A 72,089-nucleotide genomic window follows, 5' to 3' on the forward strand; every position below is an offset into this window, starting at 1 on the left:
CATCAGTTGCCAGTTTTTATTTTGACTAGTTAAAAGTAAATGTACTGAGACTGACATCTATCTGCTAGAAATGCTGGAGAATGAGGAAGGAAATGGAGAAAGAAGAATATATTGGAAATTGTTTAGGATTCCCTAAGCATCAGTGAGGATGCTTAGGTAATTGTCATTCTAGAAGTGTTGTGTGCCAGAGGAATAGTAAAAAATGATTCTGCAACGTCGATGGACTGAGAGATTGTCATTCTAAATGAAATAAGTCAGAAAGAGCAAAACATATATGATATCACTTACGTGTGGGATTTAAAATATACCATAGATGAACTTATCCAAGAAGCAAAAACAGACTCACAGACATAGAGAACAGACTTCTGGTTCAAGGGGATGGATACAGGAGGAAGTTTGGGATCCACAGAAGCAGACTCATATATAGGATGAATAAGCAACAAGGTCTAACTGCACAGCACACGGAACTATATTTATTAAAGTTGAACCATAAACCATAATGGAAAATAATGTGAAAAATAATGTATATGTGTGTATAACTGAATCACTTTAGTGTACAGTAGAAATTAACACAATATTGTATATCAACTGTGCACTTGTATGCTAAGTCACTTCAGTCATGGCCGACTCTTCGCGACTCCATATACTGTAGCCCACCAGGCTCCTCTGACCATGGGAATTCTCCAGACAAGAATAATGGAGTGGGTTGCCATGCCCTTCTTCAGGGGACCTTCCAGACCAGGGATCAAACCCCTGTCTATTATGTCTCCTACATTGGCAGGTGTATTCTTTACCACTAGTGCCATCTGGGAAGCCCATTTGAACTATACTTGAATTTTTTTTTTTTTTTTTTTTAAAGAAGTTCTTCTGTTTGGAGAACTAGAAATGATCCTCTCCCTGCTGACAAATTTTGCCAAGAAAGGAGCCATCAAATGTGAGAGTAAAACCTCGAAAACAAAGTCAGAAGTTTCAAGCCTGACCCCCTGAGTTCAGTAAAATGAGAGCAAGGCCTGAAACTCTAGTGTCTTGGGGAGGACTCCCTGCAAGAGGAGCCCCGGATGTCCTCTCAAAGGCATTTGGGACAAACCCATCAGCTGCGGAGGTCAGTGCCCGCCTGGACTCACACCGGCGGGTGGCCAGTCAATCATTCTGTCCAATATAAAGCCTCATTTTCTTTAAAAGAACGTGTGTGTACTTTGTTCCAGGCAAGGGACGCAAGTGACCCCAGACTAACGGCAAGCTGTGCCCTGACCCAAATCAAAGGAGCACTCCAGCACCTGCCATTTGTCAGGTTCCTTTCAGCAAAGTCGTCATGAAAGAGAAATAATTTTCCTCACTTTTAAAGTGTAGTTCTTGGGGGAAGCAGATGTTGAACAGCAGCCCAGCAACCTGGTACAACAGTTTAGACCAGGAAGTAGAGAAAAAAATAGATGCAACAGAAGCTGCAGAGGGAATTGAAAAAGGCAGAGCATAATTACCTGCATCAGAATGGAGCCTGAGGACCGGCGCTAACATCATTACTCTTACATTAAGGGGAAGAGGATTTTCCTCTAAACACAATCAGTGCTTTGCCCTTAGATACCAACAATTCTATAGAGGGCAGGGAAGGCGGGGAAACTTTCAAGAAGGTGAGAAGGCAGAAAGAGGAAATTAGACAGACAGACAGAAGGGCACCTTTCTTTTTCAATACTCTTGGCCTCACTGTTGGCCTCTCCAATCCACTTACTTTTTTGGCAGGCACCCGTGTTGCATTAAAAATTAATCTTGCGATTCTAATAGATTATTGCTGTGCTTGCATTGAATGGCAGGATGGTGCAGAGAGACACGATGGAGTTCATGTGTTTCCCAGAGTCGCAGTGAAGTTTCAGTCATCACTGCATTATATAATTGCAACATTTCAGTCCTTACAGTACTGATGATTCTTTTTTTTTAATTGATTGAGGTATAGTTAATTTACAATGTAGTGTTAGTTTCAAGTGTACAGGAAAGTGATTCAGATTCTTTTCCGTTATAGGTTATTATTACAAGATACTGAGTATAGTTTCTGTGCTACACAGTAGGTCCTTATTGTTTATCTATTTTGTACATAGCAGTGTGAATCTGTTAATCCCCAAGCTCCTAATGTATCCCTCCTCCCACTTTCCCCCTTTTCTGTGTCTGTGAGTCTACTTCTATATTGTAACTAAATTCACTTGTATCATTTTCTTTAGATTCCACAAATGAGTGATATCATTTTCATATTATGAAAGTAACTCAGACAGAGAAAGGCAACTGTCAGCTGATTGCTTCTTATTAAGACATAGAGGGATTGGGTCCTGATCATGGTCAGGCACCTGGATTCAGACTCTCATTTTTCCAGTTCCTAACTGGCTATCCTGGGCAAGTTGCTTAAGCACACTGTTACTCCATCTTTTAAATGGACAACTGATACTACATACTCGTGTGTGTGTGTGTACTCATTAAGCAACTACAACAATTTCAAACTGACAGCCAATAACTACTACCTGGTATTATTATTAATTAAACTCCAAAGTAACAAATTAAGATCAATCTAAAGTAAGCCTATTTCAGCTTCCAGTGTTCTCTTAAGGTCAACAGGCATGGGATAAAGTCTCTCTAAAACCATGAGCCCAATAAGACCATAAGCTTTCCTAAACCAAGACAAGATACGTCATCCATATCAACTGATGGCTGGGTCCAGTTTTTAGAATTGCTATGTCATGCATGCAGGGCTGGTTAAAATGTTTTTTAAACAGGAGCCCGATGAAACCATGGAGGAGAACAAGACAGAGGGCTGAAAAAACCCTCACAGGCAAGTGACAGAATTCAAGATCCAAGCAGGCGGTGATGCCCTGAGCTCAAAGTCTTTACAAGCTAAGCGGTCGATGTGGCTGCCTAAGATCGGCCCCCAGTATGGCCCTGAGAGAACTAATAAAGGACCTGGCAGTGAGCAGAAGCGAGAGGAATGCACTTGGCTGAAAGATTGACTGATCTTGCTACAGATCAGATGGATGGCTCTAAATGACCTGGAAAGACATTCCCAGAGCCCTGGGCCGCAGCAGGAAGAGCCCAGACACCACTCACACTTCTGAAGCAGTTATTAGTGACTGAAATCGCCGTTGACAACTGCAACTTCAGTTTCGAGTAATGGTTTAACAGCATCAACTTGAGGAAAGGTTACATCTCAGCGTGTCTGGTATACTGCTGACACTTAAAGGAAATAATTGGTAGATTTAGAGCAGAGAGAGAAGCCAGTGGGTAGAACAGGAGGGGCGGTCAAAACTTAGGGCAGAGTTTCTGTGTGATTGTGGGAAACAGAGCCAGGAATCCTGGCTGGGTTGCAGCACTGAAATCCTCTGCACACACAAGCACACACCCACACACGTACACACAGACACCACCCACAATCTCCAATGCTCCATGAAAACCAAAGAGCCCTGTGTGTTTCCCTCTGTCGACTAGTCACAGGATTCTTCACGTGCCTATGTTTGCCAGTTGGAATGTGTTGCAGTTTTACAAATACCACATTGAACAGAGAAAGAAATGTGCTTAACCAGCACCTTTGGGGTGTGGGAGGATCTGTGAGCAGGGCAATTAGACCTTTTTATTAGGCTTGCTCCTCTGTAGATTGACATAAACCATCAATAAGACACGTGGCTCCCACACCTACCTGACTGTCATCACGTTTCAATCAGCAGGGTTTGATTTTGGGGAGGTGCTGAAGGATTGTGTTGGCAGGAGGGAGGCTGGAGACATGCTGTAGGCAAAAAAGGAAAAGCCTCTGTGTGTGTGTGTCTCCTGTCTGATTAATTCCTCAGCAGTTCCCACATACAGAGCTATCTTTGCCTTCACCAAAGTAATACACATAAGTGGTAAGTTTGTTGTCAAATTTATCCAGATTTTGATCCCCAACATCTTTTAATTTAACGATCTTGATACCATGAGGCTTTCCTTTAGAAGACAATATTCCTAGAGGTTTTATTAAGAAGTGACAACTCTAGAAAATTTTTTAATATTTTCCAATCTCAGAAACAGCACTTTTGCAATTTGTATATTGCATGTAAATTGCACTGTATTTGTATTTAGACATTTGTATAAAATTTGTATTTTTTTATTGCCTTCCGGCCTTCCCTGTTTCTCCTTCCTTCCTTTTCCCTTTTTTTTCTTTGAATTATGTTTCCTCTGCTTATCTTGCTCCTCTGTCAATCGGTGGGAAGATACAGAAGAATAATACACATTTAAATGACACCCATCATGACATAGGATCATAAAGCACATTAATAGGTTGGCCTGAATAGCATGAAAGGCCTAGAGGACTGCCCTAACTTCACACAAAATGGATCAACCTTCAGTTTGAATGAGAGAACCTGTGTTAGAAGTAAAAGCAACATGGTAGATTTGAAGAATGTTCTCCTAAATCACTCCTAGTTGCTGCTGATTGAAAATATTTAGATGGGGACCTGACATGCTGAGTTAAGTGTCTACCCTGACTCCTGTGAAGGATGTCTGGGGAATCACTGGAATTGAATTCACCATTGAAACAGGCTCATGCACTTATTTTCTCTGTGAAACCACTAAGCTAAGGTTAAAAGCATAAAATAGAAAAAAAGAGAGAGAGAAAGAAAGAATAAAATGAGTGCCCAAAAAAATCAGCCAAAGTTTGGCCTCCCCTGCAATCTGGCTCCTCTCCAGTGAAAGATAACCCATCTTCGTCAAGGGCATTCCCAGAGCCCAGCTAGTCTCATCCGGTGCACCTTGCAGGCCGTTGTTATGTAGAACAGGCTCCCACTGTATTGAGCCAAAGAGCTGCCTGCTCAGGCTCCTGGCAGAGTATTCACCTGGGAGGTGGTAAGTCTTCAGTCTATTCCCAGAGTGACTCATGTTCCCCATAATTAATTCTTCCAGTGGACATCTATATAACTCCACACTCTCATGGTCATTATGAACCGGTGTGATGGCTCCTGAAGACAGCTCTAGGACTGCGTTGTGGTGCTGTGGGGGTCCCATGGAGACCAGCTCGTTATGGCTGGAAGGCGAACAGTGAGGTGAGCTCCACAGGTGCACGTGTACACACACACACGGGAGACTCGCTCAGGAGAACTGCTGAGATGACTTTTATTCTAGCGCAGGAGGTGCTTGTGAGGCCCATGCGCTGATAGCATCCATGGAGCTGGGAATGAAAATGTACTGCATTACAACAAGCTCAGATTTCACAAGCGAAAGCTGCACACTGACATTTATATTAGCGTAGTTTGACATGACCTAACCGCTCAGATGGGATGAAGAAAAAACTCTCTTCCACATTCGCCCACCCCATCCCATAAAGGGCACTGCTCCCAGGTCTGCAGGGGTAATAGATCATGCAAAATGTTGCAAAAATCCTGCTGGCTGTTGCCCCAGAATGCAGAAACCCCCAGGTAGTCAAAATACCATGTTTTCTACAGAAGTTTTAAATCTGAGAGGAAACAATCCATGCATCGAAAATGTGGAGAAGCATTCTAGCTAAAGCAGTGGTCCTCAAACCCCACTAAGCCAGAGCTTAGTGCTTTAAAATGCAGATTCTGAAACTTACGTCCTAAGCAAAATCATTTTGGCTTGAATAAGGCCCAGGAATCTGCACATCTAACAAGCTGATTCTCTCTGTGCTATAGCTATGATTGTAGGTATTAATCCAGCACTACAGGCATCAATAGGGTAGAATAATACATTATTTTAATTTATGATATTTTAAATATTATTAGGTTACTAATTACATGCATGTGTGCATGCTCAATCGCTTCAGTCATGTCCAGGCTCCTCTGTCCATGGGATTCTCCAAGCAAGAATACTGGAGTGGGTTGCCATTCTCTCTAGGGGATCTTCCTGACCTAAGGATTGAATGTGCTTATCCTGTGTCTCCTGCATTGTAGGAGGATTCTTTACCACCCAATCACTGGGGAAGACCTGTTAATTACATATACACACATATAGTTAATCATTTATATTATTACCACAGACTGAATTTGTACTAGTAATCAGGCTATCAAGAATTCCAGACATTAGAAACGTGTAGTACAGCAGAGTAGACTGGCCTTAGCGTGTGTCAAGCCACTTTGCAATCAGTTCACAGATCTGGGAATTTTCACCAGCAAGGTGAACATCCCCCTGTAGTAGAGGAGACCCAGGGAAATGAAGTCTTAAGAACCAGTTTAGGGCAAAGGTGCCATTAGAACTTTGATCTTTTCACTGTCATTTTCAGTGAGGAGTTTCAGGCTATAATAATATCATTGTTCTACTCATCACAATCACATTAAAATTTTTTTATTTATTAATTTATATTTGGCTGTGCTGGGTCTTTTCTCTGGTTGCAGCGAGTGGAGACTCCTCTCTAGCTGCGGTTCATCGGCTTATCTAGAGAAGCATGGCAGTGTTCTCTTGTTGCAGAGCATGGGCCCCAGGGCACATGGACTTCAGTAGCTGTGGCTCGTGGACTCAGGAGCTGCAGTTTCCGGGCTCTCGAGTATAGACTCAGTAGTTGTGACCCACAGGATTAGTTGCTCTGTAGCATGTGGGATCTTCCTGGATCAGGGATTGAAACTGTGTCTCCTGCATTGACAGGTAGATTCTTTACCACTGAGCCACCAGGGAAGCCCTAATCACAGATTTTTAATGAGGATTATCTGACATATTCCTTATGCTCAGTTGGTGAAGTGGGTAGCATATTTTGAAAAGAAATTTGCCAATGAAGAACATGCAGTTTAGGAAATGTAAGTAACTTGGCACATGGCCACCCTCCTAGTAAGTGGGGGAGCAGGATTCAAACTTGAGGTCTTCAACAGCAGAACCCACACTCTTAATCATCATGTGATATATCCATCTACTCATCATTTTGCAAGGATACATACAATGTTCACAATCTGTCAGACCTTGATTCAAGTGATGGGGACACAGTGATGCTCACACCACAGTCTTTAGAGCTTGCAGGCAAGTGTGATGGAAGCCCCCTGCACGCCCTCCTCCGACCTGGGCAATAGGACATCATAAAACTTATGCCATGATGGACATAGACTTGCCTCTTGTGGTGCACTTAGGTAAGACTTCCAGCAACAGGAAACTTGGACAGAGGGATAACTGGGATTGGGACAGGGAAAAGTGAACCAAGCAGAGGGAACAGCATCTGCAAAGGCCCAGAAATGAGAGCACATTTGGAGGAACAGCCAGGCAAGTACACTCGGAGGCTGTGCACTTACACATGCCACTGTCCAGCTAAGTCGATTGAAAACAGGAATTCAATCAGCAAGAGCTGCTTAACCACACAATCACCACTAGCTCAGTGGACCTAGAGGATTCACTCAGCTTCATGGTACAGTAAGGACAATGATGTCACCAAGAGAGGGGGTGGGATATGGCGAGAAGAATGTGGGTTTTCAAGTCACAGAATCTGCACTCAGCCCTCTCCAACTTCCACTTATTAGCTGAATAATATTGAGAAGTCTTTAACCCTTTCTGATCTGTAGTTTTCCCAATCATACATGAGAATGAATAAAGCCAGGATTCTTGAGGATTAGTAATAATCTATTTAAATGCCTGACACACACACAAACAACTAAAGCAAAGTCAGTTTACACACTTGGAAAAGTATTTGAGACCTATTTAAAAGCAATGATTTCATTATTATAGAAAATATTCCTTCAAATCAGTTACAAAGACCATTAAGCCTATAGCAGGATGGACAAAGAATATGATCAGAGGGTTCACAGGAAAAGAAACACAGAAGAGTCTTAAATGCATAACATTTTAAAAGAAAATGTGCTTGCCCTTACTCATATGAAAATAAGTACAAATTGAAACCACAATCAGATTTAATTTTCTACCTTTCAGATAATCACAGTCCAAAAAAGATTTACCATCACTCCATGTTGGAGACAGAGGCACGAGGTTCATTTTAGCAATATCTGTTAAACGTTGCAACCTACAGGCTCTGTTACCCAGTGATTCCACTTTTAGAAATCCATCATGCAGATTACCGACACAGGTGTACAGAGAAGTATGAAGGAAAATGTTCATTGCAGCATACTTGAAACAAATTATTTGAAACAAGGTAAATGACTGGAAAAAGGCCTAGTTCAATAAGTCATGGTACAGAGAAACAGTGTAACACAAAGCAACTACTACAGTAAAGGAGTCAGCTCATTCAAGAAATGTTGCAGAATGATCTCCAAGTAGGCAGCTATTGGTATTAAAAGATATATTTAATCCTGCATGCTTGCATGTGCATACTGTATCCCTGGGATAATATAGCACAACTTGATGGCATTGATTCCCCCCTGGAACAGGGAACTCAGTGGCTTGAGCACAAAATTGGGGGGACAGTTTGCACATTTTAAATGTTTTATATACTAATAACATGAAAAGACTTTGCAAAGGAGCAGAAAACTTAAAATATAGCCAATAAAATATGAAGACCTAATATATGGTGGTCTCTGACACGTAACAGCCTAATCTTGAATGTAGTAAGGAGGAATGCCATATTCTCACTCTGTGTCCCTTATGAAAAATACCCCCTTCTGCCCTCTGGGTTGACCTATCATTGATGAAGAAGCGTCATAAGCAATACTGGAGCAGAACTAAATGGGCATGCTAGCTATCACACGTGCTGTGTGATCCTCTATTCTAAACGTAGAACTTTGCTCATCCATGCACTGGAGCAGTGGAGTGGAACAAAAGATAAGATTTTGTTCTAACTGCAAATTCCTCTTGCAAGGCATGGTCCAGAACATTCATAAGACATTTGGTCTGCCAATAGGTTTTTTAGATCTTGTCCTGTCCAAAATCATTTAGAATGAGCCACGTATGTTCATGGACATTTTTGATAGGACCAAATTCAAGGACCTTTGGGCATGAACCAAATGTATTATGGATCTTTAGAACAGGATGAAATGTCTGCTAACGACAAATTCCAGCTCCATCCATCATCTTATAAGCTGTGTGACCTTTTGCAATTAAGCGAACCTCTCTGAGACTTACTGCATTCATAAATCAAAGGAAAATAATTTTTTCAGCAATGATGAGAGCATTAAATGAGATAATGTTTCAGAACAGCAACGGAAATACAATAGCTGTTTAGTTTTGCTGCTACATTCAAGAAGAAAATGTCCTTTATTTTTTTGCTAACCTGCGGTCATATATGGATGTGAGAGTTGGACTGTGAAGAAGGCTAAGTGCTGAAGAATTGATGCTTTTGAACTGTGGTGTTGGAGAAGACTCTTGAGAGTCCCTTGGACTGCAAGGAGATCCAACCAGTCCATTCTGAAGGAGATCAGCCCTGGGATTTCTTTGGAAGGAATGATGCTAAAGCTGAAACTCCAGTACTTTGGCCACCTCATGTGAAGAGTTGACTCATTGGAAAATCCTCCGATGCTGGGAGGGATTGGGGGCAAGAGGAGAAGGGGACGACAGAGGATGAGATGGCTGGATGGCATCACTGACTCAATGGATGTGAATCTGAGTGAACTCCGCGAGTTGGTGATGGACAGAGAGGCCTGGCGTGCTGCGATTCATGGGGTCGCAAAAGAGTCGGACACGACTGAGCGACTACACTGAACTGAACTGAACTTACTGCAGATGATGTTCAGATATTGACGGCTTTGGAGTTTTAGATTATTATTTTTCAGAAGACCTAATAAGAGCATAGATCCTTGTTCTTGGGTTCTGGTTCAGACTCAGGCACTAATTTTTAGCACAGTCTTGGAAAAGTCATTCATTTTGTCTGTTTTAGCTTTTTTAAAAACTGCAAATAGTATTGTAAATCATATTCATCATAATTGCATCACTTCACAGAGTTGTAATTTGTGAGTACAGGTGAAAAGTGTACTCACACATAACAATTTAAAGTTAAAAACCTTTTTATAAATAAACCAAAGTAAGTGCCTTATATTGTATAAAATGTTCCTCCCCAGATGAGTAACAGGCTGAGGGGATTGTGCAGGGACATCCCAGCCACATATACCCCCTCAATTCCATCCCTACAATAAGCCCTCTGGTAGTATATAAAGTTTTTAGACACTGATACAAACTCATATTTTAATAGGTAGCTGACAAGTAGTTTTGAGAAAGAAACTCTCTCATGGAAATATGAACAATGGTTGAAAGAGGTAATGATTGGCCTGGAAGCTACTTGGGGGCGGTGGAAAGGGAGAGAAAAGAAGAAAATCACAGTTATGGTGTAGGACTTTCAGGTATCCACAAAGAACACTGCAGGTTGGGAATCCAAGACCCATCTACTTCAAATTGGTCAGGCTAGGTCAGAATGACCATCATCAAAAGATCTACAAACAGTAAACACCAGAGAGGGTCTGGTGAAAACTCTTGCACTGTTGCTAGGAATGTAAACTGATACAGCTACTATGGAGAACAGTATGGAGATTCTTTAGGAAAAAAAAAAAAAAAAAAACAGGAATAAAACTACCATATGATCCAATAATCCCACTATTGGGCATATACCCTGAGGAAACCATAATGGCATAATTTAAAAAGACACATGTAACCCAATGTTCATTGCAGCACCATTTCTAAAACCAGGACATGGAAGCAACCTAGATGTCCAGTGACAGATGAGTGGATAAAGAAGCTGTGGTATATATATACAATGGAATATTATTCACCCATAAAAAGGAAAGCATTTGAGTCAATTCTAAGAAGGTAGATGAACCTACAGCCTATTATACAGAGTGAAGTAAGTCAGAAAGAGAGAAAAAATGTCATATATTAACACACATATATATGGAGCCTAGAAAGATGGTACTGATGAAACTAATTGCAGGGCAGCAGTGGAGACACAGAGAGAACAGACCTGTGGACACAGTTGGGGAAGGAGAGGGTGGAACTAATGGAGAGAGGAGCATTGAAACATATGCATCACCATACACAAAATAGACAGCCAATGCGAATTTGCTGTGTGATGCAGGGAGCTCAAACTTGGCGTTCTCTGACAGCCTAGAGGGGTGGGATGGGGTGGGAGATGGAAGGGGATTCAGCAAGGGGGTACACATGTATGCCTATGGCTGATTCATGCAGATATAGGGCAGAAACTAACAGAAAATTGTAGACCAATTATCTTCTCATTAAAAATATATTTTTTTAAAAAAAAGCAAAGAACTAAAAAAGAACAACAGCAAAACTTGTCAGGCTAGATTAGGGGAACTTGAACAAGAGATATGGACCCAACAGGGCAGGAAAAACCCACCTCCTTGACAGCTATGCAATAGCACCAAAAGCAGGAGTCCAGTTGGTTTCGGATGACTGACCAGAGTCTCATGGGACTAAGGAAAACTCTGTGTTGGACTTAATTTCTCAGCTGACCATACTGGCCCCTGCACTTAGTCTGTAGGCATATAATCTTTTCTGCCTAACACAATTAATTATCTGCTAAATTCCCACATGTAGTTACTCTGTACTCAAAACACTGAGCTAAACATTTCCTTATTAAGAGTTTCCCACTAAGAGTAACCATACAACATGAATTTTTTCAAAATAATCTTTATCCTTCTTTCTATTTAAAAATAGTATCACTTTTTTTTTTTTTTTTGCCACTGTGTAGCATGCAAGATCTTAATTGTTTCCTGATCATGGATGGAACTCGTATACCCTGCAATGCAAGCTTGGAATCCTAACACTGGACCATGAGGGAGTTACCTCCGAATAATCTTAATTTCAAATATAGTGTTATTTTGGCCTCAGGAACCATCAAGATAACTTGGGAATTCCCATATTTGTGCAATTTTTATTACGTTAATCACTCTAGAAAGAATTGTATTAAAAAGTACATGTATGTTAGGAAGGTTTTCATAAAAGAATGAGTGCTTGAAAAATATCTAGTTAATCAAAAGACAACAGTTGTTGAGCCTCAAGTGTCAAAGGACATGTCTGTGTCCTCTGGTCCTATTCACTTTGCAGTGAAAATATTTGGATTATCTGCCAATAGGAAAATCCTCAGGATTTATAGGGCTATAAGGCAAAGCTGATGGCATCAAGAGAAAGTAAAGTTTTTCCAACTGCTTCTGTAAACAGTCATTGTGTCTGCCAATCAAATCACTTTAAGTGTTCCAGTCCATTTAATTATTACATTTTATTTTAACATCAAAATGAGTACAAAGAGCAGGGAAAGAAATACATGTTATGATCAGAATACTCTTCAAGAAAATTACATATTAGGGATAAAAAGCTCATAGACCTATATTCTTAGCATAGAAAACATGATTCCCCATTGAAAGTGCCTCAAATTCATAAGTTATAGCAGCAGATGTGGCAGCCAGAGCAGCAGGCTGGGAATGTCAATGCGGCTTGGGGGAACTGTGAAACCGAGGATAAGCAGCAGGCCTTCTTGGATGACAGGTCAATGTGAAACGAGAAACCAGCCTCCATCCGATTCCCACTGCATGGATGTCAACATCAGAAAATGCTCCATCACACAGCTAGTAGAAGCACAGCCTGATGGACACAGAGCCTGACCTTGCTTCCCCAGGAGACAATCCCTGAAGGTCATGGGTGAGGAATACTGGCAAGGGTCACTGAGGGGGGCGTGCGAGTACAGCTGCTTGCTCAAAATCCATGCTCTAATCAACAGGACTCAGCCTCAAGGGGTTGTCATGCCAGCCCTCTCTGCGGCACTCACTGAACCAATGAAAAGCAAAGCCCTGGAAAGGGCTCTCGCTTTTCAAGATCCAAAGCTGCATGGAAAGGAAAGCATGAAGAAAAGGATTAAAGCAAGGTCCAGCATGCATGGGAGGGCCAAACTAGATGGACATGTTGAGCAGCACTTGAGTCCTTTGTTGCAGAACCGAAAGAGAGCTCTGCTTAAAAGTGATGAAAAGAAAGGGGAAGAGAAATGGTGGATGGATGGGTGGATGGCTGGGTGGGTGGGTGAATGGATAAAGAAACAACAGGTAATATGTTTGGCTTCCCTAGTGGCTCAGATGGTTAAGAATCTGTTTGCCAATGCAGGAGACCAGGGTTTGATCCCTGGGTCAGAAAGATCCCTTGGAGAAGGGAATGACCACCTACTGTAGTATTCTTGCCTAGAGAATCCCATGGACAGAGGAGCCTGTCTATGGTCCATGGGGTCACAAAGTGTCAGACACGACTGAGCCACTGTGAGAGGATAGGTGGACAGAAGGATGGATGGATGGATAAATAAATGATAGCTAATGTGTTTAGATTTATAGTTACACCGTTCTATCAATAATTCTATCTGTACTTAAAACCACCTCTCTTCATACATATGTAGCCATGCTTGAGGTACGCTGACTCAGGCAGTGAGCACACAGCCCTCGCTTTTACATAATCAGAGATGTCTAACTTCCCCAGTTGATGCTTCAAAATGAAATCCTGCCTTGTGGCTTCCTGTGATGTGTAGAATCTTGCACAACCCCAGAGGCACCTATCAGACTTCCTGTTTTATTGGGTAGCTGGAGGCTGCTAAGATTCAGGGCAAGGGGAGTCATACATCCTGCCTCTAGTAAAGGGGTCATCAGCTGGACGGCACTGTGCCTTTAGCAGGGGCCTCAGTGTCCAAAGCATTAAGGCTGTTTATTTTCTGCACTTCCTCCCGTCGTCCACCCTGGCCTGCTTCCTCTGCACCCACTTGTGTCCTTTCATTAGGTTTATCGTCAGTGACTACTAGCTGGCCTGGAAGTGGAGATGTTAAGCTGAGCCTGCAAAGCTAGAAGCTCATGAGGCCTTCCAGCTGGAAAGAAGGAGGACATAGTGATGGTCCTTTCAGGTGGAAAAAAGAGATCTGGTTCTTGTACATTTGTTCAAACTAATAATACACATGGAGGTAAACTCCACCTGACACAGACTCCATTTGTCCTGATTCTTAGCCCATCTCGGGGAAAAACAAAAGACAGAAAAAATTAATAAGACATATAATAGCCTACATGCTTGCAAAGAATCTGAAATTAAAGATGGAATTAATGACTTCACTTATTGACTCAACAGATACTTGCTGCAGCTGCTGCTACTGCTAAGTCACTTCAGTCGTGTCCGACTCTGTGCAACCCCATAGATGGCAGCCCACCAGGCTCCCCCGTCCTTGGGATTCTCCAGGCAAGAACACTGGAGTGGGTTGCCATTTCCTTCTCCAATGCATGAAAGTGAAACGTGAAAGTGAAGTCGCTCAGTCGTGTCCAACTCTTAGCGACCCCATGGACTGCAGCCCACTAGGCTTCTCAGTCCATGGGATTTTCCAGGCAAGAGTACTGGAGTGGGTTGCCATTGCCTTCTCCTCTCAACAGATACTTAGGTTACAGCAAAAGATATTGTAACTGTACATCTGTGTTCTCTAACAATAACAGCATAAATGTTTCAGTTTAGCCTGAGGAGGCTACCCATGCTTCTACATGTTTGGATTTCATAAACTTCTAGTAGGAAAAATAGGTATAGGTGAAACTTACCAGTCAAAATGGTAGTGCTAGTAGTGAATACTGTCAAAGGTTGCGACCCTAATTGCTTTATGTGGATTATCTTTAAACCCAGAGATAACCTTATGAGCTAAGAATTATGACAACAACCTCGTTTTGTAGAAAAGAAGACTGAGACACAGGAAGGCCAATGTCTTGTGCAAAATCTCGCAGGGGCAGAAGGTCGACCCAGGCAATAAGACTCTAGAATATGTTCCCCTTAACACCACACTAGGTTGCATCTCATCATTTTTGCTGATAACTGACCTGTGTAAAATATTCCCTTGAAGCCTCCATTGGTTTTGCAGAATATTTCAAGTAAATAGAAATGAAAGCACACATTTTTGTTCACTTACCCATATTAGAGGTTACAGGCATTAGTACCGCTTTACAAACGAGAAAACTGCAGTGAGAAACCAGTAAGAGGCTATCCCATAATCAAGACAGGGACGTGCTGGATTAGAGGCTTAGAATTTACAGTTCTGATTTCATGTCAAAGGATTAATTCCATCTTCTTGCACTAAACCAGGAAAGAAGGAAAAGGTCAGTTCCTTGCTTTCAAAGTAATAATTACGTAGGAGGAGAATCAAAATGGAAGCGAAAAGGAGATGAACTTGATGTAATGTCAATGCCACTTAAATATTCTCTAAATGATGTCGACTTTAGCAAACTCCATTCCCCTGGGCTAAATCTGAAAACAGACTTAAGAAAGAAGGTTACTGTGAGAACTTTAATGAGTAGAAACCTCTTTGATCCTATAAAAGCGAAAGAATCTATCACGTTCTAATCGAGTTTCAGTCATTGGACCATAAAGACATCTCTGGGTGTAAATGTGAGCATGAAACAGAAATACTCCAGAATAACTCTAAGTAGAAAAATACACCCATTTTGACTCAGACATGATCCTCTCTCTGCCCCACATTTTCACATTGTGAAATTGCCTACCTTTCATAGTGAAACAATAAAACAAAGAGTTAAATGACTACAACTTGCTGGTAATGACAAAATTAGTTAAAAGAAATAATAAAAGAACAGTGTCACTTCATTGCTGTGTACAAAACATAACCTAAATCAATGTAAACCCTTCCCTAGACCAAAGTGAGGAAATCATATTTTGTGGGATACTACTCCATCAAAATACTCCAGAAAAATATGTGCATCTTATGTCGGAACACATTTAGGAAAAACCACACACCGTTCTTGGATGTCCTTGAAGTCCTTTGTAAGCTTTGGAGTCCATTGTAAACTTTTGGAAATTCAAAGAGGCTGTTTCATGGGCATAACTGTTATTCAACCAGTATTAAACAACTAGTAAAGGCACTGGGAAGTTCTGCATAAAGAAACTTCCTAACTTTCTTTAAAACAGTGTTTCCCAAAATGATTGTTTCTTTCAGATTATGCCCACAGAATTTTATGGCAAAGTCTTCATTTAGGTAGGGGCAGCATCTGTGGTATAGAGGTTCCTCTTTGTTCCTTCCTCTTCCATAACTGTTTTACCTAGAAGAATCCTCTCAAGCTCATAAAAGATTGCTGTCTTTATGGAAGGACCTATTGGGAAGCACAGTTATTGCTGCTCCCCTGTATCTTTGGATCAGCCTTGACCATTTGTTCAATATACAGTCTACCACATTCCCAACCCTCATATTTGGGCATCTCAGGGCTATTAATATAGAAAGTCCTGGACCCCTCTTCTTTGCTCTGTTTTTCTTCTGGACCTGGATTCGTGCTTACCCTCAAATTTGTCCATACCAGGCCACATCTGCTAATCTGCCTGATAAAACCTCAGGTCCACGGTCAGCATTACTCACAACCTAGTACCCCCAGTAACTGCTCCTCTTGAAAGAGAATCAGAATTACTGCACCAATCTGGAAACAAATGATTGCATCAGTTGCCGAGAGATCTGAGATACGATCTGGAGGCACAGATTGACAGCATTATCTATGATGCTAAGCACACACAGCTTCCTTAGTCCTCAGTTTAGAGGTCCATAAAATGATGACTTCCTTACCTACCTTTCTTATAACATGGAGAGGACAAAAAATTTCTACACGAAAGTATAGCCTTTTACCTTTTTAAGTGTCACTTCCCTTTTCATCCATATCAACTGGGTTGACATATTATTATGGCTCTCAATAGTTTACAAAATGATGCTACACATTTATTTTCATTTAATTTTAATGCTTCAAGAAGGTGAGGTTGGGGTTATGATGGCAGTTTCCAATGAGACCACTGAAGACATGGACATTTAAGTGAATTGCTCCTAATTGCACGGCTAGTAAAGAAGGTGCTGGTCTAAGACCCCACTGTGTAAGGCCAGGGGTGGAGGGCTGCTGCTGGAGTCTCCTAGCTGGCGAGCGTCTTCTCCTTTGGCTCTAGGCCATTGACACCCTGGTGACCCAGCGACCTTCTGAGAATCAGGCTCAATTACAAACTTCCTACACATTTCCTTCTCTCTAAATAAAGGAACATTGACCATGCAGTTTACTGCTGCTTCCTTCTCATCAAAAGGGAAGTTCAAGCAAACACCTCCTCCTGACTTGCACACCCAAGATACAATTCCTTAAGACACCCACATGCTTGAGGAGTGGTGGGACAGCTACGTCATGTTTAGTGAATGCTTTGTTTCGTGAGGAAGGTGTAGAAAACCAACACATCCCTTCATTTATTCACTCACTCATGGATTCATTCATCAGTTCCTTCTGGACATACTGAAAACTACTCTGTGCTAGACATTCTACCAGAAACTAGTGGTTTAGACATGATCAAAACAGAAGGGCTTCTGGGCTTCCCTGGTGGCTCAACTGGTAAAGAATCTGCCTGCAGTGTGGGAGACCTGGGTTCAGTCCCTGGGTTGGGAAGATCTCCTGAAGAAGGGAAAGGCTACCCACTGCAGTATTCTGGCCTGGACAATTCCAGGGACTATATAGTTCATGGGGTCACAAAGAGTCAGACATGACTGAGCAACTTTCACTTTCAAAACAGAAAGTTTCCTCTACTCAGAGCACTGACCTTGTAGTGGGTGACCAGACAACAAATTAATAAATATACACAAAAATAAGGTGATCCTTGAGACTAAGAAGTCTAAGAAGAAAATAGCACAGAGTAACAGTGAAAGTGACGTGGAAGCAAGGAGGACACCAGACATCATTGTTTAGGAATGGTAACAGCCATAGTTTCTGGTGAGAACAGAATAAACACCTAAGACCTTTGAAACAAGAGAATGGGCTAGTAGCAAGGATACGTTGGACTGCACCTATTATTAGCTTGTGTGGTTTCAAGTTCATCAAACTGGACTCCTACAATTGTGGATCAGAAAGTGATTCTTTGGGTGTTTTTTTTTTTTTTAACTTAATGGAAGCTATCTGGCTTCCCAGGTGGTGCTAGTGGTAAAGAACCTGCCTGCCAGGGCAGGAGACATAACAGATACAGGTTTAATCCCTGAGTCTGAAAGATGCCCTGCAGAAGGGCATGGCAACCCACTCCAATATTCTTGCCTGGAGAATCCCATGGACAGGGAGCCTGGCGGGCTACAGTCCATGGGGTCACAAAGAGTCGGACATGACTGAAGTGACTTAAAACGCATGCAATGGAAGCTGTCAGAAATCAAGATTTATAGACTGACAAGGAACTGAGGAACAGGGAGTTTGGAGTGGAAAAAAATTAAGGCCAGTCTGTGTTCTTCCACTGAAAGTCTTCAACTTTCATTGTTAAAGGGGGAGCAAAAGGAAATGAATAATTATCTTCATGAGAAGGGGTCAGGGGTGACCTGCTCACCAAGCAAAGGCAAGGCCAGCAGTTGCTGTCTTTTGGCGCCGTTAACCACGCTCTTGTTTATGCAGTTTGAATTCCAACTGCTGAAGAGTTTTGCACTATTCAATGAACATCTTCTGTCATGTTCATTTTCAAAAGGATATAATTTCCTATCCAAACTGTAACATACCAACTTTCAAAGGCAGCCACTGCGGGTAGGTGGTGATGGCACTGTGTTTCCTAACTGGTGATTAGCAAATTTATTGCATGATAAACCATTTTCAGTGCAGTTTTGAAAAATAAAAACATGCTTCTTCCTGAGTAATTAGTTGCTTTTTACCGCCAACAAACTGTAATTTTTATTCCTTTTACCCAAGCCCATTTATTAGGAGAGAGAGAGCTAGCAAGCATTTAGGCTTTTGTGTTTATACTGCAAAGAAGACATGGCATCGGAAACCTGCTATGATAATTCTGAATGCCGTTATATTTTAAAATCCACATTAATTATAGATCCACTTATTCTTAGAAAAGACAGGAATTGCAGCAGAATGGTAGTGGGTGGGGGGAGCGATTCATGTATAAATTGCCTCCCAAGGACCCCACTGAAATTTCCATAACATTCACCACATGACACTGATGTGTGAAAATTGACACGAAGATTTGAAAATTGGGACCGAGGGAGCCCAAGCATAAAATAACTTCAATTTTGCGCTCCCTCTGTCTCTCAGAGGAATAGCGCGCAGGACTGACCACACAACACAAACAAGCGAAGGGGGGGAAAAATCCAGGAGAAGGATAGGAGTTATTAAGGAGAAAACACACTTCTCACTCACAGAGAGAAAGGATGATCAATGGATTTAGTCACAGAGAAATTCAAGCAGAAAATTGCTGCTGTTTTTTATCTGAACAGCAGAAAGTTTAACCAAACCAGAACTCTCAAGTCTGAGGAAGGCATCCACAATACCTGTGCTTGAAAGGATGGGAATTGGGTTTCTGAACCAGGGGGAAATGGCCAAGTCCTCTTACTCTTTCACGATATAATGAGTAGATTTTTGATAGAGGCTTTGCATCTGAAATGCCTTAGGTCAAGGCTAACATCCATTACAGCCCCCAATAGTTTCAAAGTGTATGAAATAAATAATCTGCTTGGTTCCATTACTTGCCCTTGAAGGAAAATGATACCCCAAACAGTGTCCAAAATAAATGTGTAAATAGTACACCATCCACAGATAGTCTATCCACTAAGAGTGACGAATATAAAATCATCACTGACAAAATGGAATGTACCAGCAATTCCTCACCAGGTAAAAATATTTAATGAGGAGCTCAAATTGCACTATTTTGGCAAGTGCACTTTTGAAGCTTAAGGAAAACAGAATAGGGGGGGAAAAAAAACAAAAAACACTCTTTATCTACCCAAGCTTTTGGCTGTCTTGGGTTACCTTTAATGTAAGAAAATTGATAACTCAATTACTTGAACTGCATGGTTTTAGGTGAGAAGTAGCTGTCCACACTTGGAGAATGACTTAAATAGTGTCATTTCCAACATCAGGGTTTTCAGATCCATTGGAATGAACAGAATGTTCTGTGTGAACATCTCTCTGCTGTTATTCCTCTGAGATAAAGGGAGTAAACAGTTAGACTTTCCTCTAAAAGAAGTTTAAGTTTTACGAACACTGTATTAGAGTTTAAAGCAGGTTTACAAAAATAGAATAGAACTTCAATGTGAGCCTTCAGCCCTTGGTAGTTACATGATTTTAGGCATGTGACTTGATTTCTCTAAAGCTTGGTTTCCTCAAGGAAAAATCAGGAAAGAGTTTTTACTTAAGGTGGTCAGGAGGAGTAAGTTCAATACACCACATCAGATCAGATCAGATCAGTCGCTCAGTCATGTCCGACTCTTTGTGACCCCATGAATCGCAGCACGCCAGGCCTTCCTGTCTATCACCAATTCCCGGAGTTCACTCAGACTCACGTCCATCGAGTCAGTGATGCCATCCAACCATCTCATCCTCTGTCGTCCCCTTCTCCTCTTGCCCCCAATCCCTCCCAGCATCAGAGTCTTTTCCAATGAGTCAACTCTTCGCATGAGGTGGCCAAAGTACTGGAGTTTCAGCTTTAGCATCATTCCTTCCAAAGAAATCCCAGGGCTGATCTCCTTCAGAATGGACTGGTTGGATCTCCTTGCAGTCCAAGGGACTCTCAAGAGTCTTCTCCAACACCACAGTTCAAAAGCATCAATTCTTCAGCACTCAGCCTTCTTCAGAGTCCAACTCTCACATCCATACATGACCACAGGAAAAACCATAGCCTTGACTAAATGAACCTTTGTTGGCAAAGTAATGTTTCTGCTTTTGAATATGCTATCTAGGTTGGTCATAACTTTCCTTCCAAGGAGTAAGCGTCTTTTAATTTCATGGCTGCAGTCACCATCTGCAATGACTTTGGAGCACAGAAAAATAAAGTCTGACACTGTTTCCACTGTTTTCCCATCTATTTCCCATGAAGTGATGGGACCGGATGCCATGATCTTTGTTTTCTGAATGTTGAGCTTTAAGCCAACTTTTTCACTCTCCACGTTCACTTTCATCAAGAGGCTTTTGAGTTCCTCTTCACTTTCTGCCATAAGGGTGGTGTCATCTGCATATCTGAGGTTATTGATATTTCTCCCGGCAATCTTGATTCCAGCTTGTGTTTCTTCCAGTCCAGCGTTTCTCATGATTTACTCTGCATATAAGTTAAATAAACAGGGTGACAATATACAGCCTTGACAACTCCTTTTCCTATTTGGAACCAGTCTGTTGTTCCATGTCCAGTTCTAACTGTTGCTTCCTGATCTGCATACACATTTCTCAAGAGGCAGATCAGGTGGTCTGGTATTCCCATCTCTTTCAGAATTTTCCACAGTTTATTGTGATCCACACAGTCAAAGGCTTTGGCAGAGTCAATAAAGCAGAAATAGATGTTTTTCTGGAACTCTCTTGCTTTTTGCATGATCTAGCGGATGTTGGCAATTTGATCTCTGGTTCCTCTGCCTTTTCTAAAACCAGCTTGAACATCAGGAAGTTCATGGTTCACATATTGCTGAAGCCTGGCTTGGAGAATTTTGAGCATGACTTTACTAGCGTGTGAGATGAGTGCAATTGTGCAGTAGTTTGAGCATTCTTTGGCATTGCCTTTCTTTGGGATTGGAATTCAAACTGACCTTTTCCAGTCCTGTGGCCACTGCTGAGTTTTCCAAATTTGCTGGCATATTGAGTGCAGCACTTTGACAGCATCATCTTTCAGGATTTGGAATAGCTCAACTGGAATTCCATCACCTCCACTAGCTTTGTTTGTAGTGATGCTTTCTAAGGCCCAGTTAACGTCACATTCCAGGATAATACACCACATAAGATTTGAATAAATATTAGCCAATAGTATTTTATTTCACTGTATCTTTAGCAGTTACTCACTTAGGGGCTTCCCTGATGGTTCTGCAATGCAGGAGACCCAGGTTCGATTCCTGGTTTGAGAATATCCTCTGAAGTAGGGCATGGCAACCCACTCCAGTATTCTTGCCAGGGAAATCTCATGGACAGAGTAACTTGGTGGGCTACAGTCCATGGGGTCACAAAGAGTCAGACATGAGTTAGTGACTAAATCACCCAACACTTCATGCAACCACACCAACAAAAATCCCAAAATCTGTACAGGGTTTTAGCATTTGCATGATATTTTATATTCATTTTATCATTTTATTCTTACTTGATTCTTGTACTAATTAGAATAATACTAGCTGCTGTAACAAATCAACCTTGAGACTTCAATGACTTTACATTAAAAAAAAAAAAAAAACTTTTAATTTTACTCTTGACAAAGTCCAATATGGGTGTTCTTGGTAAGAACAGAGGCTTCTTCATGGCAACTTGGGGGCCCAAACTCCTAATGTTGATTCTGTATTCCTTTTTCCTGGGCTATGGGAACCCGTGTGTTTGGCTGGTATTTAGGGAGGCAGCATGGAAGGTCACTCAGGGGAGGTTTTCATCAGCCACATGCTTCCATTTACATTCTATTGGCTAGAAGTCACGTGGCCCCACTGAGCCCTGGGAGAACCTGGGAGCGGGTATACAGTCTTAGCCCTAATATCCCCACTGAAAATACCAAGACCTACAAAGAGTAAACAGGATTTCTCCTTTTCATAGATGAACAGAACTCAGAACAGTTCACTTCTGTGAAATCATGAAAGACTCAAACTCAGTCTCTGGACTCCTAATTCATTGATTTTTTCTTCCATCCACCTCAGCTTCACTGGGAGCATCAAGACGGCTTAAGAGACAGATGATAAAACAGGTTATCAAGCTATCAGGACTCTTGCTTGTGCTTTCCCTCTACTCTTCTCTCCCACCCTCAAGCTGCCCACATCACTTCAACCAGGGAGGGAAAGAGTACAATAGACTGTTTCACATTTTTAACATTTTTAAGGGCCTAAAAGACTTCCCTGTCCCTCCAGCCCTTGTACTTTATAGGAATTGTTGTTGTTTAGTTGCTCAGCCATGTCCAACTTTTTGTGAACCCGTGGACTGTAGCCCACCAGGCTCCTCTGTCCATGGGATTTTCCAGGCAAGTATACTGGAGTGGTTGCCATTTCAATTTCCAGTAGATCTTCTCAACCCAGAAAATGAACCTGCATCTCCTGCATTGGCAGACAGTTTCATTACCACTGAGCCACCAGGGAAGCCCCTAAAAAGAGCAGAGACGCTTCATTGTTAGGACAATGTTTACTCCCATTGAAAGGAGCTTGGGAACCAGCTCACCTATAGTTAAAGCAGTGGGACCTCTTCTACTAGTTTCAGGGCCCAAGAAGGAAACCAGTTTCTCTCCATTTTCCTGCATATCTGAACCCACAAACCGAGGATACAGAGCAGTTAAGACCCAGTTTGTTCTGCTCCCTTTTCTCCCGGAATCATCTGATAAGAAGGCCAAATCCTCCTGATTCCTCCAGAGGCTTAGAGATCTACCAGGCTTCCCAGGTGGCTCTAGTGGTAAAGAACCCACCTGCCAGTGGAAGAGACGTAAGAGATGTGGGTTCGATCCCTGAGTGGGGAAGATCCCCGGAGAAGGGCATGGCAACCCACTCCAGTATTCTCACCTGGAGAATCCTGTGGAGAGAGGAGCCTGGCGGGCTACAGTCCATGGGGTCGCAAAGAGTCAGACACAACTGAAGTGACTTACCAGGAACGCAGAGATCCACCAGGTGTCCTGTTAAAATGTACCAGGAAATTGCAAGCCTTTGGCCAGAAAGACCTCAATTATCATCTCAGAGGGCTTTTGGGCCATCAAAAAGTGAGCAAAGAAATCTCATAAGACTGTGTCAGACAGCTATGACTTTTTCTCACCTGCGGTAGCTCTGAATAAATATTCAGATGGTTTAAGACAGAAGGCAAACCAAGTTTACTGCTAAAGAGTCTAAATTCTTTTGCCCCAAAGACAGTCATTTTCTTTCACCTCAAACAACTTCAGGATATTGCTCCGGGGCCGTGGGAGTATTTTGTTATTTTCTGTGTGAAATATTATATTCCCTGGTGGATGTGGGAAGATTGTATTACTGTCCACTGATTCCCTTAGTTGACAGAGCCAGCAGCGCTGGTGACCTCAACGTCTGAGCTGCATCCAAATGTGGGCTTTTCTGCTGAAGGACCAAGATAAAGCCCAGAGACTGGAAGAAGCCACGAAAGCCCAGTCTCTGGAGAATCTGAGCGCTCTGCCAGGCTGCGATGGGTATGTCACGCGTCCACGGGTTCAGTGTGGTGTTACAATCCTGAAATACGAGGTCTGAGGCGCAGCTTGGCATAGGTAGCTGATAAAACCCTCATAATTCACGCCACTTACCAATCAGTGACCACCAGGGATTGTGTCAGGTGAAATACGACTCGGTCTCAACTGAGTTCTTCTCCACTCTTACATATAAATAAATCTCTTTCTGCTGGTGAAAATAAGCTGGCCTGCGGACAGAGAAAGATCTAGCGCCTTCCTTTTTTCAACCACCATTAGAGCCCTGATACATCTCAGAGGCGCGGAGACTTCTAGGGAGGGACAGGATGCTATCAGAGGAGAGTTATGGTATCAAATTTCACCCGAATGGGCGCTCCTCTAGGTTCATTTATTTTTTTTACTTTGCACTGCAGTTAGGTCTGTGATTTTCCCTAAGATGATGATCTACAAGACAGGCTGTTTGCATGCTCTGGATCTCATTTATTAAGAAGTGAAGTATGTAATGGTGAAAAATAGCTCGACGGATTTCCTCTTTCTCGGGGGTATCTCTCCGCTGCCGCACGGCTGGCTGCACTCACAGTGAGTGCCATGGAAATAAATGGAAGGGAACCGGGCGCTCGGGAGGCGCAGTGTGGGAGATCCTCCTCTGCATCTGGAAGCCTACGACAGCCAACCTTCTCCTCCTTTCTGCCCAGGACTCAGGCTTGCGAAGGATCTGGGGGTCACTAGGATGGCAATTGCAAAGACACATGTGAGCCCCACACTCAGTAATTTATTTTCTTGACGGGCTGTGTGTTTGTGTGTGTGTGTGTGTGTGTGTGTGTGTGTGTAGTCTCGGCTCACAGCGTTGATGGGGTAAGGCAGACTCTCCGCCTCCCAGTCTGCAAGATGCCTTTCCCCAGTCACCTTGAGGACTTGCCAGCAAGTCAGTGGAAAATCGCTGAGTGCAGAAGAGGATTTTAAGGACTTAGTGGGAAGAAAAGACGGTGGACTTTGATCTACTAAGACATCTTTAGCAAACGCATTGGTAATTTCTATGGCTGCACTTCTAGCTAAGGCAGCAGACTGCTTCTCGTGGACATCACTCCTTCAAATTTGTGGCAGTCCTATTTTATAGTCGATGAACTATATTCTGGAATATGGAGATAGTTAAATGACTGCTCAAAATCTTACCCTATGTTCAGAACAGAACTGCTACCCTGCCCATCTAGAACCTGTGCTTGGCAAGGCGGAGATCTTGCTTGGCCTTTCCAGCTATGTCCTTGCTACTCATCAGTATTCATGTCTTTTCACTGTGTGTTTAGCTTTCTCCTAGGTGCCAGGGAAAGTCATATTTTCCAGGAAGGACAAAATGTGTTATGGTATGATGCAGTTCTGTAACGTTAGAAATACAGACACACACACACACGCACACACACACACACAGAAAAGGTAGATCCTGAGAGTGTGAGAGATGCTGGGACTGATTTTTGTGCCAATCACTGGGGGAGGCATTCTATATACCTGACTCACTAGGCTTCATGGTGCCTCTGAGATGCTATTGGGATGTTATGACAACCATAACACCAATGAGGAAGCCAAAACTTAGGAAATTAATTTTCTAAGTCTCCCAGATCATCAGTGACAGAACCAGAATTTCCACCCAAGCTGTGATACCATAATACACAGCTGGCTCACAGATGCACCTATATGAGAGGAAAGACTGGGAGACCTGAGAATAAAGTCACTAAAGTTTCCTCCAAGACCAATTACTTAGTAAGGATCTCTGGTGCTCAGGGATTCTTCTCTGCAAGGAGCCAAAGTTGCATGCTTGCACTCACCTGCTTTTAATGTGTGAAAACCAATGGAAACCCACAGGGTCATGTACTCCACCGCCTTGTGTTATAGTTGAGGAAATCAAGAACCAAGTAAGTGAAGTTAGATTTGTGGTATACCCAGTGAGGAAGTGAAGTGAAAGTGTTGGTGACTCAGTCATGTCTGAGTTTTTGCAACCCAATGGCCTGTGGCACCCCAGGCTCCTCTGTCCATGGGATTCTCTAGCCAAGAATACTGGGGTGGGTAGCCATTCCCTTCTTCAGGGGATCTTTCCAACCTAGGGATCAAACCTGGGTGTCCTGCATGCAGGCAGATTCTATACCATCTGAGCTGCTAGTTGAGACTAACACCTCGGTCTTCCAAATGCCTTGCTTCTCTTGACTCAGAGGCATTTAGCAATGGATTCTGCCATCTCCTTGGTTGCCAGGATAGACTCCATTTTTCTAGAAGGTAGGAGAATGATTGACCTCCCTACCTTGTGTCTCTCACAAGACCCTTTGTGAAGGTCACCATGGCTCTAAAGAGGGAAACTCATTGGAGAGTCAAGATGATGAGACATGAGGACCTCCAAAGTGAGACCCTCAAAAGTTTAAGACGTTTGTTGGGCATGCTGGTTAAGTTGTCCATCTGAGTCAAAAGCAATTCTGTTCTTGGTTAATTTATTGAGTATTATTTCCTGGGTAATTTCTGCCAGATCACATGCCTGCTATCAGGTTGCTACTGTTGTGGCTCGGTTGCTCGGTTGTATCCGACTGTTTGCAACCAGGATAGCAGCACACCAGGTTTCCCTGTTCTTCACCATCTTCCAGAGTTTGCTCAAATTCATGTCCACTGACTCAGTGATGCCATCCAACCATCTTGCCCTCTGTCATCCCCTTCTCCTCCTGCCTTCAATCTTTCCTAGCATCAGGGTCTTTTCCAATGAGTCAGCTTCAGCTTCAGCATCAGTCCCTCCATTGAATATTCAGGGTTGATTTCCTTTAGGATTGACTGGTTTCATCTCCTTGCAGTCCAAGGGACTCTCAATAGTCTTTTCCAGCACCACAGTTAGAAAGCATCAGTTCTTCAGTGCTCAGCCTTCTTTATGGTCCAACTCTCACATCCATATATGACTACTGCAAAAACCATAGTAGTAATAATTTGTTCTCTAACTTCTAATATCTTCTCACTTCCCCACATAAACTGTGTGAGATTTTCTTTCTTCCTGAACTTCTAGTCCAGAGGTTCTCAATCCTAGATGCACAAAGAAGCCCTTGGGAAGATTTGGAATCCTCCATGTCCCCGCCACCCCACCCCCACAACACACACACACACACACACACACACACACACAGATCTGTGAATGGATATTTGGCCGGGACATCGGTGGGACCCAGTCACATGCCCTGATGAAGTCATGTTCCTATCTTATTCCAATCATTTGTGGAAGAAAAGGAAAGACAAATAGGCGTTAATTTCTGCAGTGTGTACCCAGCATTTTACATCTTTTACCTCATTCAGAAGCTACCATGCTTCTGTGATGGAAGGTCTTATCATCTCTGTTTTTAAGTGAAGAGATTCACGCTCAGAGGAGTTGAGTCTTCTAACCTAGGTCACACTAGATACAGGAGATATGGAATTCAAACACAGTGTTGCTACATCCTCCCAACCTCACCTTTTGTTTTTCTCGTGTGAAATGTTTAGCTTGGTGCCTGCACACAGTAGGACAATACAATGTGTTAATGCCCATCCCTTTCTACTCTCAAAATATCCATGTATTTCCTCATATCTATTCTCAGCAATTTTGTCAGACTGCCCTTCTGCTAAATTTAACTCGAGGTTAAATATTTATATGCCCTCTGAGAAAAAAACCTCAAAGAATTTCCTTTTCTTACAGAATCAAATCTAAACTGTTGTTGTTGTTTGGTCACTCAGTCGTGCCCAGCTCTTTGCGACACCATGGACTGTAGCCTGCCGGGCTCCTCTGTCCATGGGATTTCCCAGGCAAGAATACTGGGGTGGGTTGCCATTTCCTCCTCCATGGAATCTTTCTGACCCAGGGATCAAACCCACGTCTCCTGCATTGACAGGCAGATTCTTTACCACTGAGCCACTAGGGAAGCCCCATCATATCTAAACTACTTGATTTTCAAGAACCCGCTTTATATTTTTGTCCAATTTTATGGTTCAATTCTTTCTAAATTATATATTCCTCCACAAGTCAATTTAATATCCAATCAAAATGACCTAAGTTTACTCCCCATCTTGTCTTATCTATTTCTTAAATCCTGTAAGGTTATGTAATACAACAATCAGAAACAATTTTAAGACAATTATCAATGAATCAGGAAAATGCCTAGATATAACATTAAGTGAAAAAGTAGCACCCAAAACAGAAATATGTATATATATATATATATATCTTAATCCTAATTATGCAATGCCTATAAACAAATATAATTATGCCATGATCCTAATTATATAATATAAGCATATGTTTATACATTTGGATGCATATATTACATATGTTACTTTATTTGTATATATAAGCACACATTTTAAATTATAAGCATACATGGAAAATAATAGTAGTAGTTACAACTAGGTTATAGTTAAGTTTTTATTTGCTTCTTTTTTTTTCTATTTTCCAAGGCTCCTTTAAATTTCTTACAAAAATAACTTTTATCTTACTTTTATCGTAAGATTAAATAAATTCAGACTATCTTCCAGATATAAATATGACATTTCTATAAAGTCTTCTTAATCATATTCAACCTAGTTGACCTCTGCTCTTTGAAGGCTTATATCATTCAACAGACAACTGGTGGGCACTGCAACACTTACTGTATTTTCTGTTCAGCATTCATTCTCCCACATGTTCTAGAGGAACTGATGCCACAAGTTGGTTCAAGAGTTAGAGTTAGTGATCCAGGCTAAGACTGGATTTTATTTATAGGGCTATAGAGATGGGCTTTTTGTGAAGTAACACATTCTCTTTACTTAAAAAATTTTTGTTTTTTTATGCTGTTTGCAACGAGTGTATTTCTAACCATTGTTGTTTTTGTTGTTGTCTAGTCACTAAGTCATGTACAACTCTTTTGCAACCCATGGACTGTAGACCGCCAGACTCCTCTGTTCATGGGACTCTCCAGGCAAGAATACTGGGGTGGGCTGCCTTTTTCCTCTCCAGGGGATCCTCCCCATCCAGGACTGAACTCCCGTCTCCTGCCTTGGCAGGTGGATTCGCAGGTGGAGCCACCTGGGAAGCTTTCTAACTGATACGAATCCCAGAAGATTTGCTATATGTATGTTGTTTTTTTTTTGCTGTATGTATATAATTTTTATCTTTGCAACCAAGTTGGCCCTCATTCAACAAACACCTATTAAATGTCTTTTCTGTGACCCTTTATAGAAACAAAGATAAGCTCACCACCACTATATCCACAGAGGCCTTGAGGTCTTGGCTGCTTATCTGACATCCCTCATTGCCCAGAACTAAATCTGGGGTAGGTTTCTTGGTGCTTGATGAACACATGATGGTCCAAAGATTCACCTTATGAGGTTTTTTTACTACAGTGAATATCTTGTATCTTCCTTTTCAAGGTTTTCTTTGCAAATCTGGCTAACACAGTTCTGTTTTACCACCTACAGATCCCCTCTCACTTTAAGGTTCATCTCTGTAATAATAACATTTTCCACTCTAAACACATGTAGTTTAGTGACTGATGATATAGATAGCTGTTTTGTTTATTTTGATGCAAGCATTACCCCTTAAGACTTTATACAATTCAGTTCAACCTTAAAAGAAAGAAGAAATGAAGGAAGGGAGGGTGGGAAGGTAGAGGGAGGGAGGAAGGAAAAAAGAGAGAAAGGGAGAGAGAGAAAGAAGAAGGGAGGAAGAAGGGAAAAGAAACTCAAAGATCTTGACTACAAAGGCTTCCAAAGTTATACTGAGAGATAGAAGAGGAAGACTTGAAATTAGGCTAACAAATTCTTAAACTGATTTATGGCAGCAATCAGTATTTTAAATCTTTACTTTTAACCTCAGGGAAGTTACAGCAAAAATAACTCCAAGCTTGCCATCCAACCCAGTGATCAGACCTCAAATTTACTAATCTTGGCAACTGAAAGCAAAATTATAGGGTAGGAGCAACCACATAAAGTAACCTTTATTTGTAATTGCAGTAAGTGAGGGACACGGAGAAAACATCCAAGGCCAGCTTTCTAAGAACTCCTTCTCACCAGGAGCACCTGGGGCTAAATTGTGGCTGATTCACAACATCCTGCTGAAGGAAAGGCCGGGTGAGCAGAAAACCCACCTAGGAAGCCTGCTGAACACATCTGTGAGTCTGACTCATTCAAACGTTCCCCTCCTTCTCTGACTATGTCCTAAAGCAACCTTCAAATTTTCCAACGGATTGTGTTGGGAAAGAGATGGGGGATTTCGCCACAAAGCAGACTCTGACTTTCATTCCTATTAGGCAATGTTCTTGTCCTGTGACCTTGAGAAGTTCTCTTAACCTCTCCCAGCCTCATTTTCCCCATTTGTACATTGGAGAAGATATAATGGCTTCCGAGGTGGTGCAATGGTAAAGCACCCGCCTGCCAATGCAGGAGACACAAGAGATGCGGGTTCAGTCTCCAGGTGAGGAAGATCCCCTGGAAGAGGAAACGGCAATCTGCTCCAGTATTCTTGCCTGGAGAATCCCATGGACAGAGGAGCCTGGCGGGCTACAGTGCATAGGGTCACACAGAACTGGACATGCCTGAGCTCACATGCAAAGACCACAAAGTGACTCATGCCAGGTGCTACACCAGATGTCAATATAACTTTTTGTTAATTCTTTCTAGCAACACTAGAAGCAGACATATTTTCACTTGAACCAATGAGGACATTGAGGCTCAGATAAATAAGTAACTTGCCAAAACTCATACAGTTTGTAATTTTAAGAACCAGAATTCATATCTGGATCTTTCCCAGTTGAACTGGTTACTACAGCAGTCAGACTCCTCAGTGTTTCCAGTGTTGTGTTTTAGTCTGCTTGGGAGGCCATAACAAAATGCCATAGACTCAGTGGCTTAAACAACAGAAATTTATTTGTTCCTAGTTTTGGAGTCTGTGAAATCCAAGATGAAGATACTAGTTGATTTAGTTACTGGTGAGGGTTCAGTTCCTGGCATGCATATGGCCCCGTACGTACTGTGTCCTTTCATGATGAAGAGAGAGTCATCTGTCTCATCTTGTTTAAGGACACTAATCCTGTTGGATCAGCTCCCCACCCTTACATGTGTCTGTGCTTGTGTTCGGTTGTGTCTGACTCATTGCAGCCCCATGGACTATAGCCCACCAGGTTCCTCTGTCCATGGGATTTCCCAGGCAAGAATGCTGAGTGGGTAGCCCTTTCCTTCTCCAGGGGATCTTCCCTACCCAGGGATCTGAAGCCACATGTCTTGGGTCTCCTGCATTGGTAGGCAGATTCTTTGCCACTGTGTCACCTGGGAATCCATCCTTATAACCTCATTTAACCTTAATTATTGATCCCTGTGTCAGGAAGATCCCCTGTAGAAAGGAATGGCACCCCACTCCAGTATTCTTGCCTGGAGAATTCCATGGACAGAGGAGCCTGGTGGCCTGCAGTCCATGGGGTTCCAAAGAGTCAGACCTGACTGAACGACTAACACATCTCCATATAGGCCCTGTCTCCTGATACAGTTACATTAGGACTTCAACATATGAATGGGGGGTTGAGGAGCATAATCAGTCCATAGATAGTGTCTTACACAATTTCTACCCTACACAGTATTTTCGAGACTATTATTCTACTTCAGATATCCCCCTTTTTCTTCTCAATTCAGTGAGCTTCTAAATTCTGCAGATAATCTCTCCATATCACGTTTATCACATTACTATATCTCCTTAGATCAGACCATCATCAACTCTCCCCTTGAATACTATACAGCATGCTAACAGATTTCCAGCTGTCAGGTTTCATCCTCTCAAATGCATCCATCAGACAACCACAGCACAGACAGCCCAGCTCAGACTGTCTCAGTCCACATCTTAAAACCATTCATTTGCTTAACAAATAAAGCCCAAACCTGATCTGATTGGCATTCACTGCCTCCCACTGTCAGGTCCCAGGCTGCCTAGCCAACTTTATCTGTTCCTTCTAAATCTCTTTTCCCTCTCTTTAGTACAGCTTGCACCGGTGACTCACTAATCATTTGTTTGCTTATTCACTTACTCATTTATTGAATAAGTATTTATTAAGCATCACTAATGTTCCAGATACTGTGCTAGGCTTTAGACAGTCAGCAGCAGACACCACATGTCTGACTAGAAGAGACAGACGTTACGTGCTCTCACAGAAACTGCCTTCATGCATATCAGAGAACTATTATTCGCCATGTCCCAGCTCAAAGCATTCCTCCATTAAAGTCATCCCATAAGAAAATACTTGGAAAATATTCCCTGATAAAAGTCTTGTGTCCAGAATACATAAAACTAAACAGTAATCAAACAACCCAATTTAAAAATGGAGAAAAGATTGGAAAAGACATTTCACCAAAGAATATATATGGGTGGCAAGTAAGCCCATGAAAAGACACTCAACCTCATTCAAATTAGGAAAATGCAAATTAAAACCGCAATAAAATATTACTATACATGCAATGTATAGTAATAGCATGTATAGAATGGCATGTATAGTAATACACATAAGAGACTGACAAATATGAGATATTGCCAAGGCTGTGGAACAGCAGAAGGTTTCACACGTTGCTGATAAGAATATGTCATGGTGTAGCCACTTTGTGCAGAGTACATCATGAGAAATGCTGGGCTGGAAGAAGCACAGGCTGGAATCAAGATTGCTGGGAGAAATATCAATAACCTCAGATAGGCAGATGACACCACTCTTATGGCAGAAAGTGAAGAGGAACTAAAAAGCCTCTTGATGAAGCTGAAAGAGGAGATTGAAAAAGTTGGCTTAAAACTCAACATTCAGAAAACGAAGATCATGGCATCTGGTCCCATCACTTCATGGGAAATAGATGGGAAAACAGTGGAAACAGTGTCAGACTTTATTTTTTGGGGCTCCAAAATCACTGCAGATGGTGATTGCAGCCATGAAATTAAAAGACGCTTACTCTTTGAAAGAAAAGTTATGACCAACCTAGATAGCACATTGAAAAGCAGAGACATTACTTTGCTGACAAAGGTCCATCTAGTCAAGGCTATGGTTTTTCCTGTGGTCATGTATGGATGTGAGAGTTGGACTGTGAAGAAGGCTGAGTGCCAAAGAATTTATGCTTTTGAACTGTGGTTCAAAACTTGAGAGTCCCTTGGACTGCAAGGAGATCCAACCAGTCCATTCTGAAGGAGATCAGCCCTGGGATTTCTTTGGAAGGAATGATGCTGAAGCTGAAACTCCAGTACTTTGGCCACCTCATGCGAAGAGTTGACTCACTGGAAAAGATTCTGATGCTGGGAGGGATTGGGGGCAGGAGGAGAAGAGGACGACAGAGGATGAGATGGCTGGATGGCATCACTGACTCGATGGACCTGAGTCTCAGTGAACTCCAGGAGTTGGTGATGGACAGGGAGGCCTGGCGTGCTGCGATTCATGGGGTCGCAAAGAGTTGGACACGACTGAGTGACTGAACCGAACTGAACTGAGCCACTTTGTGGAACAGTTCATCAGTTCCTCAAAGGGTTAAATATGCACTTATAGTAGGATCAGTAATCTCAGTCATAGGCACTTACCTGGGAGAAATGAAAACTTACAACCATATAAAGACATATGCATGTGTGTGTGCTAAGTCACTTTATTCATGTCTGACTCTGTGAGACCCCATGCACTGTAGCCCGCCAGGCTCCTCTGTCCATGGCATTCTCCAGGCAAGAATAACTAGAATGGGTTACTGTGCCTTCCTCCAGGGGATCTACCTAACCCAACGATTGAACCTGCAGATCTTATGTCTCCTGCATTGTCAGGTGGGTTCTTTATCAATAGTACCACGTGGGAAGCCCATAAAGACATGTATATGAACTGAATTTGTTTATAGCAGTATAGTCATAAAACCCTAAAAGTAGAAGGTAGACAGATGTCTATCATTTGGTGATTGGATCGACAAATTCCTGTATATCCATACAACAGAACATGCATACCAGCTCAGTCGCTTCAGTTGTGTGTGACTCTTTGCGGCCCTATGGACTATAGCCCACCTGGTTCCTCTGTGCATGGAATTCTGCAGACAAGACTACTGGAGTGGATTGCCAATACCCTCCACCAGGAGATCTTCCTGACCCAGGTTTCGAACTTGCTTCTCTTATTTCTCCTGCATTGGCAAGCAGATTCTTTACCACCAGTGCCATCTGGGAAGCCCCAGAACACTACTCATCAATGAAATGATTTAAACTACTGATATTCACAGTATGAATGTAATCTCAACAATGTTATGCTAACTGAAAAAAAAAACAAAACAAAAGAATATCTATGGTAACATTTATTTTAAATATTCTATAAAAGGCACTAAAGCTAGAAAGTGAATATTAGAAGCCAGTAGGTAGGAGGGAGGTGTGGACTACAGATACGCACGTTAGAACATTTTAGGATGATGAAACTCTTCTGTACCAAGTTTGTGGTGGTCCTTACATATCTGTGTAGGTTGATCAAGTCTTATCACTTCTCTCTCATGTTAAGTTTTGAAGGACTAAATCCCATTTTAGAGAAGGCATTGGAGAAAGAAAAGATAGAAATAGAAGACGCATCCTAATGTTTACCTAAATGAGAACATGAATTTTTGCTAAATTTAACCCCTCTTTTCCCAGTTCTCCTGATGATGCTTCTCCCTCTTCACTAGCACCTATCTGACTGTTTCCCCTTAATGAGCCCTGAGCTGGAAGAGCAGGTCCTAGTCACTTTCATGCCCTCTTGCTAATTCAGTACCTTGGCTTCCTGGTGGCTCAAATGGTAAAGAATCTGCCTGCAAAGCAGGAGACCCAGGTTTAATCCCTGAGTCAGAAAGATCCTCTGGAGAAGGGAATAGCTACCCATGCCAGTATTCTTGCTTGGAGAATTCAATGGCTAGGGGAGCCTGGCAGGCAGCAGTCCATGGGGTCGCAGAGTCAGGTGGAATGACTAACACTTGCAATTTTTTTTTCACTTTGCTCAGAATAGGATGTAATCAATGCATAATAAATTAAATTGGCCATATTTTACAACTGCTCCTCATTCATCCCCAAACCAAACCTTTACTCTTTCATTGAAGAAACCTAAGTATCCACTGACAGAAAATAGATAAAGAAGATATGGCACATATACTACTCAGCCATAAAAAGGAATGAAATTGTGCCATTTACAGAATCATGGATGGACTTAGAGCCTGTCATACAGAGTGAAGTAAGTCAGAAAGAGAAAAATAAGTATTGTCTATTAACGCATATTTGTGGAACCTAGAAAAATGGTACGGATCATCCTATATGCAAAGAAGCTGTTATATGACTTCCCAGTCTGAAAGAATCACTTCATTTAAGTTTTTAAAATGTAAGCCTTCTTTTTAACATTCCTTTAATAGGACTTTTGGCCAAATCATCTTCTAGGAAAGACCAACTCCACTTGATGGACTAACTCATTTCAGGTTGAAGTGAAGTTTGGGGGAAGAGGAGAATTACCTGGAAACCATAGACTATGCCTTGTAATTCTGATCAGAGGATGTAAGAGAGAAATGTATACTATGTATGCATTATTATTATGAGCTATGTATTATTTTATTATATACATATATATGTATATATTATTACATAATATTATGATATAGTAGTATTTGTATTATATATACAGGGGGCTTCCCTTGTAGTGTCAGTTGGTAAAGAATCTGCCTACAATGCAGGAGACACAGTTTCAATCCCTGGGTCAGGAAGATCCCCTGGAGAAGGAAATGGCAACCCTCTCCAGTATTCTTGCCTGGAGAATCCCATGGACAGAGGAGTGTGGCAGGCTGCAGTCCATGGGGTCGCAAGAATCGGACACAGCTAAGCGACTAAACCACCACCATTATGAATACAGTAAGTATAAAATATATATAAATAATCAATAAATTATATATAATACATATTATATATCACATATATAATATCAACTCATATAATATGTATGTTATATATGTTATACAGAAAGCAGTTCAAATTCTAGTTAATATATTTTTATTTTTGATATATGTGTAAAAAGACTCTTTTTTGTTTGTTTTTTGCAGAGAAGATGCCCCTATACAGACACACTGTATCTTCTTTTTAGAATGATAGTGATGTATCTTCATTGAGAAAATAGAGATTTTTGCAATATAAACTGATTCACTTAATAGGGATTTGTGAGATAATTGAAAATATATATTGGTCTCTGACTCCTATTCCTGGCACAGAGCTTCTGAAGCCCTTTAAACTCCTAAGTGATGAAAGCAGCAGGAGCATTTTTGTTCTAGTGAGAGGACTCCGAGAGGGCTCTTGGACGACCCTATGTATTAGCGTGTTCATCTGTATCCTTTATCCCATCCTTGAACAAACTGGTAAACATAAGCAAGCGGTTCCTGAGTTCCGTAGGCTGTTCTGTCAATCAAACCCAGAAGGGAGCGGGGCATGGGAGCCTCCAGTTTGTAGCCAAGTGGAACTGAAGTTCTGGGTGACCAGGGGACCTACCACTTCTGATTGGCATATGAAGCGGGGGCAGGGTGATCTTGTGGGACTGAGCCCTTAACATGTGGGGTTTGGAGTTACGTCCGAGTAACTAGTGTCAGAATGGAGTTCGGTTGTAGGACACTTGCTGGTGTCACAGAGCACTGCTTGGTGGGGAAAACCCACACACATTTGGTGTCACGACTGTCAGCATCATGCGGTATTTGTATGAGCATGAAGGAGAAACACAGGAAGGAGGAGACTCAGGTGTTTTCTTTTCTTTTTTCCAACACACGATTCTTTTAAGTATTGCACAAAGACTGGGTCCATTTTATCCTGAGAGCCTGGCATGATACACAGCCACTGAAAAAATATTTGCCAAGTAAATTTTAAAAATTGAATGAGTGAATCTGTCAGCTGGCTCATATGACCCATTCATGACAACCGAAAATCCAACTCTGTGTGTACACCCCTGGTCACTAAGATGTGATCAGCTTTACCTGTCCTGTTTTTTACTTTTTCACACTAATGCCTATTCATATGCATGTATAATTCTTGGCAGTGTGTATGGGATAGAGATTCTGGAGGTGAAAAGGCATAGTTAGAAAGAAGGTACCAGAAGAAGGAGGAGCAGGAGATGCAATATGTATTTACATGAGAATATATAAGCTTAGTTTTGTTGCGCTCAAAAAATATTCTGTGTATCTGTTTGCTGTACATTCAATTTCTTCTCTTCAACATCAATGAAATAGGCCAAAAATCACGCTATTACTAACTTTGCTAGCTAACTGGGGCTTCCCTGGTGGCTCAGTTAGTAAAGAATCTGCCTGCAATGCAAGAGACCCAGATTCAATCCCTGTGTCAGGAAGGTCTCCTGGAGGAGAAAATGGCAGCCCACTCCAGTACTTTTGCCTAGGAAATCCCAGACACAGGACCCTTCGAGCTTCAGTCCATGGTGGTCCCAAATGGCTAGACATGAGCGACTAACACTATTATGACCACGGCTCTGCTCCAAGGATCTAGTCGTCACAACAGTAGAACATGCTGGGCTTCTCATGCCTTCTCTACCTTCTTTTTCCCAAATTCAATGTTCTTCTCTATGAATGGAATCTAAACAATTTATCTTCAGGGCAGAGACCATCATGAAAACGGAAAGCAATTTTCAGTTCTACGCACACTTTTCTTTTCACTGCTGCTGCTGCTGCTGTTAAGTCGTGTCAGTCATGTCCAACTCTGTGTGACCCCTTAGACGGCAGCCCACCAGGCTCCCCCGTCCCTGGGATTCTCCAGGCAAGAACACTGGAGTGGGTTGCCATTTCCTTCTCCAATGGGTGAAAGTGAAAAGTGAAAGTGAAGTCGCTCAGTCGTGTCCGACTCTTCACAACCCCATGGACTGCAGCCTACCAGGCTCCTCCGTCCATGGGATTTTCCAGGCAAGAGTACTGGAGTGGGGTGCCATCGCCTTCTTTTTTCACTACAAGCCTCTTAATACCTCTTATAGCCATAGATTACTTTTCAGTGCTCTCTAATGGTTCAATACATCAGTATCCATTTCTGTGTTTTTAATCTGAATGAATGGTGACCTACCATGATGCACAATTCCAGGGGCCACCATTCAAATCCTAGTTCATGTGGATGGCATGGGAATAAATCCTAGTTCAAGCGGCATGAATGTGGATGGTTCTACGATGTTCAACCTGGGCAGTGTTCAGTTAGGCAGCCCTTGGCAACAGATTTGAATTCCCAAAGGAATTTTCTTTTTAAATCTGCATGAATTTGTTGCTCCATTTCCTCATCTGGTAATGTAATAGCAACCATACATGAACTTTAATGAGTGAATATTCTATGCCAAGTACTTGACTTGCATTATCTCATTTAACACTTATAACCCTATGTATGTGTGTTAGTCGCTCAGCCATGTCAAACTCTTTGTGCTTCCATGGACTGTAGCCCACTAGGCTCCTCTGTCCATGAAATTCTCCAGGCAAGAATTCTGACTGGAGTGGGTAGCCATTCCCTTCTCCAGGAGATCTTCCCAACCCAGGGACCAAACTTGGGTCTCCCATATTGCAGACAGATTCTTAAACATCTGAGCCACCAGGGGAGCCCCTATAACTCTATATGTAGATACAATTATTGTAAAAACAACTGATTTTACAGTTGAGGTAACCAGTACATCTGGAAGTAAGTAACCAACTGGGAATAGTTATCAAAGCTTGAAGTGAAACTCAAGCATTTGGATTTCAAGCCCCAATGTGCTTGGTTTGAATAATCAGCCAGGAAAGTTAATACACTTCCTATAATTCTTGATGCTGACATTCATTCTTCTTTGTGCATTGGAGGCTTCATTGGAGGATTTGGTGGGAGCGACTTCCCTGGTGGCTCAGACGGTAAAGCATCTGCCTACAGTGCGGGAGACCTGGGTTCAATCCCTGGGTCAGGAAGATCTCCTGGAGAAGGAAATGGCAACCCACTCCAGTACTCTTGCCTGGAAAATCCTATAGACAAAGGAGCCTGGTAGGCTACAGTCCATGGGGTCACAGAGAGTCAGACACGACTGAGTGACTTCACTTTCAAGGAAGTAGCAGAGGATGAGATGGTTAGATAGCATCACTGACTCAAGGGACATGAATCTGATCAAACTCTGGGAGAGAGTAGAGGACGGGGAGCCTGGTGTGCTGAAGTCCATGGGATCACAAAGAGTCAGACACGATTTAGTGACTGAACAACAACAACAACAATGTCACAAGAAATCTCATCCCAAAGCGAGTAATGATGATGGAGCTTCTGGGATGTTAGAGGCTCTTTTGCTAGAAGAAGCCATGAAAAAAGGGTTAGGGTTAGGGAGCCAAACCGAATAAAACATAAGGAAGAAGTTTGGTATCCATGAACCAAGGCTTCAACAATGATGTGATGTCTTCGGGTCAAACAAGGATTTTGCTCAGCAATGAAAAGATTCACCTCCAGACGCCTGGAAAGGTTTCACTGGCTGCCTCCTCCTTGACTCCCTGTCTTTGCCATACCCTTCCTCTCTTGTTTATTTTACAAATATTTCAACTCTATGACTACAACTAAGAAAAGTCTGTCTTCTTTCTTAGGCGTTCATCTGAAGTTGGATGTTCTTTTTTCCCTTTCATGCTTATTTGGTTTATTAGTCAATTGCCATTACTTTTATATGAAGTAAAACCACAGCTTCTAGGGAATTTTTTGTTTTGTTCCTCTGCAACTCTAAAGTTCAAGGCTGTGGACACTGTCAAAATACTTGACCTAGAAAAATAGTCAAGGCTGTGCAGTCTCCTGCTGGTTGGATTGGGGTGATAAATTGCACCAAACATTCCAGTTCTGCTTCTAGAACTTGGTGTTTCAGGCAGAAACTGGCTTCCTTCCCTTGCCACTGGCATTTGAAATTAAAAAGAGGATGATACAGCTCAAGGGATATTAGTACTCTTTAAATATATCTTCTAAACTACTTATATAATCAAAGGCATGGAAGTAGTTTTCTATGCCAAACAAATTAAAGTTAAGCAGAGCCGTACAAGAACTGGAATTATAACTTGGAAATGCAGCTACACAGCTTCAATATTTTTTTCCACCCAATCATGCACTCTGCATGGATTTTTTAAATTGGTATCTGGAGATTTTCTCCAGTGTTAAATTGAATTCCAGAACAATGCTTAAATCAGTATCCCACCATTTCAAGTGTCTGCCATTTGCAAAGAGTTAATGGGTTTTTACTGCAGGATTAGGTCTCAAATTAGCCACCCAAGGGCCAAATCCTTCTCATTGTTCAAACCCAGTCCACGAGCATACTATGATTTTCCACAGAGCTGTTTGTTTTTAATGGATTAATACATAAATACAGAAATTTCATATAAATTCTGGATACCCAGAATTTTATTTTTTTAAAAAATGAAGAACCTAGTTATACTTGATTAACATTCTTTCATTCTACATTTATTTATTCAGCAAATATTTCTTGAGTGATGCTGTTTCCTGGATAATCCATTTAGGTGATGGGCATAAATCAGTGGAGGAAACAACTACAAACAAAAAGTCACTGTCCTCATGGAGCTTCCATTCCAGTGGAAGTGTATCTAGAGAAAAACAGCGATTCCCTGTGTAGACAGGTCAGTTTTTCTCCATTTCACCATAGTCTTTATTGCCCTGTAGTTTTGGAGTTTCTGTTCCTAATTTAGGCTTCCACTCTACACTCCTGTCTTCTAGCTTCTGAGTTTTTAAACTCCCATCTAGAGAGACCTATGCCATATGAGTTTCTGATTTGAAGACCCAGGAGCAGAGGGGAAGGAACACGGCATGGAAGGCAGGTACATATCTGGAGCTGCACAGTGAAGGTTTAAACTCTGGCTGTGGTTTTCATAAGCCTTGCAGTCTTGGCCGCATCGTTCAATTTCTCAGTTTCCCCACCTGTTACACTGAGATGGTAAGGGTCCCTAAGTCACGACAATTAAAAGAGTTAATGCTTGAACATGCTTAGAAAACAGGCTGGCACATGGAGAAAGCTTGTTAAATAAAATTTTTAAAAGCGAAGTGAAGTCTCTTTTTCCAGGTAACCTCAAGAGAAGCAGGAACAAGATACTAAGTCAAACTTCCCACGTAGGAGTAGTAACTGAACAAGTAACCTCCCTGAGATATATGCTCTGGTCCAAATAGCTCCTCATTATGGAACACCCAGAATGCTTTCAAATGTCTTTATTCCTATTTTTTAACACCAAAATCATTTTGTACTGGGGTCTAGCCAATGAACAATATTGTGGTAGTTTTGAGTGAACAGCAAAGGGACTCAGCCATACACATACATGTATCCATTCTCCTCCAAACCCCTCTCCCATCCAGGCTGGCACGTAACACTGAGCAGAGTTTCCTGTGCTGTACAAAAGGTCTTTGTTGGTTATCCATTTTAAATGCAGCAATGTGACCATGACCTAGCCAATGTCCCCCACTATCTCTTCCCCCCAGCAGCCACAGGTTCGTTTTTCTAAGTCTATGAATCTCTTTCTGTTTCGTAAGTTCATCCATATCATTTCTTTTAGATTCCACATATAAGGGATGTTACTTGATATTTCTCCTTCTCTGTCTGGCTTCCTTCACTCAGTATGACCCTTTCTAGGTCTGTCTCAAATGTCTTTTAAATCCACCATGCATGATCTTCTCTCCAAAAGATTCATGATATTTTGAGAACTATTCTGGATGATTAGCTAAAGAATTTTGTCATTATTAATGAAATTATTAGCTGCTTTCATGACCTAATTTTCACATAGGACCTCAACACAGCATTAACTTAGAAACACACTCTGATGCACTCCAGCTGGCATAGAACACGCTAAATGAGGCCATTTGCTTTAATAAAACAAAACAACATAAATAAAAAGCCTTTCTTATCCCTTCCTCACCATTTGTTAAATAGTCCAAATCCTCCTCATGTCAGATTCAACTCAGCTAAAAAGCATTTACTATGTCAGACACACTGCTAGGTGTCTTAAACACATCATTGCAGCTAAACATCACAGGATCTTAAACAAATTTGTTACGATCTCCATTTTCAGATGAGAACACAGAAGCTCAAGGTAGGGAAGCTGACGCAGCCTCTGGTCATGATGTCAAGCTCTGAATTCAGTCCCTTAACTCTGGATGCTGTGCCCATGAGAGTTGTTTTGGATGAAAGTGAAAGTGAAGGTTGCTCAGTCGTGTCTGACTATTTGCTACCCCATGGACTATACAGGCCATAATACTGGAGCGGGTAGCCTTTCCCTTCTCTAGGGCATCTTCCCAACCCAGGTATCAAGCCCAGGTCCCCCACATTGCAGGTGGATTTTTTACCAGCTGAGCCACAAGAGAAGCCCAAGAATACCAAAGTGGGTAGCCTATCCCTTCTCCAGCAGATCTTCCTGACCCAGGAGTTGAACCGGTGTCTCCTGCAATTGCAGGTGGATTCTTTACCAACTGAGCTATGAGGGAAACCCTGTTTTGGATGGTGGCCCTCAGAATGTGTGCCTGAACCAGCTTCTTCAGCATCACCTGAGTTCTTGCAAGAAGTGCAGGTTCTTGGGCTCCACCCTGATCTACTGACTCATCCACCCCGGGGCCAGGACCCAGCTCTGAGTTTCAATAAGCCCTCAGGTGGTCCAGAGGCTCACTCAGACTTAAGACTTCAGTTCATCTCAGCTAACCACCCTAACCTTAGTCTTTCTCCCTCTAATAATCGTGCTTAGCCTTGCCAAGCTCTTCCTTCATGAACATCATTTTAATCACATCCCTCTCTGCTCAGAAACCTAGAGTCAGTCTCCATCCCCTGCTCTGTGAAGGCCAAACTGCTGACAGTTCAGGCTTCTCCCTGTTTCAACTGCTGTTTAGTATCTTTCTGCCCTCAGGATACTCAAATCAGTGAGTTGTGGGGAGGGGGATAGGGGAGGGATGAATTGGAGTCTGGGATTAGCAAGTGCAAAGTATTATATATAGAATGAAAAATGAAGTGAAAGTGTCAGTTGCTCAGTCGTGTCCGACTCTTTGTGATCCCATTCTCTACCCCTAGGATTCTCCTGGCCAGAGTACTGGAGTGGGTTGCCGTTTCCTTCTCTAGGGGATCTTTCCAACCCAGGGATCGAACGTGGGTCTCCCACATTGCAGGCAGATTCTTTACTGTCTGAGCCACAGGGAAGCCACAGGGGAATGGATAAAAATCAAGTTCTATTGTACAGCATAGGGAACTATATTCAATATTTTATAATAAAGCATAATGAAAAATTTTAAATTAATTTTTTAAAGTCAGCATGCTTATTTGCTGTGAAATTTGCTCATTCACTGTCTCTATGCCTTTGACTATGCTGCTCTTCTTTATTCTCTGTTTTGTCCCCCACACAAGTTCAGATCCCAACTCTTTCATTCTGGTCTCACTGAGCACCCAAGTCCAGAACTCCTGTTAAAGAAGCACTTGGGCCCAGCCTGCTTCCCCCACCTCAGCTCCTGTCCCTTCCCCTTCAATCTTGTGCTCCAGCCTCACTGACCTTCCTTCCATCACTAGAACACATCTAACGTTGTCCTGCTGTGGGCTCTATGACATTGCTTTTCCCCATGTTTGGAATATTCTTCCCTACTCCAATCCTTACATAGCTGGTCCCATCACATCATTCAGACTCAACTTATATGTCACCTTCCAGGAGAGGCTGTCCCTGACCTGTTTACTAAGCCCTATGTCAGTCTCTTTGTGCCATTTTTATTCTTTTTTTTCTTTTTTTTGTAGCACTGATCACCGTTTGCACTTACTTCATGCATGTATTTTACCATGTTGCTTTATGTCTTCCCACAATTACAAGGAAACTTGCTGACAGCAGGTATAATTGCTTCATTCTTTGCTTCAATCCCAGTGCCTGGCACATAGTAGGTGCTAAATAACTATGTGTGAATGATTACATGGATCATTTAAAATCTGCACCACATCGTGAGACCATTACTTCGAGGCTGTCTTACAGGGTGACCTGTTTCTATTTTCAGTGTCCATCCTGCCTCCTCCCCTGGGATCATGAGTTTGAGTAGCCACGCCAGCCTTCTCTGGTTTTCTAGCCCTAGAGGACCCAGCAGAAGGCCGAAACGACAGACCAGCAGGTTTTCGTGTCTACTGTCTTCAGACTATCACACTGTACATCATTGTATATAATTGCTATTTCTCTGATATTGTATGACAAATGATATTCAAAGTGCTATAAGAGAGCTTTATATTAAAAGAAGCTCAAAGATGATGAATCCCTATAGAAAATAAGAATGCATTTTATAAAGTGACTAATTTCCTTAAACTTTAAATTCTCAAGGAAAATCCTGCTTCATAACACAGAATACATAAAATTTTATTTGTAAATTGAATAATACTAATATAAATTAATTTTAATGCCTGCTTATTTGCTGCCTGGTATTAAACTAGGCAAATTACATGCATTATTATGGCCCTATTCAATCTTTATAAAACCTTTGTGGTTAGCTTTGGTATTGCCTCTTTTAGTACGACATTTACTTGCTCAAAATCTCACAGCCAATAGTGTTGAAGTTGAGTTTGGAATCCCAGCTTTGTCTAATATTCCATCACCCTGCTGTCTATCTCGCATTATATTTAATGAGATCAAATAGAAATATTTTTATTAAATCAAAAGAACCAACAAAAGAACATTCAAGGAAAATCTCTCTCTGGTTTGGAAGAATTAAATATACATTAAACTAGTTCTAAAAGCAGTGACCAATTCACCATATGACAGACTTTATTTTCTTGGGCTCCAAAATCATGCCAGATGGCAACTGCAGCCATGATATTAAAAGACGCTTACTCCTTGGAAGAAAAGCTATGACAAACCTAGACAGCATATTAAAAAGAGACATTACTTTGCCAACAAAGGTCTGTATAGTCAAAGCTATGGTTTTTCCAGTAGTCATGTATGGATGTGAAAGATGGGCCATTAAAAAAGGCGGAGCACCAAGGAATTGATGCTTTTGAACTGTGGTGTTGGAGAAGACTCTTGAGAGGCCCTTGGACTCCAAAGAGATCCAACCAATCCATCCTAAAGGAGATCAGTCCTGGGTGTTCATTGGAAGGACTGATACTGAAGTTGAAGCTCCAATACTTTGGCTATCCGATGCGAAGAGCTGACCCATTGGAAAGACCCTGATGCTGGTAAAGATTGAAGGCAGGAGGAGAAGGGGATGACAGAGGATGAGATGGTTGGATGACATCACTGACTCAATGGACATGAATTTGATCAAGTTCCAGGAGATGGTGAAGGACAGAGAAGCCTCGCATGTTGCAGTCCACAGGGTCACAAAGAGTCAGACATGACTGAGTGACTGAACAACAGCAAATCAATAATTTAACAAATAAGTGATTTGGAATTCATTCACATTTTCCACACCAGGAAGGCAATTCTGATTGAAGCAAACAGATTGCAAAATATTGGTTCCACCATCAAATTCTTAGCAAACCACATTCTTAGTAAAATCTCCATTTGATTTTTGCTGTCAAAATGATTTTATGTATGTGATTCAGTCATTTCCTGGGGCTTCACCTTAAGAAACACGAGGATGTACACTTGATAGACGAGGACCTCGAGAGAGGCAGTGAGGTCCAGGCTTGTCTCGGGATGTGCCTATGATCATGGCAGGGCTGGGCCATGCAGGTCAGAGACAGGCTGGGACCTGGGACCCTAGCTGCAGTGCTTGCAGCTGGACAACCGTCCCCTAGACAACAAATACAAAGAAACTACAAGGCACTAAAAACAACTATATGCATGCACAGTTGGGGTGAATTATGAACAGCAAGACACAAAAAGACCCAAAAACTCCCACTGCCACTTCTGAAGGGCCTGAAGCAGAAACAAGGTGTTGGGAGCAAAAGCGGGTTACCCTGCATGTCGCCTGCACTCAACACCAACAAAGCAGTGGGCAACCACCTAAGCCACCCTCTGGCCTGACCCCTATATGCTCCCCTACCTTCACCCCACATAAGGAATCAGCTTGCCCCACGTCGTGGAGTAAGCAAGTAAGGGAACCTGTTACTTGGTCTCACTCCCCACTGCTGCAGCAGGGGCCCCAATAAAGCCTTGCCTGAATTTCTTGTCTGGCCTCATATCACTTTCTATTTATCAGGGAAGGCCAAGAACCCTGGTCAGTGTCAAGTTCTGCTGCCTCTTTATCAAATGTTCTTCGTATATCAAGACAAGGAACTGGTCCTGCTGACAGGTACTTAGTGGAACTTCTGAGACATCGACACTTCCATGAGGCCATTTGGACCAGTATGGGCTAGAACTCCCCACCAGATTAGGCGAGCCTGCTTCCGGCCCCTCTCTCACTCTCTCTCTCTCTCTCTTTCCCCTCTCAGATCTTTGTGATATGAGAAAAGCTTTATCAAAAGTCCAGCCTCTTGCTCAACTCATCCAAAAAGAATCGGGATGAGAACACAAAGAGAAAAACAGACAGACAAACAAAAAACACTGAGGGTAAGTAGCGAAGAGAACAAAAAAGCAGTTTATTGAGACAAAAGTGAAATTTACACATTCAGAAAAGCCTGTGGGCATCCTTGGGCCCCCAAGTTTTTTGATCCCTTTTTAATCTTATTTTTAGCCCTTCGAATGCGTGGGGTCTTTTTGATTAGAGGTTGAGCATTCTGTAAGTGGGGCTGAGGTGCGGCCTGGATGGCACCAAGCTCTATCGGTTCTCGGTCCTGCACGTTTGTGCCCTGAAGCCACAGTCCTTGTGCTCTGAGAGCAGTTTTCCCTTCAATAGTGTGCTGTGCTTAGTCTCTCAGTCATGTCCAGTTCTTTGTGACCCTGTGGACTGTAGCCCACCAGGCTCCTCTATCCATGGGATTCTCCAGGCAAGAATACTAGAGTGGGTTGCCATGCCCTCCTCCAGGGGATCGTCCCAACCCAGGGATCGAACCCAGGTCTCCCGCATTGCAGGCGGATTCTTTACCATCGAAGCCAACAGGGAAGCCCTTCCCTTAAATTGGCCCTTACTATTCGAGCAGCCACACATGGAAGGTCATGCAGGGTCATCAGCAACCTGTGCAATTTTACTGCTCTTGCTCCACAATTTTCACGGTCAGTGCCTTATTTGGAGGCTACAGGGTTTCTGTGTTAGACGCCATTCCTCCACGCTTCATGGCCTCATTAAGTGCAAAACAGGGAGGTGGCTTTACCTTCGGCCTAATGCATATACATGAGGAAGCTGTCCTTGAACCCAGACCTGTATTTCCTGCCTCGATGGTTGTCTTGGCTACATCTCAGACACTTCCACTGCTTATCTGGTGGCAAGAACATCCATATATCTTACACTGACTAGCTTCACCCAACTCCTCTTTGTCTCATGGACTGAATCCTAAACCCACATCTTGGACCCAGGACTACCAGCCTTCCTTTTCTGCCTGCCTTCACTGCACTGCATCTCCATGTCTGAAATGCCTGCCCCAGCCTCGGCGCACCATAGAATTCTGGAGTCACATGCTGTCATGTCAGTCCTTCCTACAGTTACAGCAGATCCACTTTTTTTTTTTTTTTTGTAACTTGGCTGTTACTTGGCTGAACAAAAGGAGTCCTTTAATCTGTCTGGTTATGGCTACTAGATTATTGGTGATGAATTTCAAACTCCAATCACAAGAAACTCATAAAAAAAGAAACACCGTATATTAAACTTTTAAACTTTAAACCTGCAAAAACATATCTTTAACTTGTCAACCTTCTGATACAAGGCCAAAGCATCCTCTTCACACATGGGCCTGCTTGTCAGAGTTCTGTGGCGTCATTTTGCATAAATTACACCCATGAAGAAGCATCCATGATTTTTTAGTTGCTACAAAGTGGAGCAAGAGCTTAAAGACTTGCAGAGCAATCTTAGAAGAGAATCCATCTAAATTTTAATGATCTTTCCCAATCTTATACATTTGTCTAACTCACACCTAATTTAACAGCAATTACTTTTTAGCAAATCGCCTTCATCAAATCTCTCCAAAGCACTCAACTTCGTTTTCATAGACACAACATCTTGCTTTCTTCTAACACTAATATTTCACCAGTTTACATAATGTTTAATGAAACTAAGCAATTACAGTAACAGATGCAACTGGTTTAAATAGAAACGGGGACAAATACACCTGGTTCTTGGAAAGCATCCAGCGCAATGGAAAGAAGCAGAAGTCTGCGGGTATCTTAGTGAGCAGCATATTCCCCAGTGAGGACAACTCCATCCATTACAGAAATATGAGGGCATGGAGAGTACCAGTTATTATGTTAGGTCATAAAACTGGAGGCTGGGTCCTAGAGGCAGGTGGCTATGCAGACTCATCTCTTTCTGTCACAGAATCAGAAAATAGGAAGCCTTCCGAAAGTTTATGGAATTCACATTTCCAACGACAATCTTATTAGCAAAATCCACGATTTGTTTTCAACCATTCAAGTATATTCTCATGGCAGTGTGCTCGTGAGCTAACAAAACAGCCTCTTTCTTTGTTGGACAATGGGGGGATGGTTAAAACACTTTCTAGAATAGTGAGGATTTTCCCCCTTTTTCATGGCTCTAAATTCCACCTTCTTGTTTTCATCAAGGACTCCTTCAATGAAGTGGTTGCCAGACCCCACCTCCTCCTGTTTTTTTCCCTCTGGACACACTCTAGTTTGGGGTTGTTAATTTTCCCCTTCAAGGACTTTGCCTGGAAATGAAACCATTTGGCTCAGAGTTGATCAACAAGAGCAGAAGTCAGAAGAATGTCAGGACACTCTGCTTGTGTTCATGGGTTTCTTATTGTATTCACTTACCTTTCCATAATAATTGCGTTGGACTTTTGGCTCATTGTTGACTTATGGCCAGTCCAAACATCCAATTCTTCTTTTCCTGAATTGTAGCCGAGTTTCTTGTTTTCTGCTTTGCTTTTCCCGTGTCTTTTGTGCCACTGATTTTCAATCAAAAACTTGTGTTGGTGTCCATTCATCTGAGGCTAATTAGTTTGGTGTATATTGTCACTATGACAATAACGACACTTGATATTTACTGAGTGGTTACCATGTACCAGGAACACTGCTAAGCATTGTCCATGGATCATTTAATCCTTATTACCATTTTGTGAGATAAGTAGTATTTCACATACCCATTTCTCAGCTGAGATAACTGAAGCAAAGCATATTTAAGTCTCTTCCTAAACGTCATCCATGTAGCAACTGGTAGATGAGAGATACAAACTCAGGCAAGATGGCGCCAAGTACAGAGCTCTTAGCCACTACAATATATCATCTCTTGATTCATATTTGATTCATCTCGCCTTTTAAATAGAACTTCATAGTTTATGGAATCAAAACTCAACAAAAAGTCGTCATGGACCTTCCTTTAATTTATTCAGTCGAGAAACTGAAAACTGTTTCCAAACATACCTTTGTGGTCATTCTATGCTGCTCACTTGCTAATGCTTCTCTGGGGGAGGGTGATGTATGTGAGTGCCATTGTAAGGCTCTTCCGTGTTCGATTGTGTGTTCAGGTGGCAAGGGGGCCTCGTAGATTGCAAAGGCAATGCACTCTGGGTCCGAGAGACTTGGGTTCTGGTCCAGCCCCTTCCAAGCTGTGTGCGCTCAGCTCCTTATTTTGTTGAACTCAGCCCCTTTCATTTGCAGAATACAGGCAATTTAAACAACCTTATGGGGTTTCTGGGAGGTTCACATGCAAAGTAACACTTTGAGATGAGATGAAGCCTTCCAGATGAGGAGTGAAGATACCCTCACAAAGGCACAAGAAATATGGAGGAATGCAGGCAACTCTCTAGAAGAACGGAAGCATGAGCTGTGACAAGGTGACATCTCAGTTCTCTGCAGAGGAAAAAAAAGGACTTGTCCCCTGGCTCTTGCCCTGCAGGGGACAACAAGGCCACAGGACTGTCCCCACCCGGGCAGCTGGACCCGCCAGGGTGGGCTAGCCCCTCTTCTCGAGTCAGCCTTGCTGATGAAGAAGAGAGAAAGGGACATGTGTGTGTGCCTCAGAGGAATAATTAATCATCTTGGCAATTACTCCGGTCTCAGATCAGTTTCCCACTGAGCTCCTGAACACAGCCTCTCTCACTTTCCTGGGACCAGCAGTTCTGCTTCCCTCCTTCAGGTGGCCACCAACCAGGGAAGTAAATTAAGGAGATCTTTCTCGATAGCCTGTTTGAGCAGATTGTATTCAAAGAAAATGACAGTATTAATAGGCAACTGATTTTTCACTAATGACAAAAGACTCCTACCAAGAACTTGGTTTGTGTCCAATAATGTCATCAGATTTTTTTTTTTTTTAATATCTAAGTATTTTTCTTCTAGAGATTCCAGGGGTTGGTGGGTGTCCCTTTGCCCTTCGTATAGCAATTGGATGCAAGTGTGAAAAAACAACTAATGTTGTCAATTTCTGTAGATACTTCATTTAGATATCATGGAAGATTCCTGAAGCTTATGAGAATTAAGCAAAAGGAGTATTGGGAATTTGCTTGCCGCCTTATAATTCTACAGGCTTCCCTGGTGGCTCAAATGGTAAAGAATCCACCTCAATGCAGGATACGTGGGTTAGATCCTTGGGTTGGGAAGATCCCCTGGAGAAGGGAATGGCTACCCACTCCAGTATTCTTGCCTGGAGAATTTCATGGACAGGGGAGCCTGGCAGGTTACAGTCCATGGGGTCGCAAAGACTCAGGCACGACTGAGCTACTAACACTTTATAGTTTTACATCCAGGCATCTTTACTGTGGTCACATACTCTACACCCAGGAAGAGGGAGAGGTGAACATTAGTCTTCCCAGAGAGGACGACCCTGTTCCCATCCTGACTTCTCACTTTCCACATGGTCCCTGTGACTGTCACTCTAATCCCTTGGATAGGAAGACAGAGTCAGCTTGTTCTATCTATCCTCCCAGCCTTCTTTTCAGACATTGCTTAGTACTCACAGTTTCTAAAAATATTTGCTTGTTTCCGGCTGTGTCTTCCTTGCCTTGTGCAGGTTTTCTCTAGCTGTGATGAGTGGGGACAGTGCTCCAGTTGCACTTCTCAGGTTTCTCTTGGGGGTGGCCTCTGTTGTTGTGTGTGGGGGCCCAGGAGCTGTGGCACACCGGCTTAGATGCCCCTCTGCATGCGGAATCTTCAAGGACCAGAATTGAACCCATGTCCCTGCACTGGCAGGCAGATTCTTAACCACTGGACCATCAGGCTAGTCCAGGACTCACATTTTAACTCTCTTTGTGCCTAAGATGACTCAGAGCAGCACCAGACTCTATATGCTCAATTTGCTGCAGCTGGGGCATCCTGCTGACCTCCCTGAAGTACCTACTGCTGGTAACTGCTCACCTTAATTTATTGTTTGCTTTGTTTGTTTTGGCATACTTATTTGAAATACTGTTTTCCTTAGAGTGATTAACAAACAGATATACCATACGAATGATTCTTCATCAGCTTGTGCTTTTGTGTGTATTTAACTCCAGCTCTGAGATGGTTGGATGGCATCACTGACTCAATGGACATGGGTTTCGGTGGACTCTGGGAGTTGGTAATGGACAGGGAGGCCTGGTGTGCTGCGGTTCATGGGGTTGCAAAGAGTCGGACACGACTGAGCGAATGAACTGAACTGAACTGAACTCCAGCTCTGTTTTTTATTTTTTTCTCACACTTATATTGTAATAGGAGGGAAGAAAAATAATCCATCTTTAGGTTAGTAATAGCAAGCTTCCCCCTTCTGGTTTGTCGTAGGGCCAATACAGAAGTTTGCTAAAGTATATTTTAGAAGTACGAAAAGAACTTCAATATTCTGGCAGCTATTAGTAGGTTGCCCTTTGCTGAGATTCCTTGCACAGGTTTGAGTCAGGTAACAGCCTTGTGAACAACCCTATTGCTGTTGTTCATTTACAGAGTAGTGGTGCTTACGGGTTTGCTGTTGTTCAGTTACTAAATTGTGTCCGACTCTTTGTGAACCCATGGACTGCAGCATGCCAGGCCTCCCTGTCCTTTACTGTCTCCTGGAGTTTGTTCAAACTCATGTCCATTGAGTCAGTAATGCCATCCAACCATCTCATCCTTTGTCGCTCCCTTCTCCTCCTCAGGTGTTTAGTGTTCAATACTTTTCAAAGCACCTTCACAACTTTAATATCGTCTTGTTTTTGTGCCCAAAGTCAGTATATGTCTCAATAAGGAGGGACTCCTAGGATGGATGGGTAGGAGAACATGATTGACATAAAATGAGAAGTTCTAAGTTCAAATCTTGGTACAGGTACAGTAAGTGAGAAAGTAGACCTACCTGGCTTAGGTTTCATGTGTAAAATGAGAGTATTCAAGTTCTCTCAAGTTGCATTCAGCTCCAACATTCTTTTCTCACTTGAGGTCATGTAACCAAGGGTAGGCAGAGTCCCCATCGGGGATCTGGTGTCTTCATTCCTAGCAGCCATCCTTACTATGTTTGACAGTATTGTCAAGATCAGGGTGGAGTATGCCAGCACCACTGATGATGTTTGAGGATTAAAAGTTTCAAAAATGTCAGATCAGAGGAGGGAGAGAAGAAGGAAGGGGAGGGCAGAAAATGGATTATAGACCAGGGTTTTGAGACAAGGTTATAAAGGCTGCATATAGTTGATGAGGACACAGAGAAGGGAAAAGCATTTTGCCTGGGGGTGAGGGAGAGGAAAAGCAAAAGAGCTGGAGAAGGAAAAGAATAATGGAACAGAATCATGCTAACTAGACAGAAGGGAAAGAGGAAGTTGAAATTAAACCATGAAATAGTTGATCTGAGCATAACCAACAAATGTCTATGAACTTCTTCCTTTATTCTTTGATTTACTTTTAGGAGAAAAGTCACCTTTAATGGAAAAAGAAAAACTATAGACTTATGCACATAGAAAAAAAAAATCAGAGAAACCCCTCTCTGTTCTTAACTTCCCACATAGTCCATGTTTATAGTAATAAGTATCAAGATTTCATATTCAGAAAATGGACCCTGGAGAACTATAAGAATCCAAACCATCAAATAAAGCACAAGGCAAGTTCAGCTCACCATGATTTGCTGAAGCAGGGAAGTGGATTTATCTCTTTTGAGGGAAAAATGTGGATAATAGTGACAATGAAAGCAAGATATTTTGAGGTTTTGTGTTTTTTTTTTTTTTTTTTTTCATCATCAATAAACAACAACAAAAATCCCAATTTACCCAGAGGTCCCCATTTCCTAAGCATTCAGGTTAATGGACATTTTCCACTGTTTGAGCAAAAGGAATGCTACCAAGGAGACACAGGGCATTGTAAAATCATATCCACCCACTTAATCACATGCGAATTTTATGAGGTAGATTTTACTACTGCTCTCTACCTCAGTGTGAAAAGCTCTCTCGTTCTAAGTGAATTTGATGGAACATTTTCCCGATCCCTGTAGAGAGATGTTATTCACTTAAAGGAATACAAAAATGAAGGTATGGTGGATGGTCAGACTGGGATACTGGCCAGGCCACATGGCACTGGGTCCAGGTTCAGGGGACTGAAACCCAAGCAGAAGATAAAGGCTATTGAGGGTGAGGACTTCCTTCTTGAGTCCACAAGGAAGACAGAGCGAGAACTTCAGGTGTGCATTTCAGTCACCAAGTCCATCCGTGATCTTGGGGACAGAAATAAGAACAAGACTGACTGAGAGCTTCAGCACTGACATTAGACGCCTGGAATCAAACCCCATAACAGTGCATTCTCGAGGTACAGCTTGGTCCTTACCTCTAGATTTTTTATGGAGCTCGGTTTCCTCATCTGTAAAATGAGAAAAAGAATAGTACTTACTTCATAAGTTTTGAGGGAAATTCTCATCATAAATGCGATGATGCACGTTTAAACATCCAGCCCATGGTGGAGTGTGATAAATGTTAATAGTCACATTAATATTTATAAAATGTTACATTCACAAACGAGACAAGAGATCAAGGATTTCAATGAGACTTGACCTAGAAAGGGATAGAGAGATGGAAGTAAGAACAGGATAAAGCAATGAAAACTTACGACATCCCATCAAACAGAGTGGGAATATACATGGCAGCCTAATTTATCATCCAGCTGACTTGCTGGGTGGATAAATAATAGTAATAATAATATTATTATTAACAACAGCTATCATTCTGTAGCCTTTACTATGTGCCAAGCACTGTTCTTAGCCCTTTACATATATTAATCCATTTTATCCTCACAACAACTTTATGAAGTCAGTGGAAATAACAGGGCTGCCATTCCTTAGATTTCAATTAAAGTCTACTTATATAGTAGGAAAACTTCAGGGAGAATGTTCTTTAACTATTATCTTAATTTAGACATGTATCTTGAAACCAGAACCTTAAAGTAAATAATCACATCAGGATGGAGACTGAAAAGGTCAACTTAAAGTTCACATGAACCACTTGATATTAAAAAAAAAAAAAAAAATTAGAAAACTTTCCACAAGCACACCTCTCCCTGATCAATGTCCTCAGCTGGAGAAGCAATGAGGCTTCTGACAGTAGCTGAACTGGGACAAAAGATAGGAGCAGAGCCAAATCTGGAATTGACTTCAAGTTCTGTTCCTCAGATGCTGTGATGCTTGCCAGTCTGGGCATTTTATTTCATCTGATGTGGCTGCCAGAGTTGCCCAGATTTGATGCCAAGGCAAAGAGAAAGCTTTTAAAAGAGATTTGTTGAAATTCTATTACAAGGTCCTATAAACAATTCCTGTCTCCTTCCTGTCTCCTGTTATAAATTGGAATCTATATTTTACCTACTGTACAAATATCATTATTCTTTTGTACAATACTCTCAACATCTTCACTTGATTGCTTTTAAATACTTTCAGCTTATTATGATGTCTTATCTATTTTTTGGTTTTGCTTATTTGGTTTGGTGGCACCTTCCCCTTTTAAGAATCAGATAACCTTTTTAAGCTTTTAGTCACCTCCCTCTTAACTCAAATCTCAACAAGGACCCTCTTTTTTAATATATATTTTTTTATTGTGGACCATTTTAAAAGTCTTCATTGAATTTGTTACAATATTGCTTCTGTTGTTTATGTTCTGATTTTTTAGCTGTGAGGCAAGTGGGCTCTTAGCTGCCCAACCAGGGATCAAACCCGTACCCCCTGCCCCGGCAGGCAAAGTCTTAATCATCGGACTGCCAAGGAAATCCTCCAAAGACCCTCTTTTAATAATCAAAGAGTGTGGATTGGTTCCAGGTTGTTTTTTAAGGTTTCAATAAAAATCAGGAAAACAATAATAATAAAAATCCCCTCCTCCTTGATAAAGGTGATATATTCAATTTAACGATTGCTTTAGTCTTCTATCAATTTCTAAAATTATCCCATTGTATAACATTACACTCTTTTAGGACAGTAAGAATAATAATTATACTTTGCAGTTATGAAAAGAAATATATGGCAGGGGGAAAAAAGAGATTCAGTTGTTCTTATACCCTTCGTGTTTCAGCTTCTGTACTTTAACCTCTTTTCCAAGTGTCGCCAATATATTACTTTCTCACTCATCATATGCTAACATATTGACCTCAAATTAAATGATAATTAGGATATATCTTTCAGGATGTTTACATATCTAGACGAAAAGTGAATCATCTCAAGGTATTGTCTAAATGATGACAAACACGGAAATGTTTGGAAACAACCCTGCTGTTTGGTGTCATAGAAACAAAACAACCAGTTGACAATTGAACTGTTCATTTTTCCGTGAAATATTTTGGCATCACAAGGACCCTCCTCAAATCACCTCTTCCTCCAGTGGGCCTTGAGCTGTGATTTCAGTGTCAATTATTGTTCAAGTCGACCTCGAGAAGTTTGCAAAGCCAGAGTTCTTTTTGGATGACTTTAGAAGTTCAGTAACAGTACAGCTTTTCTTGGTCTTATTCAGGAGTTTTGCCTGGTTTTAAGATAATGTAAAGCTCACCAACTGTTGGGTATCTTTCTTTCTCTTTCTCTCTCTCACACACAAGTCATTTCTTTCCTTTGCTGCTTGTTCATTCATTCATTAGGGGAACCAGTCCATTGATTTCAAGGTTCAGGGGTCCATTGTAGTGAAGGTCCCTTAGAGAATTCTGAAATAAATGCTGGTTTGGATTGGATAAGCCCAACCTATGTTTTTTATGGATAATTTTTAATTATTAAATTAATAATTAGTACCTGCACACAGGCTTGGAGAAGGAAATGGCAACCCACTCCAGTGTTCTTGCCTGGAGAATCCCAGGGACGGGGGAGCCTGGTGGGCTGACGTCTATGGGGTCACACAGAATCAGACACGACTGAAGTGACTTAGCAGCAGCAGCAGCAGCACACAGGCTTTCTCTAGCTGCAGTGAGTGGGCATACTCATCTCTGGGGTGCTCAGGCTCTAGGGTCATGGCTCAGTGGTTGTGGCTTGCAGGCTTCATTGCTCCACGGCATGTGAAATCTTCCCAGACCAAGGATCAAACCTGTGTCCCCTGCATTGCCAGGCAGATTCTTAGCCACTGCGCTACCAGGGAAGTCCCCAAGTTACTTAATAGTTATGTCTGGAAGGATCCCAAAGCTGACCACCAAGTGATTCTCCAGTGCTGCAGGAGGTGCCAAGAGCACTCATCTGCCTTCACAAGGACCAGAGCACTCAACTGCCTTCACACTGCTCTGCCTTCATCCAGGCAGTCTCGTCCTCCAGGAGCACCCTTGACTCTTATCCATCTGGCCAGAGCTTCAGTTTCTCCCTGCAGACTTAGCCTCACTTTTTCTGTCAAACCTCCTCAAAGTCTCAGCACATGGTCAGCCTCTGCTCTCCCATCACTCTCTGGTCCCAACCTCTATGGCTGTGGATTCACGACTGCTCCTGCCAGCCTGCAGGCACTCTATGGCACCAGGGAAGCTCTTACCATCTTTGGAGCCCTGAAATTTAGCTCAGAACATGACCACTAAGCAGTCTTGAAAGTGAAAGTGTTAGTCACTCTGTCTGTCTGACTCTTTGCAACCCCATGGACTATACAGCCCACCAGGCTCTTCTGTCCATGGGATTTTCCAAGCAAGGATACTGGAGTGGTTTGCCATTTCCTTCTCCAGGGGATCTTTCCGACCCAGGTATCGAACCTGGGTCTCATGCACTACAGGCAGATTCTTTACCCACTGAACTACCAGGGAAGCTAGGCAGTCTTAGTAAGTGCTAACTAAATGCTCCTCTTACCCGAAGCTGACACTCTTCCTTTGTGGATAAATTTCAGCAGCTGATGACAGATGGTTTGTATATGTGCTTGTATATTATACACACTCCCAGTCTCAAGTTCATAAGGTGTGCCTCACTTTAAGAGGGAAGTGTTCACCTAAAGTGGCTGGATGAGTGTGAAGGGGAAGAAAAAAGAGCCAGTGCCAGAGCTGCTGAGCATCGTCCAGGAAAGCCGCTCACAAAATTGCCACCCTGCAACTCCTTCCAGAATCCCTAAGGAAGAGCTTTAATGGTGTCTCTTATTCATTCACTCAACAAATCATTTGAAGGGCTCCTGTGAGCTGAGACAACAGTGATGAGCGAGACAGGGAGAAGATTACAGTCTTGGGAGATAACGTAATAAGCTACGAAAATTAATACTGTGGTACAACTGTGGTCAGCCCCGTAGAGAAAAGGTGGCCATGCAAGGTACAGGGGAGGACGAGGAGGGCAAGTGTGAGCTGCCCTGATGGGGTGGTGGGAGGCATGGTGGGAGGAGAGGGGCTCAGCTATTTGGCCACAGGGAGGAAGGGAAGCTGGGAGAGACCAAATGTAAACATGTGGGCAGGAGGAGGGAGGCTGAGGAGAATGTAGGAGAAATCTACTTTTAAACAAAAAAAATTTAGCACAGGGAACTCTACTCAATACTCTGTAATGGCCTATACAAGAAAAGAATCCAGAAAAGGGTGGCTATGCGTGTGTGTATAACTGATTCATGTCGCCGTACAGCAGACATGAACACAGTGTTGCAAATCAACTATACTTCAAAAAAAATTTTTTTAAGGGAAACACATTTTTAAAATTCTATTTATTTTATTCACAAGAATTTTTCACTGAAGTATGGTTGATTTACAATGTTTCAGGGGTATAACAAAGTGATTCAGGTATACATAAATATATTCTTTTTCAGATTCTTTTCTATTCTAGGTTATTACAAGATATCAAATATAGTTTCCTGTGCTATACAGTAGGCCCTTGTTCCTTATCTGTTGTACTTATAGTAGGGTGTATCTGTTAATCCCAAACCCCTACTTTATCCCTCCCTCCCTCATGTCTCCGCTTTGGGAACCAGAAGTTTGTTTTCTGTGTCTGTAGTTTTAAAACCAGAGTTCTGACTCTTCTTCACAGAAGGAAATATACAGTCAAGGATACTGGTTTAAAAATACCTAGCATGAGGGCAAAACTGGCCACGAGGGAAGGTCACAATAACTATTTATTGCAGCTAACCTATTCTTAAAACTTTTGCAAATGCTTCAGCCCAAGTTTTCATGAACTGCTGAGCCTTTGGAGGTGAGGCCTACTGAGGTCAGGGGCTGCTACCTGGCGGCCCCTGGTCCCAGGTCTTTTACAGTAAACTGCAGAGAAAAAAGTTTTCAGGGCCAAGTTCAAATCCCACCTGGCTTAGACGATGGCATGAAAGGAGGACTCTGCTTTGGAAGAGCGTGCTTTGCAAGAAGGACATGGAGTGGCCCCGGTCCGTGTGGCAGGGGGCCAGTTAGGGCTCCAAATGTTCGCATCCTGCCCAGGATGCTGTCTGCTTGGAAACAAAGCCAGGTTGGTGCTGACTTTTTAATGGCCTTTTCCGTTTTTCTCTCGACAAAGATGAAAGTTTATAGAGGTGCATTCCGATCTTATTAAACACCAAATGGTCCCCATCAGAAACCGCAGGAAATGAGGGACACAGCGTTCAACACAACACGCCTTCTTCTGTGTTTCTTCTCCTGCAAAGGGGTGAGTTAGACCTTCAAAAAGGGGATGAGGCAGCTTTAATAATAAGGGAAAAAAATGAAAGGAGAAGGGAAGAAAGGTGCCTCAGTTGTCTCGGCAGCTGATCAACAAAGGAGCAGTCGTGAGCTGTAACCTCTCGGAGCCGCAGTCTGGAACATGACACATGTCAGCCTATGATAAATGGTGCAGAGTGTGTGCAATTTCAAGCGCAATGCCCTTGAGATGCGCAGGACCTCGATCGCAAATGTTATTGTTAAATTAAACCTTAAAGGAAGGATTGGAAAGAGGAGAGGGGGTGGGGTGGGAGATATTTTATATATATATATATATATATATATATATATATATATGAAATAAGCAAAAGGAAAAAGAAGAGAAGAAATAATAGATAGCAAGGTGAAGAAATAAAACTTTCTCCCTTCACCTAACAGAATTAAAAAAAAAAAAAATCATACCCCGAGACCTAATTCAAGGTATGAGGCTTCCGTTTGTTTTTTCCCTCTTATTTTATGGGCATAGCTAACTCACACCCATAGTTTGTGTGTTTGCCGTGTTCTTCTTTCTCATCTTTGGTCATTTTGACAACGCTGGTTATCCATCCTGTTTTCAATTCTCTGTGTGTGCATGTGCAGGTGTGATGTAGCTGAGTGTGTGTGGGTGTGGTGTGCTTTTATCTAGCACTAAAGGCTAAAAATCTCTCTCCATCCCTTTTTGACACAGTTCCAATGCCTGAGCTAATTAATTTAATGCAGGAAATGTGGGAGGGGATGGGACTGGGTAAAGGAGGCAGAAGAATGTTGGAGAAAGAGGGAAGGGAGAAAGGAAAGGGGCATGAATCTGAAACTTGTTCAGCTACAAAGGTTCAAAGTCATTGATGACACACGAGGGACATGAAAAATTAGCTAGAGAGATAACAATGGAAAAGCCACAGAAGTCAACAGGAATCAGGATGGCAAAACTGCAGTTGTTGTCATTTAGAATTTAGAGTAGAAAGAGATGTAGGATAAACAACTGAGTATCTTTATCACATGACCACACCTGCCAATCACAACCCAGAATTCCTCTCATGGATTCAAAAGTCTCATGATTGGTCTAGAAGGGATTGAAGCTCAGGGATTGGGTAGTGAAGAGAGGCATGTAATTGCCTTCTGGAGAGAGTCCATGCTGAAGGGATTTATTTATTTTCCCCTCCCTGCAACACATTTGGATGAAAGAATGTTTAATAGAGGGGAAAAAACCCAAATCACAGAAAAAAGGGTACCCAAGGCTTGTTTTGTACATTTTGGCCAGCGGTTGCCTAGCATCTTTAAAAACTAGAATCCTTTTTTGGTCTTTTGGAAAAGTTCACCCAGGTTTCTTGTTATGAAAGAAAATAAACATCAGACAAAACAGGACTTTATCAAACCTATAAATAATTCAATGCAGATGGATTTAAAAAGCAAGCAGATTTTCAGAGTGTGGAGCATGGCAGGGTTTGGGTAGAAACCGAGGGGGAATATAAACAGAAAAAAAGAAATGAAATTATGAACTTGTTGAGGAAAATAGACACATAAAACTAATTGAAAAGAAAATAAAGAGGGAACACTCTGAAAACAAGGCGAGCTTTCCAGAGTTCTGTGTGGTGGCACACTGCCTGGGGCCAACGACTAAAGGCATCCCATCCGAGAGCCGTCGTTGAGGGCAGGCTGCTGAGCCCTGGAGCAAAAAGGGGCAGCAGAGAACGAAGTCCAGTGACATTTTCTCTGCCTCAAGTTGGTGTCAAACTGCAGCTAGAACCCAATGGTCTGGGGGTCCCTGTCCAGAGCTTTTTCTACCACATTGCACCAGAAGTGGTGTTAACCTCTATGGAGCATCTCAGCTGAACACAAACCCAGCTCACCCTGGATGCAGGACCAATCTGTCAAGCAATCAAATGGTCTCAAGTCTGCAGCTCCTTGATTTGCCCCAAAACAACACTACGGGAAATGCCAGGAGCTAAAGGAAACTGAATCATGCATTTAATCAATACTTCTGGAAAGATTCTAAGGGGAGCCTGAAAGTCTGATGATCTTGGAAAATGTCCTAATTCTTTGAATTGGGAGGAGAGATTGCACTTTCTGCATTACTCAAAAAAAAAAAACCTTTAGCCTCTACAAGGTTGGGAATTCCTTCATCAAGCCACTTCCATTCTACTTTGTAGACAGAAAGAGAATAAAAGAAAGTAACCTGATGGAGCTGTCCTGAGTGAAACAGAAAGCAGCCTTCAACTGTTGCCATGTTAGTTGACTTATTTCACTGGTGGTTTCCTCCCTGCCTCCCTTGCATGAGCCTTTGTGGATGTATAAAACTTACTGACAGTTCTTTATTGATTTATTAAAGGTGGATTTATCAAGTCTCACTTCGAGTTATTTGTGCCAGGTAACCACAGAGAAGAATTCTGCTTCCAAACAACGGGAGTAAATCTTCAAGGAAAGTCATGAATTGGATGTAAACAAGTTTGCAAGAAATGTGAAATCAGTTTTTAATCAGTCAACAAACACTTCCCACACAATTATTGGTGTCTTCCTTTGGTGGCTCCTGGAGACAGAAAATGAAAAATTCCAGCTGAGATCATACAACTGGATCCCACAGTTTGGCTGGTGATTACCTAGTATGCTCACAACCGTAAGGGTTCTCCCCTGATAATCATGACTGTCTCCAAAGAAGTTACCATCTGGGTTAGCAACTGAACCAAGAGGTGTCTACTGAAATTAAGACAGTATCTTTCTCTCTCCTTTGGAAAGTTATGGGCTCAAATGTTACCTGGGAAAGACTGTGAGACATAATCAACAATGTGGAAGAGTTGCTTTTGCATCTCTGTTCGTTGTTGTTCAGTCACTAACCAACTCTTTGGGACCCCATGGACTGCAGCACGCCAGGCTATTCTGTCCTCCACTATCTCCCAGAGTTTGATCAAATTCATGTCCATTTAATCAGTGGTGCTATCTAACCATCTTGCCCTCTGCCACCCCCTTCCCCTTTTGCCTTCAATCTTTCCATCATCTGGATCTCTTCCAATGAGTTGACTCTTTGCATCAGGTGACCAAAGTTTCGAAGCTTTAGCTACAGCCTCAGTCCTTCCAATGAATATTCAAGGTTGATTTCCTTTAGGATTGACTGGTTGGATCTCCTTGGCATCCAAGGTACTCTCAAGAGTCTTCTCCAGCACCACAGTTCGAAAGCATCAATTCTTTGGCGCTCACCTTTCTCTATCTTTATCTTTGCATCTTTAAGGGAAGACATAAGTCTTTTCTCCACCAAGTTAATCATGTCATTTTCCTTTATTTCATACACAAGTCTTTTCTTTTCCAGTATCGTAAAGGTAAGCTACCTAAATATGGTTGATACAGAAACAGTAGAATCTATATCATAATTCCTATTCATATGGCACAAGCTCCCTCCCAGGGAGCTTCCTACATCTGGAATCTCAGATCCAGCCTTTCAGAGAAGAAAGTGCCTTGGGAGGGCATCCTTTCTTCAAAATAAATGACTAGGGTAATTGCTACTAGAGTGTTTTGAAATTACATATTTGCAATCAAACTCCAATTTCAAATTACCCCAACAAACAACCCCACCTTATAACAATTTAGAAAGCCTAGTATTACTGACATGTGTATGCATCATTTGAAAGAGAATGAGTAAGGGGACTTCACCAAGAGCAGTTTTTACATAGCCAAGACTTGATTATCGTTCACCCTAGCTACCTGCCTCTATTTTAAAGTTTTATTTTTGCCATGTTCTTTGTTCCCTCTTTCTCTTTTTAAATCTGTTTATTAGCTTCAGCCTGGTCTTGTGCATTGTCAGACTGACCCTAAATCTAAGGCCAATCTGAATTCTACCCACTTGTCTTGAGCCACCTAAAATTTGACTCTTGCTTCCCTGCTGGCTCAGATAGTGAAGAATCTGCCTGCAGCGTAGGAAGCCTTGGTTCAGTCCCTGAGTCGGGAAGATCCCTTGGAAAAGGGAATGGCAGCCCACTCCAGTTTTCTTGCCTGGGAAATCCTATGGACAGAGGAACTTGGCAGGCTACAGTCCATGGGGTCACAAAGAGTCAGACACCACTGAACGACTAACACTTTCACTTTCTCAGGTTAAGGGAAACTCATCCTAGCAAGTTAAAGAGTCAACTTTGACAGATGAGAGAGCTGCTCAGAATGGCCTTGAGCTTGATTGTTATTCTTGTTTTCCATAAGTTAATGTTCTGAATCTTAGCATTGCTTATAAGGACCTTCATTCTCTAGTTTTTACAATTTCATCTACTAGTATGCATTGCCAACTCCACCCTCTGGTCATGGTGAACTTCTTACTTTACAAACTCTCCTTACTTCTTAACACAAATTATTTTCTCCAGAATGATCTTTCCTTCTGCTCCTCGTGTTCCAGGAGAAATCCAAGGTGCTTGGAACTTTTTGAGCTTTGACCACCCCTCCTCCCATTCTCATTCTTCCTCCCACCCTGTTTACTGAGCGTCTGCTATGACCCAGGCGTAGTGTTGGGTACTGGCTACAGTGGTTAACAGACATGACCATTATTCTGATGGAAACTCTAGTCATCTTTGGTTCCCTCTTCCCTCCATACTGCTACTGTATCTGGATCACATCACATCAAATTAAAGTTGTTTATAGTCCCATGTTTATAGTCAAAGGACCCAGTGGACACTGCCTCGCCCAAGTCCTGCTTGATTCAATGCCATAGCTTCTGTACCTGGCACAACACTTAAGTTTGTGGAATAGTTACTTTTTAAATCTATAATGTCAAGATAGAGAATAAAGTCTTGTCTTGAATTAATTAAAAAAAAAAAGAATGTAATTCATAAGCAAGAGAATAAACAAGAAGGTTGAAAAATAAATTGGCTTAAACACTGTATACCAGACTCTCTTCCCAGGATCCAGGCCTGGGTCTCTGATTGAAGGAACCAGAGAAGGGTTCCAGATGCTTTGGCTCATCTCTATAAACTCTGCTTCTTCCTATCACTGTTCTGCTGATGATGGCCTTATATTACTAGGGTTGACTTTCAATTACTGTCAGTTTTCCAAAAATAATATTTTCAGGAAGCTTCTATTCAAATTCCAAACCAACTTACCACTGAGATGAAAATGCTTGGAGAGATTCCCACCACCCTCAAAGGAAAAGCTTTGATAAAAGTAAACAAGAAAGCAATAAACATACTTTTTAGTTTTTTTAATTAATTGTAGGACTTTTCCTTTCATATTGGAAATATGAAGCTGATGTTGGTTTATTTACTCAAGTCTATAGAGATGGCTGGATGGCATCAATGACTCGATGGACGTGAGTTTGGGTGAACCCTGGGAGTTGGTGACGGACAGGAAGGCCTGGCGTGCTGTAATTCATGGGGTTGCAAAGAGTCAGACACGACTGAGCAACTGAACTGAACTGAACTGATATGCTGATTTTATAAAGCCTGCATATTACAGTGCAAAATGACAGTCCCCTTCTGACAAAAGAAATTCCATCTAAATTGGATCAAGAAAGAAGCATAGATTTATTGTGATTAGAGAAAAAACAACCAAGAAATTGCTTTTCACTTAGAGTATAAAATCATTGTTAAAAATTCAAGGGAAATTCAAGTGAGGATCCATATGGAGGAAAAGGAAAAGAGAAAAAAGGTGTGTGTGGTGTGTGTGTATATACATGTATATACACACAGGGCTTCCCTGGTAGCTCAGCTGGAAAAGAATCCACCTGCAATGCAGGAGACCCCAGTTCAATTCCTGGTTCAGAAAGATCCCCTGGAGAAGAGCATCACAACCCACTCCAGTATTCTTGCCTGGAGAATTCCCATGGACGGAGGAGCCTTGTGAGCTGTAGTCCATGGGGTCACAAAAAGTCAGACACAACTGAGCGTGTGAGCACAGCACAGCACACACACACACACACACACACACACACACACACAGTGTGTGTATATATATATATATATATATAAACATATTCATATATACAAATTAATATATATTCCCAAGCTACAATAGAATATGAATGCTTCTGTCAAATTACATTTATAAACTTTTAAGTGAATTTAAAGTTCTTGATAAGTCAAGAAGTAACTTATTTCACTTTCCTGATGCTTCTAAATTTGTACCTCATTTTTAGTCATAATATTAATTTGTAATGAAAGCTGATTATCTATTAGTAATCTTTAAATTTAAATAGCTAAAAACTCAAATTTTACCTACTCTACCATAATATAGATTTTCAATGATCAATTTTATATAAACCTCTAAAAAGTTCACTTTGTAGGCATTATGCTGCTAAGCTGCTAAGTCACTTCATTCGTGTCCAACTCTGTGCGACCCCATATACGGCAGCCAACCAGGCTCCCTCGTCTCTGGGACTCTCCAGGCAAGAACACTGGAGTGGGTTGTCATTTCCTTCTCCAATGCATGAAAGTGAAAAATGAAAGTGAAGTCACTCAGTCGTATCCGACTATTAGCGTCCCCATGGACTGCAGCCCACCAGGGTCCTCCGTCCATGGGATTTTCCAGGCAAGAGTACTGGAGTGGGGTGCCATTGCCTTCTCCATAGGCATTATACATACATAATATATATAATACATATAACTGTAAAGTGGAATATATATATATATATATATACACACACACACATATAAATATGTATATTTAAGACTGTATTTTAAATGGGTTTTTTTTTAAACAATTAAGTTTGACTTGCACTCGCTTTTTGATCTTAAGTGGCTCTTTTCAACTCTCCAACCTTCCATTTTCTCTTGTGTGAGATAAGCTAGTCATATCAGTCTCTTCTCTTCACTGAGTTGTATGAAGGTAAAAACAGTAGTTAACATATATGAGGTGGCTCATATATGTACCATATATGGTGGCTCATATATGGTACCACTTCCTGGTGGCTCAGTGGTAAAGAATCTGCCTGCCAATACAGGAGACACGGGTTCCAGCCTTGCTCTCTGAAGATTCCCACATGCTAAGGAGCAACTAAGCCCACATGCCACAACTACTGAGCCTGTGCTCTACAGCTCAGAGCCACAGATACTGAGTCCACACACCACAACTACTGAATCCGTGCCCGTCCACCCTAGAACCTGTGCTCCTCAGCAAGAGAAGCCACCACAGTGAGAAGCGTGCCCATTGCAACTAGAGAAAGGCCCGTGCAGCAAAGAAGGCCCAGCACCGTCAAAAATAAATAAAATTACTTTTTAAAAAGCACATATGAACACTTTCTGTGCCAGGTCCTTTCGTTGCATTTCTCTCTTCCTCTTGCCCTCTCCCCATAAGTAGGTATTTTTATTACCATCTGCATTTCCCAGGTGAACTTAGGGGATAGTGAGGTAAAGTAGTTTGCTCTGGGTAACACAATTTGAGAAAAGCAGATGTAAACCTTGACATGAGGCCTGTTTGTTTGTAGAGCCTGGACTCTGAATCATTACCTCAGCCTAGTTTGCAAAGAAAAACATATCCATTAAAGAGTTGAATGACTAATCAATGTGCATGATAAGTTGGCAGCAAACCCTGTACCCACCATTAGGTCAGTGCCAACAGAAGACAAAACTAATGTTAAACATTTTTCTTTCACAGGGAAAAAGTTTCTCCATTAGATAGAGACATACTTGGAACCACCCATCATCTGATCTATGGCTAAAGGTTTACATGAGATGTTTATTCTTGCTTTAGAAAGCACAACTAAAATGCAAAATCTGATGGAGGCTGCATGTTAGATAATCTTGATTTCCTGAATTTAAGATATAAATAAATTGATTGTGACTGGGATTTAATTCTGAAATCTGGGGCTTTCTCTTTGAGACGAATGACAGAGGAAGGGATTAAGTGCTGCCTTTTAAGAATTCTAAAGGACAGAAATCCATGATGTATGATTCTGGGTATGAGTGCAGTTTACAAAGAAATTAGACATTTCTTAGCCTGGGTAGATCCTGTGATTCTAAACTACCAATTTCAACTGACCAAAGAAGACACAGTTTCATGGATGTCCAGAATAGTGCTAGTGGTAAAGAACCCACCTGCCAATGCAGGACACGTAAAGGATGTGGGTTCAATCTCTGGGTTGGGAAGATCCCCTGGAGGAGGAAGTGGCAACCCACTTCAGTATTCTTGCCTGGAGAATCCCATGGCCAGAGGAGCCTGATGGGCTACAGTCCACATGGTAGAAAAGAATCAGACTCAACTGAAGCAACTTAGCACACAGATTTACAAAGCATCTTCTCATTCTTATAAGAACTTCTGTGGTTCTCTCTGAAGGGTGTGTTCCTTTAGCTAGAAAGCATAATTCTGGAGAATATACGATAAAGAAACCTCATGGGATATGTAGGGGAAGAAGGGAAAGGGTGTGATATTTGAGTGCAAAGAACAGCAGCATTCTATGATGAACATTCCTTTAAGAAGAGTTTTTCAGTGTGAAAGTTTCTTTCTGAAATGATAGAGAACCCAAATGCCTAACGTCAAAGGAAGATATGCTTAGCCAGGGAATATATAGTACACTGCACACCATTACTATGACTGGTGCAGTGTGAGAGTGGACCTTTAGCATTGTCTTTCTGGTCTACCATCTGTCAGCCATGGCATTGCAGAGGTCACTTCTGTCTTTGCATTATTTCACCCCAGTCTCCCTGTTCCAGGAATTTGTGGGATGAGGACCAAAAAGTACCTGAGTCTGAGATTCTCCTTTGGTTTTTATCATTTTGTCAGTGTGCCTATAACCTTTCATCATTATCAAAGATCATGAGGCATTCACGTGTTTTCAAGGGAAAATTAATTTCTTATGAGAACTAAAGGAGGACTATGGTACTCATTTCCAGCATTACAGGAAGCTGACTCACTTCTAGGGATCCAGACTTGTGAATCCTGTGAAGAAGCTAGTTAATTCTTCTTCTTCTTTCTTAACCTATCATTTGCAAATCTCAGAAATATAAAAGCTGAACTAGAACTTCAGACTTTGAAACGTATGAAGTCCAACTTCAAAATCAGTGCCTCTGGGATTCTTTCCTGGTTTCCTGAAAATTTAGTTTTTTCCCCTCTCTGTTTCTGAAGCACTTTGTGCTTCAGTTCAGTTCCGTCACTCAATCACGTCCAACTCTTTGTGACCCCGTGAATTGCAGCACACCAGGCCTCCCTGTCCATCACCATCTCCTGGAGTTCACTCAAACTCACGTCCATCGAGTCAGTGATGCCATCCAGCCATCTCATCCTCTGTCGTCCCCTTCTCCTCCTGCCCCCAATCCCTCCCAGCATCAGAGTCTTTTCCAATGAGTCAACTCTTCGCATGAGGTGGCCAAAGTACTGGGGTTTCAGCTTTAGCATCAGTCCTTCCAAAGAAATCCCAGGGCTGATCTCCTTCAGAATGGATTGGTTGGATCTCCTTGAAGTCCAAGGGACTCTCAAGAGTCTTCTCCAACACCACAGTTCAAAAGCATCAATTCTTCGGTGCTCAGCTTTCTTCACAGTCCAACTCTCACATCCATACATGACCACTGGAAAAACCATAACCTTGACTAGACGGACCTTTGTTGGCAAAGTAATGTCTCTGCTTTTCTACATGCTATCTAGGTTGGTCATAACTTTTCTTCCAAGGAGTAAGTATCTTTTAATTTCATAGAACCCCTAAAAAGCATCTCATATTAAGTTAGGATTTTTGTTTATTTTTTGTCTGTCCATCTCTTCCGTCAGATCATGAGTGACTTTATGGGCATAAGCAAAGTCATATTCACTATTGTGGATCCATTTCCTAACATGTGTCCATCATATAGTAAAAATCCAATGACGCTTTGGTGAATAAGTGCATTTATTAATCAATCTGTATATGAATAGTTTAATTTTTGAGGGGTTATGTCAAGGCTCATTCCTTCATTTGAATGTCTGTCATACAAGAAAAGTCAAGTGCTAGATCTATAAAACTGATAGCAAAACATTCATCAAATGAATAAATGCTCTTAAAGTGCTGACTTTTCAGTGGTGTACTGTTTTCCATTTCTACAGTCTATTCTGAAAGGTCGCATTCTTGCAGCACCATCTGTTCCAGTTCCTTTCATGATGCCACTGTCATTCACAGAATTCCCACATTCATCTCTAATTTACCTTTGATGTGGATTTAAGGATGACACAGGCTTTATCTGTTTTAGTCTAATGATTATTGTGAACAGACAGTCATGAAAGTGTTTTAAAAATCTCCCTTTCCCAAGAGGGCAGATATTTATCTAATTATAGGAAAAGTGAGCATCAGAATATAATAGCTGAGTTGGTGTCTCAGCCTATCAAATGAGTCAGTATGCTAATGAACCCCTTTAGACATTCTTCTGTATAGGCTCAAGCAATTGTTATTTGAAAAAATAGACTCTCTAACCAGGATTTCTACCTTTTCATTAGTAAAGAATCCACCAAAAAAAAAAAAAAAAAGAGTCCACCTGCAATGCAGGAGACCCCAGTTCGATTCCTGGGTTGGAAAGATCCCTTGGAGAAGGGATAGGCTATCCACTCCAGTATTCTTGGGCTTCCCTTATGGCTCAACTGGTAAAGAATCCACCTGCAATGCAGGAGACCTAGGTTTGGCACCTGGCTTGGGAAGATCTCCTGGAGAAGGGAAAGGCTACCCACTCTAGTATTCTCATCTGGAGAATACTAGACTGTAGAGTCCACGTGGTCACAAAGAGTAGGACATAACTGAGCAACTTTCACTCACTCATTTATTTGTAAAGTAGAGGAGATGGGGGAAAGCATGTAATTCCATAAAATCAATGTGCAATGAAAATCTCTTTATAAAATAAAATACTGGGGATTTTCACACAAAAGGAAAACTAACTCCAGACATAAGACATTCAAATTAATTGAATTTTGTATGAAGTTTCTATTATTTGGGAAAATAATCAGATTCATAAAATTTTGTATAAATGTATGGCATAATGAAAGGAGGATTGTCTTGGGGAGCAGAAGGGGGTGTTTTAAATTCCTAGTTCTGTCTCCAAAATGGAAGGAATTTTATTATTCTGAGCTTTATTTTCTTCATTATCAGATGAATTAAGCTACCTTTCAGTAAGGTTGAGTGAATCAAGAGTAAAAATATCTCTGAGAATGTCTAGTATAGGTTTTCTTTACCCTTTCCCACTCTTCCCTTTGAAAGAAAGTAATTACTTTAAAGTTTTTCAAAACATCATGATAGGTGAATAGGGCGACATAGCTGACCATTTTCACAGTGATTAAGTAGAAGGAGAATTAGAGAATGAAACTGAAATTTAAAGATTATCAACTCCAGGGATTTTTCAGATACTTTATTTAACCAGGAAAACTAAATACTAACTAAATGTTAAGTATTGTACATCACCTCACATCACACAGAACAAATGGAGTGGGCTTCCATGATGGAGACCCACCTCTGGGCTTCTGCATAAGCTCTAAGTCTGTCCATTCATTGAGAAAGCTCCTCCACAGAGCCCTCAGGCACTGAGAACCACTGTCTTTTTTTTTTTTTTCATGTAATACGTGTTTCAGTTTACTTCACCCCACCACCCATAAATTTTGAGAGTAGATGAATGATTCAATACTTTGGCCACCCGATGCGAAGAACTGACTCAGTGGAAAAGACCCTGATGCTTCGAAATATTGAACACAGTAGGAGAGGGGACAACAGAGGATGAGATGGTTGGATGGCATCACCACTCAATGGACATGAGTTTGAGCAAACTCCAGGAGTTGGTAATGGACAGGGAAGCCTGGAGTGCTGCAGTCCATGGGATCACAAAGAGTTGGACATGACTGAGTAATTGGACTGAATAATTCAAGTGGATTAGATGATTTACCCAAGGCCACTTAGCTTATTAGTGACAGAATATAAAATAAACTCAATTCTTTTAACTACCAATCTTGCCCTCTTTCAATTCTGCCTTACTATACTAGTCAGGATAGTGAAAGGTTGTTGTTGAATCACACGAATACACCGGGATTCTTGGCCCCCCGAGGAGAAGAATTCCATCCGGGGCCAGAGACGAGGCTTGATCGCTCGGAGCTTTTGTGTAATAAAGTTTTATTAAAGTATAAAGGAGATAGAGAAAGCTTCTGACATAGGCATCAGAAGGGGGTAGAAAGAGTACCCGCTTGCTAGTGTTAACAATGAAGTTATATACTCTCCAGTGAATCCAAAGAATGTCTGGAGGTTGTAAAGACCTCATCAGACCTACTCCCATAATTTACATTTTAAGATAACAGAATTAGCCAGAAGGTTTAATCCAAAGACTGTCCTTAATCCAGAGACTGTCCTCAGGCAGGATACATTATTGTTATATAATCCTAAGGAATGTGGAGAAAGAAAAAAAGTTTGTCCTTTCTTCCTCCTTGAGAATTCCAGACCCCTCTCTCCTTGGGGACCCCTAGATTTCCTATCAATCTGCCTAGGAAATGACTCTCTCAATAGGTTAAGTTTTGCTCCAGTAAGAACAATACATTTCATTGGCTGCTGCTGCTACTAAGTTGCATCAGTTGTGTCCGACTCTGTGCGACCCCATAGACAGAAGCCCACGAGGCTCCCCCATCCCTGGGATTCTCCACAATGGAGTGGGTTGCTATTTCCTTCTCCAATGCATGAAAGTGAAAAATGAAAGTGAAGTCGCTCAGTCGTGTCCGACTCTTAGCGACCCCATGGACTGTAGCCTACCAGGCTCCTCCGTCCATGGGATTTTCCAGGCAAGAGTACTGGAGTGGGGTGCCATTGCCTTCTCCGATTTCAGTGGCTAACAACTATGATTTCTCATTCACATAACACGTCCAACTTTAGATTAGTGAGGGGTCCTTCTCTACAAAGTCCCAGCTCAGGCTGATGAAGTCGCCATCACTGGGAATTGCCCATTGTTACAGGGAGGGGAATAAAGAGCTAGAGAGTTAAGTACTAGCATTTAGATGCTTTTATACAAAGAAGAAACACATATCTTCCCCCATATGTCATTGGTCAGTGCAAGTCAGTGGACACATATAAATATAAGCAGCTGGGAAATTACAGTTCTGGAAGGAAAAGAAAAAGGAAAGGTACACAATTCTGCCATACTTACTGATGATGTATGTCTTTTCTTTTAATTTTGTATTCTAAAACTGGTTTAGAATCACTTATATTAAAGATTCATATAATAATGCTTAGTTACTCAGTTGTGTCTGACTCTTTGCAACTCTGAACTGTAGCCCGTCAGGCTCCTCTCTCCATGGGATTTTTCAGGCAAGAATACTGAAATTGATTGCCGTTT

This window comes from Bos taurus, chromosome 21 (genome assembly GCF_002263795.3).
Source record: "Bos taurus isolate L1 Dominette 01449 registration number 42190680 breed Hereford chromosome 21, ARS-UCD2.0, whole genome shotgun sequence".
Classification (NCBI taxonomy): Eukaryota; Metazoa; Chordata; class Mammalia; order Artiodactyla; family Bovidae; genus Bos; species Bos taurus.